The sequence below is a fragment of the Salmo trutta genome, chromosome 36, assembly GCF_901001165.1.
Source record: "Salmo trutta chromosome 36, fSalTru1.1, whole genome shotgun sequence".
NCBI lineage: Eukaryota > Metazoa > Chordata > Actinopteri > Salmoniformes > Salmonidae > Salmo > Salmo trutta.
This window is the reverse complement of record NC_042992.1, coordinates 36,150,469-36,222,557: the sequence shown is the minus strand read 5'-3', so window position 1 is coordinate 36,222,557 and position 72,089 is coordinate 36,150,469. Positions and strand designations below refer to the sequence as shown.

Below are 72,089 nucleotides of genomic sequence, written 5' to 3'. Positions count from 1 at the left end.
TCTCCCAGTCTGCTCCAGCCCAGGTCAACCTACCAGCCTCCCAGTCTGCTCCAGCCCAGGTCAGAATACCAGTCTCCCAGTCTGCTTCACCCAGACAATCACCCACAACTGCAATCCTTATTGATTCAAATGGGAAGTTCTTAGTCCAGGAAATATGATTCCCTAGACACCAGGTGTATAAGTTCTGGTGTCCTACAACTGACAGTGTAACGCAGCTACTCAGTCAGACCAGGATTGACACCCCCGACAACATCATCATCCACACTGGCACAAACCACCTTCATGCCAAAGGTGAAAATGTATCTGGGGCAGTGAGAAGAGTGGCAGAATGGGCACAGGCCATGTTCCCAACAACCAATATAGTTGTGTCCACCCTCCTACCAAGAAAAGACTTCCCAGGACAGTTGATGAACAAAATAAATCAACAGCTCTACTAGACCCGTCCCATCACAACACAGCTCTACTAGACCAGGCCCATCACAACACAGCTCTACTGGACCAGGCCCATCACAACACAGCTCTACTAGACCTGGCCCATCACAACACAGCTGTACTAGACCAGGCCCATCACAACACAGCTGTACTAGACCTGGCCCATCACAACACAGCTCTACCGGACCTGGCCCATCACAACACAGCTCTGATCACTACTCCAGGGTCGGCTAGAACACTGTTCTTCAGAGAAGTACACCACATGATGCAGTCCACACCATGTATCATTCAGATCATCAGCCTACATATGCTGAGGTAACATCTGGCAAAGACACCTAGAACAATTCCATTCTTATTCATTTATTTACTATTCTTAATTTTATTGGCACCGGTATTATAGTAAATGTATGTATGTATATGTATAATGTTATTTTTTTTTTTTTCAATGTACTTTACTCAAACCAGTGAATATCACTTTTTATAAATGAGATCATTAACTATCAGCTCTTGGAATATCCAGGGCCTATACTCTTCAAATTTTGGTTATAAAACAATAAATCCAGAATTGATTAAAAACATCAAGGGACAGGACATCATAATCCTACTGGAAACATGGTGTCGTGGAGACATAGATAGTGTCCCTCAGGCTATAGAGAAAGTTTACTACCATCAATCAAACATAAAAATGTTAAACGGGGCCGAGACTCAGGTGGAATCATAATTTGGCATAAGCAGGATTTAGCACTGAATGAAATGAAAAAAGGTACCAGTCACATTTGGCTAAAACTTAACAAAGGTACAATCTACTGTGACAATGATGTATTCATATGTGCAGCTTATGCTCCTCCTTCAGATTCACCATATTATGATGATCAGTTTTTTGACAATCTCCATACAGAAATCATTACATTTCAGGCAGAGGGTAAAGTGCTTATTTGTGGAGATTTCAATGCAACAACAGGTTCTGAGCCTGACTACACTGATGAGGGAGGTAACCACCACATATTTAGACACCCCTCCTTGTACAGTAGCCCTATTATAAATAATAGAAACAGTCCTGACCAAATACTGAACAAAAATGGGAAGGAGTTAGTGCATCTCTGTCGAGCCTTAGGCCTGTACATGCTTAATGATAGAATCAGAGGGGACTCTTTAGGTCAGTTTACTTACTGCTCAGCTCTTGGGACAACTGTGGGCGATTATGCCATCACTGACATTGACCCCTCCTCCATTAGTGCATTCACTGTCAGACCACAGACACCATTGTCAGATCACAGTCTGATCAACGTGTTTCTGAAGAAATTAACCGGGAAAATTCATTCAAAAAAACAGCCCAATAAACTCTACAACATAAACCAATCGTACAGATGGGCTCCAAACAGTGCAGAGAGATTCATTGAAACGTTGAATTCAAATGAAATGATGAATTCTTTACAGTTCTTCAATAACTCATAATACCAAAACAATAAAGATGGTGTCAATTCGGCTACTCAAAACATCAACTGCACATTCCAAAAAGCAGCATCGAAAGCAAATTTGAGAAAAGCAAAGAAATGCAACATCAGAAACAAAAAAACAAAATGTTTCGACGAATGGTTTGATAATGAATGTAAAACAATTAGAAAACACATAAGACAAATGTCAAACGAAAATCATAAGCAGCAAAACAACCCAGAGCTACGATATGAATACTTTGAAACTCTGAAACAGTATAAACAAAGACTGAAACGCAAGAAATTGAATTATACCAACAAGACACTTGATGAAATTGAAAACGCAATTGACCAAAATCAGTTCTGGGACATGTGGAACAATTTAAGCACAACAAAGCCACAAGAATTAGCCATACAAGATGTAGGAATTTGGAAAACTTATTATGATAATCTATACAAAAACATCCCACAAAAAGACTTACAACAGCACCAATTAAAAATTCAAGAAAAATGTAACATCCTTGAATAAGTCATTAAAAACAACCAAAATCCATTAGATTACCCAATAACCCAACAAGAACTAAATGAAAAGCTCAAATCTAATAAATCAAAGAAGGCTCGTGGTCTAGACAACATCAGAAATGAAATGCTGAAAAACAGCACACCTGAGTTGCAGAATGCTGTGCTTAAATTGTTCAACATGGTTTTAACTTCTGGCTGCTTCCCTGATGTCTGGAACCAGGGGCTCATCTACCCTATCCACAAAAGTGGAGACAAATCAGACCCCAATAATTACAGGGGAATTTGCGTAAACAGTTGGGAAAGGTTTTCTGTAGCATTTTGAATTCAAGAATTCAAACCTTTCTTCAAGAAAAAAATGTAATAAGTAAATGTCAAATTGGCTTTCTCCCCAACCGTCGCACTACTGACCATATATACACCTTACACACATTAATTAATAAACACGTCCACCAAAAATAAGAGGGTAAAATCTTTGCTTGCTTTATTGACCTTAAAAAAGCATTTGATTCTATTTGGCACGAAGGGCTATTCTACAAAATTCTCCAAAGTGGGCTTGGTGGTAAGGTGTATGACTTAATAAAATGTATGTGCACAGAAAACAAATGTGCAATAAAAATCAAAAACCAAAGAACAGAATTATTTTCACAATGTCGAGGTGTGAGACAAGGCTGCAGTTTGAGTCCAAATCTTTTCAACATTTATATCAATGAATTAGCAGACATGTTGGACCATTCTCCAGCCCCAGGACTCACACTATTTGACACAGAGGTGAAATACCTGCTATATGCTGATGACTTGGTACTTCTATCACCAACCAAAGAAGGTCTTCAACAGAACATTCATATTCTAGAGCAATATTGCCATTATTGGGCCCTGGCATTAAATTTCCAAAAAACGAAAATCATGATTTTCCAAAAAAATCTGAAACACAAATATAAATTCACCCTGAACAACACCATAATTGAACACACAAAAAATTACACATACCTTGGTCTGACCATATCTGCATCGGGAAACTTTAATATGGCAGTGAATGCACTCAAAGAAAAAGCCCGCAGAGCATTGTATGCAATAAAAATGAAATTATTCAAAATCAACATCCCAATTAGAATTTGGACCAAAATATTTGACAGTGTAATCCTACCAATAGCTCTTTACGGAAGTGAGGTTTGGGGGCCACTCAATAAACTGGACTTTAAAATGTGGGACAAACATCCAATTGAAGCCCTACATGCAGAATTCTGTCGGAAAATCCTACAAGTCCAGAGAAATACACCAACTAATGCATGTAGGGCAGAATTGGGCCGCTTTCCAGTAATAATGAAAATACAGAAAAGATCATAAAAATTTTGGCTACATCTAAATTCATGTCCAAATTCAAGTCTGCAATTTAAAGCACTTCAAACCCAAGAGCTGAGCCCAGAAACGAGCCCTCTAAGTCAGCTGGTGTTGGACCTCACCAACCATTCAAATAAACAAAATCATGAACCAATCAAAAGACTCATATTTACAACATTGGAAAAACGAAACAAAATCCCAAAGCCGAATGAATTGATATCTGAACCTAAACAGAGAATATGAATTGGCTGATTATCTCTACTCTGTCAGAGATACGATTCAGAGACAGATCCTTACCAAGTACAGGCTGAGTGACCACCGATTGGCAATAGAAACCGGTAGACATAAAAAGACATGGCTACCCAAAGAGGAGCGTGTATGTGGTCACTGCACGACAGGGGAGGAAGAAACAGAGATGCACTTTCTCCTTTACTGTGAGAAATATTCCTCACAAAGAGATTCCATGTTCACGGAAATGACTACATTTATTCCAAATGTTGACTTATAAAGCCAGAGGAAAAACTAAAAATACTCATGGGCAAAGGAGCAATGGCTCCTCTTGCAGCCAAATATGTATTTGCCTGCCATTGTCACAGTATCTAACGAAGGTGGCGCCCCTCCTCGGTCGGGCGGCGCTCGCCGGTCGTCGTCGCCGGCCTATTAGCTGCCACCGATCGTTGTTTCTGTGTCTGTTGGTTTTGTCTGTCGATCCCGCACCTGTTTTGTGTTTTTCATTAGTGGGGGGTTATTTAATGTGTATTTTCAGTATGGGGTTCTCGTGCGGGATTGTTCGTTTGTTCATGAAGGACAGTTGTGTTATATCCGATTTAGGAAGTCATTATATTGCCGGGCTGCGCCCCGCGCGCTGTTTGTTTTTTTTGTGCGCTTCTTTGATTTCCTTTTTTTTTGAGAAAAGTGTTTTCTCCTGGCGGACTTCGCCACTCGCCCTGTGCCCAACGGCTATTGCGACTGGTATTGCCTATTAAAACTCAGTTGCTCCGGCCCTCTGTCTCCTGCTCCTGATTTCATATATCCACTGGTCCTAGACGCTCGTGACAGCCATAGCCTGAGGGACACTGAATAATAACCTCTGCATAGTAAATAGTAACTTACTTATTATTAGTATTATTGTTATTACTATTATTATTGTTGTTTATCATTCCAAATAGTAGTGGTATGGGTGGTAATGGTAATGATAGCAGTTTAGTGATGGTGGTGGTAGTAGTAGTAGTGGTATGGGTAGTAATGGTAATGATAACAGTATAGTGATGGTGGTAGTAGTAGTGGTATGGGTAGTAATGGTAATGATAACAGTATAGTGATGGTGGTAGTAGTAGTGGTATGGGTAGTAATGGTAATGATAACAGTTTAGTGATGGTGGTAGTAGTAGTGGTAATGATGATAGTAGTTGCAGTACTGATGTAATGGTGAAGATGACCGTTATTTAGTTATAAGTTAGTTATAGTTTCATTTTCCATATTTAGATTTTTATATTTAATTTTGTATTATTATTTACTGCCATTTTATATTATTATTTGTTATTGTTTATAATTTTATTACAATGTATATTGTATACATTGTTGCTTTGGCAATATTGACACAAAATGTTTTTCATGCCAATAAAGCAGCTTGAATTTGAATTTGAATTTGAATTTGAGAGAGAGACAGCGGGAGACAGAGAGAGAGAGAGACAGCGAGAGAGAAAGAGAGACAGCGAGCGAGAGAGAGACAGCAAGCGAGAGAGAGAGACAGCGAATGAGAGAGAGAGACAGCGAGCGAGAGAGAGACAGCGAGAGAGAGAGAGAGACAGCGAGAGAGAGAGAGAGACAGCGAGAGAGAGAGAGACAGTGAGAGAGAGAGAGACAGTGAGAGATAGAGAGAGAAACAGCGAGAGAGAGAGACAGCGAGAGAGAGAGAGAAACAGAGAGAGAGAAACAGCGAGACAGCGAGAGAGACAGAGACCGCAAGAGAGAGAGAGACAGCGAGAGAGAGAGAGACAGCGAGAGAGAAAGAAACAGCGAGAGAGAGCGAGACAGCGAGAGAGAGCGAGACAGCGAGAGAGAGCGAGACAGCAAGAGAGAGAGACAGCAAGAGAGAGTGAGATAGCGAGAGAGAGAGAGAGTGAGATAGCGAGAGAGAGAGACAGCGAGAGAGAGAGACAGCGAGAGATAGAGAGAGAAACAGCGAGAGAGAGAGAGACAGCGCGAGAGAGAGACAACGAGAGAGAGAGACAGCGAGAGAGACAGAGAAACAGCGAGACAGCAAGAGAGAGAGAGACCGCGAGAGAGAGAGAGACAGCGAGAGAGAGAGCGACAGCAAGAGAGAGAGAGACAGCGAGAGAGAGAGAGACAAACAGCGAGAGAGAGCGAGACAGCGAGAGAGAGCGAGACAACAAGAGAGAGAGACAGCGAGAGAGAGAGAGACAGCGAGAGAGAGAGAGATAGCGAGAGAGAGAGAGAGATAGCGAGAGAGAGAGAGACAGCGAGAGAGAGAGAGAGAGATAGCGAGAGAGAGAGAGAGAGAGAGAGAGAGAGAGAGAGATAGCGAGAGAGAGAGAGATAGCGAGAGAGAGAGAGACAGCGAGAGAGAGAGATAGCGAGAGAGAGAGAGAGATAGCGAGAGAGAGAGAGAGAGAGACAGCGAGAGAGAGAGAGAGAGAGAGAGAGACAGCGAGAGAGAGACAGTGAGAGACAGCGAGAGAGAGACAGTGAGAGACAGCGAGAGAGAGAGACAGCGAGAGAGAGAGAGACAGCGAGAGTGAAACAGACAGCGAGAGAGAGCGAGACAGACAGCGAGAGAGAGAGAGAGAGAGACAGCGAGAGAGACAGCGAGAGAGACAGCGAGAGAGAGAGAGAGAGAGACAGAGAGAGAGACAGCGAGAGAGAGAGACAGCGTGTGAGAGAGAGACAGCGAGAGAGAGAGAGAGCGTGAGAGAGAGAGAGACAGCGAGTGAGGGAGAGAGAGAGACAGCGAGAGAAAGAGAGAGAGAGAGAGACAGCGAGAGAGAGACAGTGAGAGACAGCGAGAGAGAGAGACAGCGAGAGAGAGAGAGACAGCGAGAGAGAGAGCGAGACAGCGAGAGAGAGTGAAACAGACAGCGAGAGAGAGCGAGACAGACAGCGAGAGAGAGAGAGAGAGACAGCGAGAGAGACAGCGAGAGAGACAGCGAGAGAGACAGCGAGAGAGAGAGAGAGAGACAGAGAGAGAGACAGCGAGAGAGAGAGACAGCGTGTGAGAGAGAGACAGCGAGAGAGAGAGAAAGCGTGAGAGAGAGAGAGACAGCGAGTGAGGGAGAGAGAGAGACAGCGAGAGAGAGAGACAGCGAGAGAGAGAGACAGCGAGAGAGAGAGAGACAGCGAGAGAGAGAGAGAGCGAGACAGCGAGATAGCGAGAGAGAGAGGCAGCGAGAGAGACAGCGAGAGAGAGAGACAGCGTGTGAGAGAGAGACAGCGAGAGAGAGAGAGACAGCGTGAGAGAGAGAGAGACAGCGAGTGAGGGAGAGAGAGAGACAGCGAGAGAGAGAGAGAGACAGCGAGAGAGAGAGAGAGACAGCGAGAGAGAGAGACAGCGAGAGAGAGAGACAGCGTGTGAGAGAGAGAGACAGCAAGAGAGAGACAGCGTGAGAGAGAGAGAGACAGCGAGTGAGGGAGAGAGAGAGACAGCGAGAGAGAGAGAGACAGCGAGAGAGAGACAGCGAGAGAGAGAGAGACAGCGAGAGAGAGAGAGCGAGACAGCGAGACAGCGAGAGAGAGAGGCAGCGAGAGAGACAGCGAGAGAGAGAGAGACAGCTAGAGAGAGAGAGAGAGACAGCGAGCGAGAGAGAGAGAGACAGCGAGCGAGAGAGAGAGATAGAGAGACAGCGAGAGAGAGACAGCGAGAGAGAGACAGCGAGAGAGAGACAGCGAGAGAGAGACAGCGAGAGAGAGACAGCGAGAGAGAGAGACAGTGAGCGAGAGAGAGAGATAGTGAGCGAGAGACAGCGAGCGAGAGAGAGAGATAGTGAGCGAGAGAGAGAGACAGTGAGCGAGAGAGAGAGAGACAGCAAGTGAGAGAGAGAGAGACAGCGAGAGAGAGAGAGAGAGAGAGACAGCGAGCGAGAGGGAGAGAGAGAGAGACAGAGAGAGATCGAGAGAAACAGTGAGAGAGAGAGAGACAGCGAGAGAGAGAGAGACAGCGAGAGAGAGAGAGAGAGAGTGAGAGAGAGAGATACAGCGAGAGAGAGAGAGAGACAGCGAGAGGGAGAGAGAGACAGCGAGAGGGAGAGAGAGACAGCGAGAGAGGGAGAGAGAGACAGCGAGAGAGAGAGAGAGACAGCGAGAGAAAGACAGACAGAGAGAGACAGCGAGAGAGAGAGAGACAGACAGAGAGAGACATCGAGAGAGAGACAGATAGAGACAGACAGACAGACAGACAGAGCGAGAGAGAGACAGAGAGAGAGTGAGAGAAAGACAGCGAGCGAGAGAGAGAGAGAGACAGCGAGAGAGAGCGAGAGAAACAGCGAGAGAGAGAGAGACAGCGAGAGAGAGAGAGACAGCGAGAGAGAGAGAGAGAGATAGAGCGAGAGAGAATAAGAGACAGCAAGAGAGAGAGCGAGAGAGAGACAGCGAGGGAGAGAGAGAGACAGCGAGAGAGAGATGAGAGAGAGAGAGACAGCGAGAGAGAGACAGCGAGAGAGAGACAGACAGAGAGAGACAGCGAGAGAGAGAGAGAGAGACAGACAGAGAGAGACATCAAGAGACAGACAGACAGACAGGCAGGCAGGCAGGCAGGCAGGCAGGCAGGCAGGCAGGCAGACAGACAGACAGACAGACAGACAGACAGACAGACAGACAGACAGACAGACAGACAGACAGACAGACAGACAGACAGACAGAGAGAGAGAGCGAGAGCGAGAGACAGCGAGAGAGAGAGAGACAATGAGAGAGAGAGAGACAGCGAGAGAGAGACAGCGAGAGAGAGAGAGAGAGACAGCGAGAGAGACAGAGAGAGAGAGAGAGAGAGAGAGACAGCGAGAGAGAGAGAGAGAGAGACAGAGAGACAGCGAGAGAGACAGACAGACAGAGAGAGAAAGAGACAGAGAGAGCGAGATTACATTGTTCTACCTGGTCGTGTATTTCTCTGACTTCTCTTGCATTGCAGGAGTAGAATATTATTCTCACCTATCATTGAACTGTTATAGATCCAGCAGACATAGTCTCTATCTAGGTTATTTCCCAAAGGAGTAACTCCTGAAAATCACACACAGAGCATAGCTGTCTCCAGCATCTAGACACATGCAGAAGAATTCTGTATTTCCATATTTCATGTTAGCTTTTAATACTTCTCTTTTGACAAAGGTTACGCACAACTTCACAATGCAGTGCCGATTGCTGTCTATTTCATGCATTCTTTTGACTTGCCATTCACAGGGACTAATTTGACTGGTTTTGCCGCACGTTGCCATGCAAGCCTACACTTGTCAGTGCAAGCTCAGGGAACATTTAAGATGGGTGTGTGTACAACTGAGTGTTTGTGCAAAAAAAGGTCCCTTACTTTGATGTCACACTTCAGTGGAGTCCATAGTTACTGTGAAATACAAGTGGCCTTGGTCTGGCTTTGCAGGAAGGGAGCATACCACAGCAAAATGATAAGATACTGCCTTTCATATTCACTTGAAAAATAAAAGGGAGGACCTTCGAAATGTTATTTAAAGTATTATTGAGCAGTTTCTGAACCATTTCCAATCATGATTTGTTCATGTTTATCAACATATATGAATAAATGTATAAACCTTTCATTGTTAGGACCTGTAATCACCATGAACAACACTAACACAAAGTTTGAAGGCTTTTGTTTGTTGATAGGTTGTACTGTAGGTCATGTGCTATTTTACAAACGTTCCTTGAAATCACAGGAGGTTGGTGGCGCCTTAATTGGGGAGAACAGGCTCGTGGTAATGTCTGGAGTGGAATTGGTGGAATGGTATCAAATACATGGTATTTAATATATACATACAATTACTATTAATAAGGTATTCAGACCCCTTCCCTTTTCCACATTTTGTTACGTTACAGCCTTATTCTAAAATTGATTAAAACATTTTCCTCATCAATCTACACACCGCTACCAAGGACCCCCTCTCCTTCCCCGTGGCCGACGTGAATAAAACATTAAAACGCGTTAACCCTCGCAAGGCTGCCGGCCCAGACAGCATTCCTAGCCACGTCCTCAGAGCATGCGCAGACCAGCTGGTTGGTGTGTTTACGGACATATTCAATCTCTCCCAATCCCAGTCTGCTGTCCCCACATGCTTTAAGATGGCCACCATTGTTCATGTACCCAAGAAGTCAAAGGTAACTGAACTAAAGGACTATCGCCCCGTAGCACTCACTTCTGTCATCATGAAGTGTTTTGAGAGACTAGTCAAGGATCATGTCACCGCCACCTTACCTGCCACCCTAAACCCACTTCAATTTGCATACTGCTCCAATAGGTCCACAGACGATGCAATCGCCATCACACTGCACACTGCCCTATCCCATCTGGATAACATTTACATTACATTTAAGTCATTTAGCAGACGCTCTTATCCAGAGCGACTTACAAATTGGTGCATTCACCTTATGATATCCAGTGGAACAACCACTTTACAATAGTGCATCTAAATATTTTAAGGGGGGAGGGGGGTTAGAAGGATTACTTTATCCTATCCCAGGTATTCCTTAAAGAGGTGGGGTTTCAGGTGTCTCCGGAAGGTGGTGATTGACTCCGCTAAGAGGAATGCCTATGTAAGAATGCTGTTCATTGACTACAGCTCAGCATTCAACAACATAGTACCCCTCCAAGCTTATCATTAAGCTTGAGACCCTGGGTCTCAACCCCACCCTGTGCAATTGGGTGCTGGACTTCCTGACGGGCCGGCCCCAGGTGTTGAAATTAGGAAACAAAATCTCCCCTTCGCTGATTCTCAACACTGGGGCCCCACAAGGGTGCATGCTCAGACCCCTCCTGTACTCCCTGTTCACCCATGACTGCGTGGCCATGCACGCCTCCAACTCAATCATCAAGTTTGCAGACGACACAACAGTAGTGGGCTTGATTACCAACAATGACGAGACAGCCTACAGGGAGGAGCTGAGGGTAGTCTGAGTTTGGTGTCAGGAAAACAACCTCTCACTCAATGTCAACAAAACAAAGGAGGAGATCGTGGACTTTAGGAAACACCCTATCGACATCAACGGGACAGCAGTGGAGAAGGTGGAAAGTTTTAAGTTCCTCGGAGTACACATCACGGACAAACTGAAATGGTCCACCCACACAGACAGTGTGGTGAAGAAGGCGCAACAGCACCTCTTCAACCCCAGGAGGCTGAAGAAATTTGCCTTGTCACCTAAATCCCTCACAAACTTTTACAGATGCCCAATTGAGAGCATCCTGTCAGGCTGTATCACCACCTGGTACGGCAACTGCACCGCCCACAACCGCAAGGCTCTCTGTGTGGCCATGCACGCCTCCAACTCAATCATCAAGTTTGCAGATGACACAACAGTAGTGGGCTTGATTACCAACAATGACGAGACAGCCTACAGGGAGGAGCCGAGGGTACTCTGAGTGTGGTATCAGGAAAACAACCTCTCACTCAATGTCAACAAAACAAAGGAGGAGATCGTGGACTTTAGGAAACACCCTATCGACATCAACGGGACAGCAGTGGAGAAGGTGGAAAGTTTTAAGTTCCTCGGCGTACACATCACGTACACATCACGCCCAGTTGAGAGCATCCTGTCAGGCTGTATCACCGCCTGGTATGGCAACTGCACCACCCACAACCGCAAGGCTCTCCAGACGGTGGTGAAGTCTGCACAACGCATCACCAGGGGCAAACTACCTGCCCTCCAGGACACCTACAGCACCCGATGTCACAGGAAGATGCACAAAAAGATCATCAAGGACAACAACCACCCGAGCCATTGCCTGTTCACCTTGTTACCATCCAGAAGGCGAGGTCAGTACAGGTGCATCAAAGCTGGGAACGAGAGACTGAAAAACAGCTTCTATCTCAAGGCCATCAGACTGTTAAACAGACTTGAAATTATTGGCCACTTTAATAAATGGATCACGAGTCACTTCAATGATGCCACTTTAATAATGTTTACATATCTTGCATTACTCATCTCATATGTATATATTGTATTTTATACCTTCTATTGCATCTTGCATATGCCGCTCGGTCATCGCTCATCCATAGATTTATATTTGCATGTACACTACCAGTCAAAAGTTTTCGAACACCTACTAATTCAAGGGTTTTTCTTTAATTTACTATTTTCTACATGATAGAATAATATTGAAGACATCAAAACTGTGAAATAACATTGAATCATGTAGTAAAAAAAAGTGTTCAACAATCAAAACATGTTTTATATTTCAGATTCTTCAAATAGCCACCCTTAGCCTTGATAACACTTTGCACACTCTTGGAATGATCTCAACCAGCTTCATGAGGTTGTCACCTGGAATGCATTTCAATTAACAGGTGTGCCTTCTTAAAAGTTAATTTGTGGAATTTTTTTCCTTCTTAATGCGTTTGAGACAATTAGTTGTGTTGTGACAAGGTAGTGGGGAATTACAGAAGATAGCACTATTTTGTGAAAGACCAAGTCCATTTTATGGCAAGAACATCTCAAATAAGCAAAGAGAAATGACAGTCCATCATTACGTTTAAGACATGAAGGTTAGTCAACACGGAACATTTCAAGAACTTTGAAAGTTTCTTCATGTGCAGTTGCAAAAACCATCAAGCTCTATGATGAAACTGGCTCTCATGAGGACTGCCACAGGAATGGAAGACCCAGAGTTACCTCTGCTGCAGAGGATAAGTTCATTAGAGTTACCAGCCTCAGAAATTGCAGCCCAAATAAATGCTTCACAGACTTCAAGTAACAGACAGATCTCAACATCAACTGTTCAGAGGAGACTGTGTGAATCAGACCTTCATGGTCGAATTGCTGCAAAGAAACCACTACTAAAGGACACCAATAAGAAGAAGAGACTTGCTTGGGCCAAGAAACACGAGCAATGGATATTAGACCGGTGGAAATTTGTCCTTTGGTCTGGAGTCCAAATTTGAGATTTTTGGTTCCAACCGCCGTCTCTTTCTGAGACGCGGTGTGGGTGAACGGATGATCTCCGCATGCGTATTTCCCACCGTTAAGCATGGAGGAGGAGGTGTGATGATGTGGGGGTGCTTTGCTGGTGACACTGTCTGTGATTTATTTAGAATTCAAGGAACACTTAACCAGAGAAACAGACGCCTCACAAGTCCTCAACTGGCAGCTTCATTAAATAGTACCCGCAAAACATCTCAACGTCAACAGTGAAGAGGCGACTCCGGGATGCTGGCCTTCTAGGCAGAGTTCCTCTGTCTATTGTCTGTGTTCTTTTGCCCATCTTAATCTTTTCTTTTTATTGGCCAATCTGAGATATGGCTTTTTCTTTGCAACTCTGCCTAGAAGGCCAGCATCCCGGAGTCGCCTCTTCACTGTTGACGTTGAGATGTTTTGCGGGTACTATTTAATGAAGCTGCCAGTTGAGGACTTGTGAGGCGTCTGTTTCTCAAACTAGACACTCTAATGTACTTGTCTTCTTGCTCAGTTTTGCACCAGGGCCTCCCACTCTTCTTTCTATTCTGGTTTGAGCCAGTTTGCACTTTTCTGTGAAGGGAGTAGTACTCGGTGTTGTATGAGATCTTCAATTTCTTGGCAATTTCTCGCATGGAATAGCCTTCATTTTTCAGAACAAGAATAGACTGACAAGTTTCAGAAGAAAGTTCTTTGTTTCTGGCCATTTTGAGCCTGTAATCGAACCCACATATGCTGATGCTCCAGATGCTTAACTAGTCTAAAGAAGGCCAGTTTTATTGCTTCTTTAATCAGAACAACATAATTTCAAAATGGTTTTCTAATGATCAATTAGCCTTTTAAAATGATAAACTTGGATTAGCTAACACAACGTGCCATTGGAACACAGGGGTGATGGTTGCTGGTAATGGGCCTCTGTATACGCCTATTTAGATATACCCTCAAAAATCAGCCGTTTCCAGCTACAATAGTCATTTACAACATTAACAATGTCTACACTGTATTTCTGAACAATTTGATGTTATTTAATTGGCAAAAAAGTGTGCTTTTCTTTAAAAATCAAGGACATTTCTAAATGACCCCAAACTTTTGTATGTACCCACAAGTTTTATCAACACTTATTTCTAACTTTATTTAACTGTTTTTCTACATAATTGCTTTTTGTCAATGACCAGTAATTAACTACAGACCAGAGTTTAATAGACAATCAAGTGTTTCATTTTTCATTAATTTACCTTTCAAATGACAGTTAAAAAAAGCCCTTCAGTCTGTAACGGTTGTCGTACTGTAGAGAAGACCAAGGTGCAGCGGAGGATGTGTATTCATTATTAAAGAGTTTAATGAACATAAACACTCTATACAAAACACGAAAAGAAACGACAGCAAACAGTCCTGTCTGGTCTGGTCCCAAAATGAACACCACAGAAAACAATCCCCCACAAAACCCGAAAGAAAAACATGCTCCTTATGTGTGACTCCCAATCAACAACAACAAACTTCAGCTGTGCCTGATTGGGAGCCACACACGGCCCAAAACAAAGAAATACAAAAAACCTAGAAAAAGAACATAGAACGCCCACCCAATGTAACACCCTGGCCTAACCAAAATGAAGAACAAAAAACCCCTCTCTATGGCCAGGGCGTTACACAGTCTTTTGGAATGCACCAAAGCAAGCCTGTTAAATGTATACTGTTAAATGTATATTAACACTCATAGTTAAAATTACATTGTTTTTTTACACATTTTATGCCAACTTGCCTGCCGAACTGCTCATTTGACGAATACATCATTTAAAACTGTCGGACCTAAAAATATGACTCAATAAATCATTTACGGGGTAACTATCGGGCTTGTTCGCAAGGCATATGGCAGCTCCACAGGACTTAAAAACCTCTGAAATTGCTTTGGCAAGCCGCTCAAGGAAAGGAACAATAGAAAGGGGGGAATAAGTCATTACGGGACGTTCGGCTATATTCTGTCTGAAAACGCTTTGGAGCAGCCTTTTTTCTCTCCACACTGCCTATTTGGAACAAGTGTTGATCTCAGTCATTATTGACTCGCCCAGCCATCTCATAACCTAGCTATTGACTGAGCTATTTGCTGCAGCAAATTATACTGCTCCCAAAGAACAGCTTTATATTCTAGCACTAGCAATGTGAGTACTACTTGGGAAAAGACTAGAGTTACAGAATAGGGTTTTTGATTTAATGAAGAAGTGGTAGTTGTAGCAGTTGGGCAGAGGCAATATGGGAATAATAGTCCTATATAACATTGTTAAATTGAATGTCAAGATGCTTCGAGTTTTACTTCGTGTGAAATTGCATGCGGAATGTGATTGTTACTACTTCTATATATTTGCATACTGTATACGAGTGCAATATTGCAAAATGGTTATGAATGCATACTTCATGTTTATCACAATTATCATCACCATCATCATCATATAATACAGTATGAATGGCGAGATATCCCTTTCTTATGTAGTTCTCCTGTGAAACATTCTCACGTTCTCCCCTCTCTGGCTGGACGTTGAGTCAGATTGTTTGTTCAGTGTTCCTGGATAGCTGGGAAGTGTGAGGTGTGGAAAAACACCTCGTACACAGAGTCACGGTGCTGACTTCATTGTGTCTACGCAGCAGCTGAGAGGGGAGGGGAGAAATAGGGAGAGGGGAGACAGAGAGAGATGTAAAGAGGTGAGACTAAACCATGCGGCTGCTCCAGTGTTTTCTTTCAAGTCATTAATCTCTCAATGGGTGCCCAACAAACACAGGGCCGGGATGAGAGGGGCCTAGAATCACAAAGACCAGTCTTGGCTCGAACCCTGCACAGTCTCCCTTCCAAACAATGCAACCAAGTGTTAAATTTACGCATGCCAGCCCCAGCCAGTTTAACACAACATCACATGACGATACGTGGAGCCTCGATGGAGAAAGAAAACTCACAGAATACAATATTCATTGAATTGATTGTATAATTCCATAGATATGCATTACATAGTTACATATACTGTAGTCATTGATTACAAATGTTTCCCTCAGTTCAAATAAATATTGAATATTAATATTTTTTTACCCCCTTTTTTTCTCCCCAATTGGTACAGTCTTGTCTCACCGCTGCAACTCCCATACAGACTCGGGAGAGGCGAAGGTCGAGAGCCATGCGTCCTCCAAAACACAACCCAACCAGGCCACACTGCTTCTTGACACCAATGTGTCGGAGGAAACACCGTACACCTGGTCAGTGTGCACTGCACCCAGCCCGCCACAGCAGTAACAAGTGCTCGATGAGACAAGGATATCCCTGCCGGCCAAACCCTCCCTAACCAGGACGACGCTGGGCAAATTGTGCGCTGCCCCATGGGCCTCCCGGTCACAGCCGGCTGCGACAGTGCCTGGGCCCGAACCCAGAATCTCTGGTGGCACAGCTAGCACTGCGATGCAGTGCCTTAGACCACTGCACCACCCGGGAGGCCATAAAAATGATTCTTGATAACACGTGATATTAGGAGTAGGAAGAGGGGAGTGATGGAAAGAGGAGGAGAAAGAGGTGGAGGAGGAAAAGGGGAGTGATGGAGGAGAAAGAGGAGGAGGTGGAAGAGGGGAGTGGTGGAGAGAGGAGGAGAAAGAGGAGGAGGAGGAAGAAGGGTGTGATGGAGAGAGGAGGAGGAGAGGAGGAAGAGGAGAGTGATGGAGAGAGGAGCCGGAGGAGGAGGAAGAGGGGAGTGATGGAGAAAGGAGAGTGATGGAGAGAGGAGGAAGAGGAGGAGAGTGATGAGAGAGGAGGAGGTGGAGTGATGGAGAGAGGAGGAGGAGGAGTGATGAGAGAGGAGGAGGAGGAGGAGTGATGGAGAGAAGAGGAGGAGGGGGAGTGATGGAGAGAGGAGGAGGAGGAAGAGGGGAGTGATGAAGAAAGGAGAGTGATGGAGAGAGGAGGAGGAGGGGAGTGATGGAGAGAGGAGGAGGAGGAGTGATGGAGAGAGGAGGAGGAAGAGGGGAGTGATGGAGAGAGGAGCAGGAGGAGGAAGAGGGGAGTGATGGAGAAAGGAGAGTGATGGAGAGAGGAGGAGGGGAGTGATGGAGAGAGGAGGAGTGATGGAGAGAGGAGGAGGAGGAGGAGGAGGAGGAGGGGAGTGATGAAGAGAGGAGGAGGAGGGGAGTGATGGAGAGAGGAGGAGGGAAGTGATGGAGAGGAGGAGGGGAGTGATGGAGAGAGGAGGAGGGGAGTGATGGAGAGAGGAGGAGGGGAGTGATGGAGAGAGGAGGAGGGGAGTTAAGGAGAGAGGAGGGTTTTCTGTAAAAGAGCCCATGGACCCACTTTGTTAAGATAACAGAGTGCCACTGCCGCAGCGCTATCACCTAGGGCAACAGCCAATCGGCAGCACTTTCCCAGAATCCTATAGGGGTTCCATCTCTCTTTTCTGCCTCCCCCCACACACCCCACCCCACCCCCCTGTAGGTAATGAGATGGGTCCTGCATGCCTAGTTAAGTGTGCACATTATCCATAACCTGATCATGGAGAGATGGAGATAGAGAGAGGGAAAGAAGGGTGGAGAGAGAGAGAGAGACGGAGTGAGATAGAGCAGGGTGGGAAGAGGAGAGAAAGCATTTCGGGGAGACGTGGGGCCTTTTTGAAGAGGACACGGGCACTGCACAATCATGGCATACTTCAAACAGCCTTCATTAAAACCTTGCCTGGAGACCAGAAACCCCCTCTCCCTCTCTCCACTTTTCTCTCCCTCTTTTCTTCTCTCTCCCTCTTTCTCTCCTCTCCTCAGCTGCAGTGACAGCAGGTAAAGAGGGAGTGAAGAAGGGAGGGACAAAGAGGAGAGAGAGAGGGAGATAAGAGAGAGATCAGCCAGGCAACAAAACGGGCTCTTTGGAGTGGATAATGTATTTTCTTAGGGACTGTTTTCTCTTGTGGTTGCTCATGTATGCCCAGGAATCCTTTCTCATCCTATTTTGTTCTTCTCAATGGTTAGGTTACAGAGAGAACAATAGGTGTGCATGTGCTTGAGTGAAGAATTAAAATGGGACCATTGCCAATGGCTAAGGATGGTCGGAGCCTACTGTAGCTTGTCTGGTCCGAGTGTAAAAAACATTAAGAACTCCTGCTCTTTCCATGACATAGACTGACCAGGTGAATCCAGGTGAAAGCTATGATCCCTTATTGATGTCACTAGCTAAATTAGTATAGATGAAGGGGAGGAGACCCCTTAAAGAAGGATTTTTAAGCCTTGAGACAATTGAGACATGGATTGTGTATGTGTGCCGTTCAGAGGGTGAATGGGAAAGACAAAAGATGTATGTACCTTTGAACAGTGTATGGTAGTAGGTGCCAGAGAGAATAAGGGTTAGCTTCAGGATAATATTATGACCATGCAATATACAAGAGGACAGTAAAGTATCAACCAATATTAATAACTCATTAATCCACACTACACTTAGTATATACACCTTTCCTTCCATCGAGTTCAACATTTTATCTGATGAAAATGTTATGAATATAGCATTATAGTCGTTATAACTTTAATGCCTCTTCTACTATTCCTTACAGCAGTCTTCAGATGTATATCACCACAGGTTAGACCAGTTGAAATTATAATCGGCATGAAAAATATAGTTTCATTTTCATTATCTGTTAGCGGGCATCTTGCTGCTCATCATGATGGAGGTGTACTCCTGAGAGTTGGTGGAAGATCAGTGACTCAGTCCATTGATAATTCATCAGAGTAAAGCAGACTCCAGTTTGATTAGACATTTGGACGTGGACATCGGCCAGAGGGAAGTAATGAAAGCAGGAGTAGCTCGTCACTTAGCGGCACACGGATATTTGTCACCACTCGATGATACAGCAGAATTGTCAAACATGATGAAAACAGCTTGGTGACAAAAGTCATTAAAAACGTGTCACGACAACTTCCTTCGTCTCATAAATTGACGTGTGGAAGAGAAAACGAATGACACTTGTATCCTTCTTTCGACTTGATTAAGGCAGAAGAAGATTGAAAATGTTTTAAAACTTTGTTTAAAAAAATATCCAATGTTAGTGTCTCTGGGCAGTAGATAACGTGTCCTTTGTGAGAATGAAGATGTATTTTCCGATGTCTTAGGAGAGAAATGCCTTGTTGCTAAGGTAATGAGATCTCCAGGCGGTCCGGAGCGCACAAAAACTGTTTGTGATGAACAGATAATTATGCATGGGGAAAAACAAAGCAAAGATGGGATCAGCATATTACACTTATCCCGCTCATTGCATCGCCTCTGTGAAGGGGGTCGACACTATAAAGTGTATCTGATGCAGCTTTGATTCTCCTTCCCCTTCATCTCTATCCGCAGTACAAAACGTACAATATGTTACAAATTTGCAAAACGTATGATATGTTATGACTTCCAATTTGCTGTGGGTATCATTAGCTAGGTGGCTAACGCTAAAGTTAGCTAGCTCTTGGGGTTAGGGTTTAAGGTCAGGATTAAGGTTAGGAGTTAGGTTAAAGCACGTGTCAAACTCATTCCACGGAGGGCCGAGTGTCTACGGGTTTTCGCTCAACCCTTGCACTTAATTGATGAATTAAGGTCACTAATTAGTAAGGAACTCCCATCACCTGGTTGTCTAGGTCTTAATTGAAAGGAAAAAAACAGTTAAGGTTAGGGGAGGGTTAGCTAACATGCTAAGTAGTTGCAAAGTAGTTAAAAAGTAGTAGCTATGTTGTTGCAAAGTTGTTAACCTTTTCACTTGTGAGTTCCAAGTATTTCTTACAGTCACCCCAGCGTGAGGGAGAGGTTCCAAAATGTGATTGTTACGCAACAGGACAGTTAACCCACGCTGCCTTCAAACCAAGGCACACTGCCTGCTAATTATATATAGGCTATGTTTCAACTTGTCAATTTCAAATTATTTTCCAACACGTTTTATTTTCTAACAACAGTTTGAATTGAGGTGTGCTTCACATATAATGAGCCCATTTCACTGTTGCAAACAATTTATGTTTGCGGCTTTACTGAGCCGGACAAACATCTCTCTTCGACAAGAGCCCAAGCACTTCCCCAGTGTTTCCTCAGATCAAGTATGGAGACATTTGAGCATCTCCTGTCAGAACAGAACCTGCACAAACTTTGTCCCCATGGCAAATTTTACGGCTGGCGCCCGCATTGCCTTCATTGTTGTTTTCCTTATTAATAATAACTTTGGACATGTGTGTGTTCCTATCAAAGTAAGTGCCTTATTACGTTATCATTATAGTTTCTGTATATTGGGTTGTCATTTCTACTGTAGCATAACGCACTGTATGTATGCATGGAGCACAATGTATTTACTGTTTTATTCACATTTTCAAGTTCTGGTGACAAATCATGCATTCCGGTTCTTGCATAGATTGTAATGGACACATATGATGTGTGTAAAATACTTTTTGGAAGATTGTACTGATTATGATGAGCTAAATGCCAGGTATGTGTGGCACCATGTTTGTTGATATTATACAAATGCATTCTGGTTGTCACGTAAACGTCTGTCAGGCCAAAGATGTTATAACAAAACGAGGTGAAGGGATGGTTCACTTGACTGACTTAGATTGTAACTGTTGTTACTCAGGGTTGCCAGATAAGACCCCTCTTTCCAGGGGTATTATTTTTGTTTATCTTATAAACTTCTCCTGTATTTGGCCCATATTTATTGATGAATCCCCTCACAATACCTTCCCCCATTTCCACCCAACAATGCTGTTTAGACGCGTTTGTTGCATCACACATTCTGTTGCTATTGTTCCAATCACATATTTGCGGTGGTACGCTGCAGGGACCACTCAACAATGATAACAAATATGTGATCGTTTACATCAAAGGGTTAATTAGCGAAAATGCTAAAGTTGTCCGTGATGAGATTCGAACACGTAACAATTTGGCTTGCGAGACATTTGTGTTCGACGCCTACTCATCCACCCGAGCAACTACCCTCCTTTTGTTTTTGCCTAAGTAACCTATCATACTAATTTAAGTGTCTCAGACTTATGTTTACTATGTTATGTCTAGTCTAGTCTGCATGCTGCGGTTGGCGAGAACCAGAGTCGAAGAACACTGTTCTACGGTACAGCATAGTTCCAATATTGCTTCAGATACCAGAACTAGAGGCCCGTAACTTTACTAAACCCTGATTACAAAATTACCAAGTGTGACTTATACCATTACCTCTACATATTTTCCTTGTAGCCCTGGACAAACACACCTCATTCAACTCATTGATGGCTTGATGACTAGTTGACAAGTTGAATCAGGTATGCTTGTTCAGGGTTACAATAAAAATGTGTACTGTTTGGTGTACTCGAGGACCAGCGTTAGGAAAACACTGATTTATTCAACGAATTTCCATGGGCTCAAAGCTGAAATCCATGACTCTTTCTTTCTCCTGAGCCACCAACTTAATTAGAATATAATGATTATAAACGGTCCTATCAGAAAGGCCTTAATCAAAACAAAACTTTCATTTTTCAAAATAGGCCTCCAATGAGCTTGTGGTATTAAAATTAAGCACACTATCGTGTTCCTTGGTAGAGGGAGGATGAGAATGCTGCCGAGCATGTTGGGGGGTGATGATTTCTAAATCCTATCAGGGGGTACAACGGTGGCACATTGGCATTTATTAGCAGTCAGTGTTTAATCAAGCGCCGGAGTGATTAAGTAGCAAATTGAGGAGCTTGTCATTTCTCAAAATTGAGTGTGTTGTGTGTGTGAGCGAGGGATATTATTCGTTATTACCTCACAACCATTTAATGAGTAAGATTCTAATTCTGTTATTTTTACAAGACTAAATTCGTTTTTTACCATTTTGTTTAACATTTGAACTATCTTGGATTGCCAGATTTACGGCTTTGCTCAAACTGAGACGCCGTTTAAAGCGGCATTATGTAACTTTTTGGGCGACCCAACCAAATGCACATAGAAATGTGAGTTATAGATCTGTCATTCTCATTGAAAGCAAGTCTAAGAAGTGTTAGATATGTTCTATGTGCGCAATTTCTACGCATCCTGTTCCTACGTTTTTTGCGTCTTTTACTTCCGGTTTTGTACACCAGCTTCAAATAGCTGAAAATACAATATTTTTGGTTATTGAAAATACAGTTGAAGTTGGAAGTTTACATACACCAATACAATTAAACTCAGTTTTTCACAATTCCTGACATTTAATCCTAGTAAAAATTTCCTGTTTTAGGTCAGTTAGGATCACCCCTTTATTTTAAGAATGTGAAATGTCAGAATAATAGTAGAGAGAATGATTTATTTCAGCTTTAATTTCTTTCATCACATTCCCAGTGGGTCAGAAGTTTACATACACTCAATTCATATTTGGTAGCATTGCCTTTAAATTGTTTAACTTGGGTCAAACATTTTGGGTAGCCTTCCACAAGCTTCCCACAATAAGTTGGGTGAATTTTGGCCCATTCCTCCTGACAGAGCTGGTGTAACTGAATCAGGTTTGTAGGCCTCCTTGCTCGCACACGCTTTTTCAGTTCTGTCCACATATTTTCTGTGGGATTGAGGTCAGGGCTTTGTGATGGCCACTCCAATACCTTGACTTTGTTGTCCTTAAGCCATTTTGCCACAACTTTGGAAGTATGCTTGGGGTCATTGTCCATTTGGAAGACCCATTTGCAAACAAGCTTTAACTTCCTGACTGATGTCTTGAGATGTTCCTTCAATATATCCACATAATTTTCCTGCCTCATGATGCCATCTATTTTGTGAAATGCACCAGTCCCTCCTGCAGCAAAGCACCCCCACAACATGATGCTGCCACCCCCGTGCTTCACGGTTGGCATGGTGTTCTTCGGCTTGCATTATGGACAAACAGTTATATTTTTGTTTCATCAGACCAGAGGACATTTCTCCAAAAAGTTCCATCTTTGTCCCCATGTGCAGTTGCAAACCATAGTCTGGCTTTTTTATGGTGGTTTTGGAGCAGTGGTTTCTTCCTTGCTGAGCGGCCTTTCAGGTTATGTCGATACAGGACTCGTTTCACTGTGGATATAGACACATGTACTTTTGTACCTATTCCCTCCATCATCTTCACAAGGTACTTTGCTGTTGATCTGGAATTGATTTGCACTTTTTGCACCAAAGTATGTTCATTTCTAGGAGAAAGAACGCGTCTCCTTCCTGAGCGGTCTGACGGCCACGTGTTCCCATGGTGTTTATACTTGCTTACTATTGTTTGCACAGATGAACGTGGTACCTTCAGGCGTTTGGAAATTGCTCCCAAGGAGGCCTACAATGGCTAATTTCTTTGGATTCTTTGGATTTTCCCATGATGTCAAGCAAAGAGGCAATAAGTTTGAAGGTAGGCCTTGAAATACATCCACAGGTACACCTTCGATTGACTCAAATGATATCAATTAGCCTATCAGAAGCTTCTAAAGCCATGACATCATTATCTGGAATTTTTCAAGCTGTTTAAACGCACAGTCAACTTAGTGTATGTAAACTTCTGACCCACTGGAATTGTGAAACAGTGAATTATAAGTGAAATAATCTGTCTGTAAACAATTGTTGGAAATATTACTAGTAAATGTCTTAACCGACTTGCCAAAACTATAGTTTGTTAACAAGAAATTAGTGGAGTGGTTGAAAACAAGTTTTAATGACTCCAACTTAAGTGTATTTAAACTTCTGACTCAAACTGTATATTTTACAACTGTTTAGACTGTACAATTATTCTCTACACTTTAGATTGCTTGTTTTGTCAAATAAACAGAAATTAGGATAACTATTAGAATTTTAGCAACCAGGAAATGGAAGAGTGATTTCAGTATATTCCAGTTCTCTGCTGCCAATTACTGGAACGAACTACAAAAATCTCTGAAACTGGAAACACTTATCTCCCTCACTAGCTTTAAGCAGCAGCTGTCAGAGCAGCTCACAGATCCCTACACCTGTACATAGCCCATCTATAAATAGCCCAAACAACTACCTCTTCCCCTACTGTATTTATTTATTTATTTATTTTGCTCCTTTGCACCCCAGTATTTCTACTTTGCACACTCATCTACTGTCAAATCTACCATTCCAGTGTTTAATTGCTATATTGTATTTACTTCGCCACCATGGCCTATTTATTGCCTTTACCTCCCTTATCTCACCTCATTTGATCACATTGTATATAGACTTATTTTTCTACTGTATTATTGACTGTACGTTTGTTTTACTCCATGTGTAACTCTGTGTTGTTATATGTGTCGAACTGTTTGCTTTATCTTGGCCAGGTCGCAGTTGTAAATGAGAACTTGTTCTCAACTTGCCTATCTGTTTAAATAAAGGTGAAATAAAATACATAAAAAATTTAACATTGCACCTTAAATGAACAAAACGGCCCCAATGTAGGTTTTGGTGTCCAACGATCCATGTAACATCCCTCTAGGTTTAACTCAAAAGTTAATACGCAAAGGAAACTATGAAACTTTATAGTTTGTGTTGGCTTTGTCAATGATTAAAGGAGTTACAGCCAGGTATGTGATACATTAACACCATTCTCATCTGAGCATCAGAAATGTTCAAAACCTTATCAAGCAAAATCTGTAAGCAAAATCGTGTCATTACCGTAGGTTCATCTGAATACGAAAGCCATTAAGGATTTTAGAGATCACCAAGTGTGTTTTTCACGGGATTCTGACACTAAACGCAGTTTCAAGTAGCTAACTGTTCAAATTATGATAAAGGGCTTGCCTGGAGAAAGACAGTGCATGATATACAGTACCAGTCAAAAGTTTTTCTTTATTTTTACCATTTTCTACATTGTAGAATATTAGTGAAGACATCAAAACTATGAAATAACACATATGGAATCATGTAGTAACCAAAAAAGTATTAAACATATTTTGATTTCTTCAAAGTAACCACGCTTTGCCTTGATGACAGCTTTGCGTGCTCTTGGCATTCTCTCAACCAGCTTCATGAGGAATGCTTTTCCACCAGTCTTGAAGGAGTTCCCACATATAATGAGGACTTGTTGGCTGCTATTACTTCACTCAGCGGAGGCCAGGTCATCTGATGCAGCACCATAACTCTCCGTCTTGATCAAATAGCCCTTCCACAGCCTGGAGGTGTGTTTTGGGTCATTGTCCTGTTAAAAAACAATTGATAGTCCCACTAACCGCAAACCAGATGGGATTGCATATCGCTGCAGAATGCTGTTGTAGCCATGCTGGTTAAGTGTACCTTGAATTCTGAAATAAATCACTGACAGTGATCACTGACAGTGTCACCAACAAAGCACCCCCACACGATCATACCTCCTCCTCCATGCTTCATGGTGGAAACCACACATGGGGAGATAATCAGTTCACCTATTCTGCGTCTCACAAAGACACAGTTGTTGGAACCAAAAATCTCAAATTTGGACTCATCAGACCAAAGGACAGATTCCACCGGTCTAATGTTCATTGCTCGTATTTCTTGTCCCAAGCAAGTCTCTTTTTCTTATTGGTGTCCTTTAGTAGTTGTTTCTTTGCAGCAATTCGACCATGAAGGCCTGATTCCCGCAGTCTCCTCTGAACAGTTGATGTTGAGATGTGTCTGTTACTCTATGAAGAATGGGCTGCAATCTTAGGTGCAGTTAACTCTAATTTATCTTATTAACTTATCCTCTGCAGCAGAGGTAACTCTGGTTCTTCCTTTCCTGTGGCGGTCCTCATGAGAGCCAGTTTCATCATAGCGCTTGATGGTTTTTGCAAATGCACTTGAAGAAACAAAGTTCTTGACATTTTCCAGATTGATTGACCTTCATGTCTTAAAGTCATGATGGGCTGTCATTTCTCTTTACTTATTTGAGCTGTTCTTGCCATAATATGGACTTGGTCTTTTACCAAATAGGGCTGTCTTCTGTATACCACCTCTGCCTTGTCACAACACAATTGGTTGGCTCAAACGCATTAAGATGGAAAGAAATACCACAAATTATCTTTTAAAAAGGCTCAACTGTTAATTTAAATGAATTCCAGGTGACTACCTCATGAAGCTGCTTGAGAGATGGCCAAGAGTGTTCAAAGCTGTTATCAAGACAAAGGGTGGCTACTTTGAAGAATTTGTTTAACACTTTGTTGTCACGGGTTTCGTAGGTTAGAGACCAAGACGCAGCGGGAAAATGTACACTCATCTTCTTTTATTTGGTGATGAAGGAAAACACATATAACGTATACAAAAAACACAAACTAACTTGACAGTCTTGTCAGGCAAACAGCTAAACAAGAACAATCTCCCACAAAACCCCATGAAAAACACATACCTATTTATAGGACCTTCAATCAGAGGCAACGATAACCAGCTGCCTCCAATTGAAGGTCCAACCCCAATAAACTAAACATAGAACTACAAAAAACTAGAATGAACATAGAAATATACTACCATAGAACAATGACTAACAAACCCCGGACTAATAAATCAAATACCCCTCTATATAAACACATACACAAAACACACCCTGAACCACATAAAACAAACACCCCCTGCCACGTCCTGACCAAACTACAAGAACAAATAACCCCTTTACTGGTCAGGACGTGACATTTGTTGGTTACTACATGATTCCATATGTATTATTTCAACAATGTAGAAAATAGTAAAAATAAAAAAATACCTTGAAAGAGTAGGTGTGTCCAAACATTTGACTGGTACTGTATGTGTTATAGAAATTGTTGCGCAACCTTAGAAGACAACATTCACTGTATCCATACATTTCTTGTGTCTCGTTGGTACAATCAACAGGGAGGAAACAGTAGTTCACCTCCCCACAGGGGCCAATTACAGTATCAGGCCATTTTGCGGTGGGAGACTGCTTTTCTTTTCCTTTTCACTTCCTCGCCTGTCAAAACTTGAATCCAATAAAGTGTCTTCAACAAATGAACAGCTCTTTGAATTACTTTCTCGCAATCCTGAGAATAAAGAAAAGTGGGCAATCGAGAGAAACATTCTGACCGCATGAGTGATGTAGCGGGGAAAAAAAGGGTGGGTAAACAGCGTTTACGCCAGAGACTTATAAACGTGTAGGCTAACCTTTAGGGTACTTGTTGTGGCATGAAGCTATAAGTGGGGAGTTTGAAGGTGTACCGGAGGTGGTATTGTTGGAAGTTTAGGCCAGAAGAAAAACAATTTGGTACATAAATTGTACGGGCCTTAGTTTGCTCGGTGTGCTTTATGGGGCGGCTGTGGTGCAGTCACACTTCAATACACCATTTTCAGCTGACTTTGGTATTAGAACTGTCTGGTCAATTCGGGTGAAGTATCGGTCCAGAAATGCAGTCATTTAGCTACCTTGCAATTTGGCACAGAACAGCTTAGAACTAAACTCTTCCCACTGATGCCTAATAATACCATCCATCGATCCATACAACCATTCTAACCACCTCTTCTTGGCACAGATGTTTGGCAATGATAGGTGTTGTCCAGTAAGGTTCCTGTGGTGTTTGCCCCAGTTTGTGGCCATACAGATGGCTATATAGTACAGCGCAGTGGCCCAGTGGTGTGTTGGTTGGCTGTGTTTGGTTCACTGAGGTGCTATGGGTCCACACCGGCCCTGGCTTAGCCTCCAGCCATGAGTCCTTACGAGGCTTGACAGCGTGTTTACTTTGGACGCCATTTCCTAGAAGTTTCTGCATGGTTTGGCGCTCACTAACAGTTGATGGCCGGCCTCTTTATTGAATTAGTTCTGTGTCAGAGCGTGAGAGAGAGAGAGGGAGAGAGATAGACAGAGAGAGACGGAGTGGCTTTTGTCCTCTATCGATATTCACCTAAACCCCTTTCCCTACTCTCTCTCCTACTGAGAGGGTCATGAATTGATGTTCCACACTCTGACACTAACCCTAACACAAACAGAGTGTACCATTCAGGGGGTTATACATTGTGGTCGCACACAAACAGAAGTGGGGGAAACTGGATGGATGTGTCGAGATCCTATTGAATCTCTGCTTTATTCTATTGAGAAGCTTCTCTTTTGGATGTGTTGTACATGTATCGCTTTTGGGCAAATATCACATACTGACCTTGTTCTGTATAGAGAAGCGTACTCATACAGCGAAACAACCCGTGCTTCAACCAGTGATAGCATGTCTTCCTTGACCCATTGACCAAGCAAGAAAAGACACACAAACTCACATACGGTACTCTCCCACGCTACCAACTAAAGCACACCCACACCCCGCATCCTCCCACTTCTTCAAAGAGAATACAAATGGCTTCTTCAATCCCAACACTTTGAAGCACGGAGGTCCTCGCAGCCATTATTCAACTGGAGCGTGGGTAACCCCATTCTGAATGAACTAACCTTGATCACATGCTAGTTGTAGGACGCTGGCACTCTAAGCCAAGATTTCAGATGCTCTTTAACCTGTCATCTATGACGGATCCGGAAGCCTCAGGAGCACTATGTCACTACTGTAACAGATATGGAAACCAGACGTAGGATAATCCCCCAGTTAGCACTTTACATCCCCATTATACTAATCTCAATCCAGAACCCATTCAGATTAGATCAGTAAAATGATAATGCTCCGTCCATCGCTCATAAAGATTAGTCATCACACTGATAATCCCAAATCAAAGCCAAATAGTTATTTATCGGTTATAGGGTGGCGATATATGTGCTGATGGATAAGTAATGCAGGCTTTTATGGTATATAGTTCATGTTAATCACTACCTAGATATCAGCGTCTGTAAAATGGCGTCTTGGGAGACCAGTATACAGTATTCCTCGGTCATTGATTGTGGCCTGAGGGAGGAAAAACAGTGAAGAGAAAAGACACTGAGATCGATATTAGGCCACAATGTTTATTCAGTAGTGTTGTTTCAACGTATAGGTACAATACTGTCTGCTTTTGTAAGACAAAAAAAAAAATGCCAGTCATTATCATCATCCTCCTGGTGTAATGTACGAACCTCCTTATTCTCTCCGAGAGAGCAAGTACATTTCCAAATGGTAGGCACTTTGAAGGTTTAAAACATTGGTGAATATACATTTGTATATATAATATATCTTTTCATATACTAATAAGCAATTGGACTCAATGGTCAGAGCTCTAATAGAAATACAAATATATTTTTTTAAAACAAAGAAAGATATGTGGCCATAATGGGAATATGTATAGTGATGGTGAGAATACCGTCTTTGGGTTTTGTTTATGCAGTTCAGTACCTTCCTTTCTATGATAAACTGAGAGGGGGGGGGGTGCAGGTAGAGGGCAGAAGCTGGAGGGTATAGCAGAGTGGGGAGGGAGGAGGAAGGGTTGCATGGAGGACGATGGCCTCAGGTGGGTGGTAGGAGTTCAGAGTTCACAACGTTTATTTCACATTACTGTACAGCTCAACATCTCAAAGGAAACTTCACTATCTGTTGTACCTTTCTCGTCATTGCAGGTTCATGCAGAGGTGGCCGTTTTAATGACAAAGGGTGACGGCAACAACAGGTTGCCGTGATGTACCGTTCTTGGTATATGTTTTGTTCTTGGTAACCAACCTCACACTGTCTGATAATCGCTCTCAGGAAAGCTCTTCCCCGGTAAACAGAGCAATTTTGCGGACCAGCACCTGTATTGGGATTATCTCAAATCGAGATGCATTGACTGACCACAACACTTGAAGCTTTAGAAAAAGGATCCAAAGTTCCATTTCACTCTAACAACTGGTACTGAACTACTGGGAACATCGCCGTGATCCGCACAGAGCTGACTCATTTCAATGGGCAGCTGGTGCGTGTCCAGTAGTACATAACGGGCCGTCAAAAAGGATCTCCTGACTAAACCATCGACACGGGGAGACAAAAACACTGGGCGCGCTGGCAACACAGCGGAGTGAGAAAAGGGGGAGGGGCCGACAGGTCCATTGGCTCTGGTCCAATCTGATTACCATGAGGAGATGGACAGAGTGGTGGGGGTGAGAGGGGGAGGTGGTACAGGCAAAGTAAACCAGGGGGAAATATTGGGGGGGGGGGGGGTGGAAGGGAGCCAACGCCCCTGAGCCAAATTTAACCCCAAATATACTAAACACTCAGAGCTTAACGAGACCAGCAGAGGAGCAATGCAGTGAATGTGCAATATGAAAAGTCGTATGCAATTAAATAAAATGAAATAAACATCCACAAGACATACTGTAAAGTAGATCTTATATCTTTTTCTTGAGCCCCTGCCACATCTTAACTTTTAAAGACCAATTCCCGATTATTAAACACGTATGCTGTATAAGAAATGGTTTTGACCGAGAGAAACATTGAAAGAAAACAAAACAAGACAAACAAAAATTAAATTAAATGCTCACTTTCCACTAGATGGGTTTGAGAGCAAAAAGAATAAACATTGTAACCTGAAGGGAGAACATTTACATTGACCGTTATCAGCGTTAATATGAAGACGAAAGAACTTCATGAAAACTACAAAGGCATTTTTTTTTTTTTACATCTGAGAAAAAAAAGATAAATTAATGAAATACACATTTTAGAGATCAATGTCAGACATGCTAGGACAAAAATGAAAAAATTTTTTGAAGTAGGATTGATACAGAATAATTATGTTCAATTATTTCCACTTTTAAAAATATTCTTTACAAATACATACTGCTACAGTTAAATAGTAGTCAGTGACTAAAAACAGCTCCTTTGACAGAAGACAGATGGAATCAGTTTTTCTCACCTTTGCAGATTGTGATTTTTGTTTAGTTTTTTTCAGCCTTTTCAAATAATACACAAAATGTTTAAATACACTGAGATTTGCCAGAAAATAAGCAATGCTTGGCTTTTCATTTAAAAAAAGAAGAAAGATAATGTCTTAATTACAATACTCTATGCAAAAGCTTTCCTTTATGTATTTTTTCCTCAATAAATGTTTAACTTTTTTTGATGTTGTTGTATTTTAACAGCTTTTGTCGTTGTCATGGACTGCCATAAACTGTCACTGTGATTTGTCAATCTTCTCGCGAGGGGGCGGGGCTTTAGGCATAAAACTCCTTGGTTGGGGCCTTCTGATATGCTGCCCCAGAGGGTTTCCTCTCTCCCAGGTCGTAGCTGCCCTCGTCCTTCTTCCTCATGCGGTAAACCAAGAGGAGGATGAGGAAGATGGCAAAGAGGAAGCCAATAACTCCGCCCGCAATGACAGCTGTGGACAGAGAGCAGGAGAGATCAGAGGTTAGAGGTCAAAGGATATTCAGAGGACACTGAAGCTTACAGCATCTAGAGAGGGAACTTTGAATGCACTGTACCCTTTCGTAAGCAATCTACCTGTCAAGCTACTCGATATTACTCCCAGATCTTCCCCTTTTTTCTTGTGTGCTAATTCTTTACATAGGCTTTTGTAATTTTCCCATTGATACTTGTATGAGGCTTCTTTATAGTCCTTAATCTGTTTTAGGGCTCTCATGACGAAACAATCTCCCCTCTGCTTCAGTTTTATTTCCACATCTTGGACTGGCCCCTCGGCCCCATGGGTAAAAAGAAACCTGCCACTCTTCCAGCAAATTACCCTCCTGGAAACCGTGCAGTGCCTCGGTGTGGGGTGGATAAATGTACACGAAATGACGACAATTAGAGTTCTGGGAGCCATGGGGGACAGGAAGAGGAAAATTAGAGGTATAGAGGACGGGAGGAGGTTAGCTAGCCACGTCTGTTTGCACAGTGGGCTGGGCCCTTCTGGTCTCTGGGTTTTACATTGTGTTAATCCACAGTATTTACAGCCTTGTCAAGGCCAGGGTTTCAGTGGATGTGGCCAACGTGACAGTAGTTGAAAACAAATGAAAAGAGTAGTATACCTAGCAGACGGACTTTGAAAAGTCAGGGCCTCACATGTCTACAGGGTAGATCATTTGAGACATTTTGAAATACACTAGTTAGACAAATATTCAAGTTTGGATGTAACTTTTAGAAATTGCAAACTTTGGAATAAACATAAAAATCCAAATGAGCAAAGGAAACTAACTAGATGGATGTTTTGTGGGATACACACTACATGACCAAAAGTATGTGGGACACCTGCTCGTCGAACATCTCATTCCAAAATCATGGTCAATAATATGGAGATGGTCCCACCTTTGCTGTGATAACAGCCTCCACATACTTCTGGGAAGGCTTTCCACTAGATGTTGGAACATTGCTGCGAGGACTTACTTCCATTCAGCTACAAGAGCATTAGTGAGGTCGGGCACTGATGTTGGGCGATTAGGCCTGGCTCGCAGTCGCATTTCCAATTCATCCTAAAGGTGTTCGATGAGGTTGAGGTCAGGGATTTGTGCACGCCAGTCAAGTTCTTCCACATTGATCTCGACAAACTATTTCTTTATGGACCTCGCTTTGTGCATGGGGGCATTGTCATGCTGAAACAGGAAAGGGCCTTTCCCAAACTGTTGCCACAAAGATGGAAGCACAGAATTGTCTATAATGTAATTGTATGCTGTAGCGTTAAGATTTTCCTTCACTGGAACTAAGGGGCCAGCCTGTGTCATGAAAAACAGCCCCAGACCATTATTCCTCCTCCACCAAATTTTATGCATTGGGGCATGTAGTGTTCTCCTGGTATCCGCTAAACCCAGATTCATCCGTCGGACTGCCAGATGGTGAAGCGGGGTTCATCACTCCAGAGAATGCATTTCCACTGCTCCAGAGTCCAATGGTGGTGAGCTTTACACTACTCCAGCCGAGGCTTGGCAATGCTCATGGTGATCTCAGGCTTGTGTGCGGCTGCTCGGCCATGGAAACCCTTTTCATGAAGCTCCCGACGAACATTTCTTGTACTGACGTTGCTTCCAGAGGCAGTTTGGAACTCGGTAGTGAGTGTTGCAACCGAGGACAGATGACTTTTATGTGCTTCAGCACTCGGCGGTCCCGTTCTGTGAGCTTGTGGGCTACCACTTTGCGGCTGAGCCGTTGTTGCTCCTAGACGTTTCCACTTTACAATAACAGCACTTACAGTTGACCAGTGCAGCTTTAGGAGGGCAGAAATTTGATGAACTGACTTGTTGGAAAGGTGGCATCCTATGACTGTGCCACGTTGAAAGTCACTGAGCTCTTAAGAACGGGCCATTCTACTGCCAATGTTTGTCTATGGAGATTGCATGGCGGTGTGCTTGATTTTATACACCTGTCAGCAACAGGTGTGTCTGAATTAGCCAAATCCACTCATTTAAAGGGATATCCACATACTTTTGACCATGTAGTGTATTTCCAGCACAACTATATTGACGTCCTAACTCATCCTCATCCATTTCACTTCTTCACAGGAACTAACAGACGGACGTCACAACAAAGCAGAACTAAAGTACCAATCCATTTGTAGCACACTACATGTGTATCTCTGACACTGAAGGGAAAACTGCATCAGTGACTGTGATTTCCAGTCAGATAATTTCCCTAGTTTGCATTTCGTTAGAAGGGAATTAAACAGTAAATTGTAGCAAACCGCGTTATGAACTCTGGAAGGTCCCACTGAGGGGTAATTTAGTTTGTATATTAAACTGGTTATTTTCTGAAGCTGTAGAGAGCTTAGAGAGCTTGACAGACGTTGGGAGAAATCCCCCTTAGATGTGCGTTACTGCACCATTACTACCCAGAACCATTAACAGCATGATTAAGGAATGATCAGGAAATAAACTAAATGTATAACATCAATGTTAAAACGATTGTATAATAGATGATTAGATGTCCCTTTGCAGAGCATACATGAAGTTGCTGCACAAGTGCCTAAAGATAAAGATGTAGCGAAGATGCAGCCATCTAAATGTGCCTGACATCAAGCAGACACGTTTTGGCGTCGATCCAAGCATGGCACCTGACCTACTTCATAATCAAAGACGTAATCAAGAGCTCAATGAAGAATTCAAACGGCAGTCCAGTAACCTGACAGTAGCTAGGTTTCCATCCAATTGGAGGCAGATTTTTTTGTGAATATTCAAAAATCTGCATTAAAAACAAAATGCGCATTTTCCCACCAGAGACGTTTTTCCATCAAATGTACTGTGAGTGATGACGTAATGCACATAAAAACAACTTTTGCGGTTAAATTCCAATGTTCTGAATAAAAAAGAAAGAGAACTCTACTTATGGTGTTGTCACAAAAACAATTGTGTTATATAGCGAATGTGCTCACTCTGGTCTTGGCAAATGCCCTCTAGCCAACAGCACGCAGATACAGTGTGGATAGACTACCTACAGTGCCTTCAGAATGTATTCAAACCCCTTGACTTATTCCACATTTTGTCATGTTACAGCCTGTTTTCAAAAGGGATTAAATAAAAACAATTCTTAGCCATCTACACACAATACCCCAAAATGCCAAAGTAAAAACATGTTTTTTATTTATTTTAGCAAATATCTCATTTACATAAGTATTCACACCCCTGAGTCAATACTTTGTAGAAGCACCTTTTTCTGCGATTAGAGCTGTGAGTCTTTCTGGGTAAGTCTCTAAGAGCTTTCCACACCTGGATTGGTCTTATTTATATTCATATTTGTACATTATTATTTCAAAAATTATTCAAGCTCTGTCAAGTTGCCATTTTCAAGTCTTGACATAGATTTTTAAGCCAAATTAAGTCAAAACTAACTAGGCCATTCAGGAACATTTAATGTTGTCTTGATAAGCAACTCCAGTGGATATTTGGCCTTGTATTTTAGGTTATTGTATTCCTAAAAGGTGAATTTGTCTCCCAGTGTCTGTTGGAAAGTACTGAGTATACTACTTTTATAAAAACCAGCTTCAGTTAGCTTCACATTCTAGCTCAGGCTTCATCCGTACTATGACTCTAGCTGGCTTGTCATACGTGGCTAGGATTTTGTGCTTTGCTCTATTCCGTTTTTTTATCTTAACAAACTCCCTTGCTGATGACAAGCATACCCATAACATGAAGCAGCCACCACCATGCTTGAAAATATGAAGAGTGGTACTCGGTGATGTGTTAGATTTTCCCCAAACATAAAGCTTTTTATTCAGACAAAGTTGATTTCTTAGCAAAATTTGCAGTTTTACTTTAGTGCCCTATTGCAAACAGGATCCATGTTTTGGAATAAGTGTTATTCGGCATTGGAAAACCTCCCTGGTCTTTGTGGTTGAATGTGTGTTTGAAATTCACTGCTTGAGTGAGTGACCTTACAGATAATTGTATATGTGGGGTACAGAGATGAGGTAGATATTCAAAAATCATGTTAAACACTATTATTGCACACAGAGTGAGTCCATGTAACGTATTATGTGACTTGTTGAGCAAATGTTTACTCCTGAACTTATTTAGGCTTGCCATAATGAAGAGATGTATTACTTGATTCAAGACATTTCAGATCAAAAACATTCTATGAATTTGTAAAAAATTCTGAAAACATAATTCCACTTTGACATTATGGGGTATTGTGTGTAGGCCAGTGACACACAACACCTCTATTTAATCAATTTTAAATTCAACTAAATGGGGAAAAAGTAAAGGGGCTGTGAAAACAAAAAAATATTTGTCAAACAGCAGCCAAGTATCGACCGTCACGTCACCAGAATAAGACCCTCGATATATATTCGAAAATAGCATAAAGTTTAAGTACTTTAGGCGCATAAAAAGGTTAGATGGAAACCTGGTTTGTTGTATAAGAAATTCAACCTAATTTCCTATTTAATAGCTCACAACTCATAATCAACCTCTAGTCTATCACAAACAGTAGTCTAGTGTAGATGTGTAGACACAGGTGCAAGGACTGCATCCTGTGTCCACTGTCCAAACCACCAAACCCCAGTGTGGTTTCGGTACATACCTGCCAGCACCTCTGTTCTCTGGAAGAGGTTTTCCGAGCGCACTTCGATGGGCTCCAGGGGGGAGCTGGGGACGCCGGTGGTGCTGGTGATCTGGTTCTTACGCTCGTCCTCTGTGACGGGTACAGGGGGCTGGGAGGAGAGAATGAAAGAGTTACAGATTGAGGGATACAGGTTCCGTACCACTTGACCATGTGTACGCACAGTGCCAAGTGGTGGAATAAGGGAACTGCTCGTCAAGAGTAGAATGTTGAAAATGTCATAATAAGTAATCATTCAAAAAAAAATGTCATTGTATTTACATTTGACCACATCAGTGCATTTGTTACGATAACAATCCATCACTTGTTAAATCAGAGGCACGTGTGAAAGTGATACTATTGTTGAAACACTTTAAAAGTCTAAGATAATGGGAAATCGAATGAGAGGCTAATCTTGCTCTGTTGGAAGATTCAGCACACGCGGCGTTTCGCAGAGATTGCATTTTTAGAGACGTGCTATCCACCCTTGGGTTTTTGGCTGCGGGGACTTATTCAGCAGGAGCTTGCCAATCGGCATCTTTCAGCCCTCGACGAGCCAATGTTTTGGATGCAATCCTCAGCAAAACAAAAGTACAATCTCCATACACCATCACACAACAGGTTGAAGTCAGGGGGGATTTCTTTACCATCGATGGGTTCCAAAATAGAAACGGAGCAATAGAGGGCACCCACGTGGCCATAAAAGCACCGTCCCAAATCGAGCTCAACTCTGTGAAACAGAAAAGGCTTCCACTCTTAATATGCAGTTGATAGGTTATGTGATGCGCAAAAGACGCTGCTGAATGTGGTGGCAAGGCGGCCAGGCGGTACGCACGACTCCTTCATTCGACACAACAGCAAAAATGTCGGTCTATACGCCTACAGGAGGGCGCTGTTAATGATGGGGGGCTTCTTGGTGAGTATAAAAGCAAATAATTGTCCTAATGGTCGTCTCTCCAAATAAAACCTTTTGGTTGTACTCAATCTCTGACATTAGACTGGCACCTTTATTTCAGTTTAGAAACTTTTTTTGGGGGGGGGGTTGCTTTTTTTTGGTTGCGACGTTGTATTTCATGGCACGGCATTGTATACTCCCCACAGGCTTTAAAGGTGTGACATTTTGACCATATTAGGTTAATTAGGGTTGTTTCGAAATGCAAATAGCCAAGGTCGTATTGCTAACATCCATCCCTAGTCTCTTCAGATCCGTAATGATTGAAGGGGCTAGGAGAACAGGAAAGGGACCACTATTGATAACAAACCTGTGTCCTTGACTTGGTTTACGGGAAGTGACTGCCCCTTACCTAGGAAATAATCCCCCAATACACCATGGTGGTTCCATGAGTTGATAGTGTTCCAAAATGTGAGATTATGGCTGTTGGTTCAGTAATCCAGCATAATGCATAATGTACAACATCAGGGGTCTAGTTGACTACTTGATCCTTATTGATCCTAGAATTCCAGCATTGGGGTCAATGCATGTTCAACTATTATTTGGCGTGGTGAATTGAAAGGCCCTCAAAGAAAATAGCAGGCCATTTCCAACCTGTTAATTGTACAAAGGAATATCTAAAATATGCAGCAGATAAGGACTGGTCATAGGGCAGTTCGGGCAAACGCTCAATGGGCTGGTCCATCTTTAGCTTAGTGGGCCGGTTTAAATAGTCTGGTGAATGGGTTGGTTGTCATGCTCCCTCACCTCTGTTCGGACTGGCTTCCTGGGCGCTTGCCTTGGCAGGTCTTCTCTGGGCGTGTCTGTCTCCACTCTGGGAGTGAAGTCTTTGGTGGAGTCCTGGGTTGGTTCTGCTTTGGGCACAATGTACAGCGTGCTCACGGTCACCGCCTCCTCGATCACCTCCTCACCAATGCCTGCAGAGCAAGATCAAGAGATAGCACTGTTTGTACTACTTCACCGGAACTCAATTACCGGTTTAATGTCTGTTGAAGACGAAGGTTGTTTTGAGTCTGAAGTTTAGTGAAATCCTGCTTTTCAAAGGAACTTTTTAGAAAAACGTTACATTCGCATTCCTAATTCAATCACAACAGACAAAAGCCACGTCCTGATATTCTCGAATGGGATCAGGTGAAGATAAAGTGAGGTAAAAACAGAGTTCGCTACAGTTATCAAAGCACTTTCTTACAGCCTGCTTTGCTTTTGCCATACGCCTGTTGTTAAACGTTTTGTAAAAGGTGCTTCAATACCTAAGTAAAAACCCAGTTCTACAGACATGCCTATTCTGGGTGAAAGACACAGTGTACAGCAGTGACTGTTTGCCTGCCTCCCTGTGCGTGTCGACCCAGTTGAAGGCTACGGTGACCAGACTCTTACCTGATCCTGACCCCGAGTTAAAGTCGTCGTCGTCCTCAGGGTAGTAATCCCCGGACCCTGTGTCGTCAATGAAAAGTTCATCCACTTCGGAGGACGACTTGGCCGCGTCCGCTATCTGAAAGGGGAGAACAACAGAAACATAAGACTAAGTGTTGGGTATTTCGACTGTTCTGAGACCACTTTTCAGTGTGCGAGTCCGACATAACTTTCCTGTAGTCACCACTTTTGTCTTGGAAACACTTCTAGCGTTGAACACATTTATGCATACTACGGTCTCACCTTTGGTAAAAGGCACTGAGTTTCATTGAAAAGTGAACACCAACGCTCTTCTCACTGGACTCAAAGCCGTAGGTGACACAAAAAAAAGAGTTGCCTTGGTAGTTTCGGAGCTACAGTATGTTCTGCTAGATAGGCCTATTGTCATTTGCTTGTACCTCCGAGGAAACTTGTCTCAACGAACCACGCTGGATTATATCACTGTCTCAAAAGACATAACACCCCTCTCTAAACAGATGAGCATTAAACTAGACGTCTAGCTCCGCCCACCATCGTTGCCGGGGTGAAAGTCCATAGAAGTGTGTGCGTTTGTCTTACAGCTTAACGGAGTAGCCAATAGGGAAGCTGAAATTGAACTATGCTGTTTGTGTGACTTGCAAAGGCATCAACCCCCTCGAGACTGGGGCATGCTAGTTAATAAAATGTTATGTCATCTATCCTCAATTTCCTTTACACACAACTTCATAGAAACTCAATGTAAAGACTGCACATTGGACAAAACATTGCCATTGCTGTGTGCGTGCATGTGGAATAGCTGGGTAGCTGGGTAGGCCCCATGGCAACCTCCATGGCAACCTCCAACCAACCTCCATTCAACCTCACTCAGAGCCCGGGTGTGCTGTCCCCCCCATACTGATGCAGCTTTAGAAAAGGGCCACAAAAGAGGGCCAACAATAAATCATCCCGGCGTTGCTATAGTGCTTGTGTGGTGGTGGTGCTAGGTGCTGATAAACCTGAAGCTAAATGAACCGGGATTCGATTTTACACTCGTTGCTTTTCCAGAAAAGGCCAGGGAAGAAAGAGTTTCGGAGGGCATGACATAAGAGATTACTCTTTTCTTTGGACGGAAGCTGTGATAAAGGTAGCAAAGTAGTAGGTTTGTGTTGTTGTTTGCCTCTGTGTGTGTGTGTGTGTGTGTGTGTGTGTGTGTGTGTGTGTGTGTGTGTGTGTGTGTGTGTGTGTGTAATGTTGCCTTTTTTACTATGCCGTGTGTGTGTGTGTGTGTGTGTGTGTGTGTGTGTGTGTGTGTGTGTGTGTGTGTGTGTGTGTGTGTGTGTGTGTAATGTTGCCTTTTTTACTATGCCTGCAATAGGTGAACAACTGAGTACACCCAAACACACACACATTATTCAATACATCACAAACATAAAGAAAGAAACACTAAACAATGACACTGCTATAGTGTACATGACACAAAAGGAAAGCATACAGTGAATCAAATCAGATATTCATTCTAGAGCGGAAATTGTCAGTAAACTCCTACCCCCTTATCACTATTGACATTTTGAACGTTCCAGGAAGACTTGCCTTTGAATTATTCTCACAAGCTGGGAGTTCAAGCCCGGAACCCCATAACAAAGAAGTACCATCCTCATAGAAACATTAGGCTACTAGTAATTCTATTTCTACGGCCATTCTCTCGTGTATGGAAACCCTCTTCTCCTTCCAGATAGTGTCTTTCGTATTTGTTTGCTTTCTTGCCACAGAAAGTGAGAGGCCAGACGGGGCACCGGTTCTCTTTCAGCTCGTCAACTAAATGGCAATTAGGCTATTACAGCCTAATGCTGTTCGCCCTCGTGGTGCTCTTCACAAACAAAGCCTGCTCTACACATGATCTGACTACTATGCACTGGCATTCTTTGAACTCAAGAGATAAAGGGTTTCTTCCAAGCAGGCTATTTAAAAAACTTTTTCTTTAGAAAGACGAGGGCTCTAGAGTACGGACAGACATCTGTTAATGCTTCAAGCACGCACACACACACATTTTAAATACTTTATTTGAATCCACCAATCAAATTGACATTAAAAAAGGATCCAAACATTTCAAAGGTCCCTGTATGTGTGACACTCAAAGGTACAGAAAGCACATCCTTCTCCAAATAGCCAGGCTGCCCACGACAGCTGAAACAGAGCAGTACCTAGCCAAAAGCTTTGCCCTAGTTTTTGTCAGGCCCGCAGTCTGGAGGCCACGCACCGCACGCCTGTGTACGTGGCCGAGACTGCCAAATATCAGCCCCACCAGCTTGCACCTCCACCGAGGCTGTCCAAGCGTGCCACGAGGAGCTGGTATTTAAGAAGCTTCCTGGCAAAGGCCTGCTCCATGGAGCCGTCAAATGAGCAGCCCACTTCCAGAATGAGCCCTTCCCCCTGGCCTCCCCCCACAACAACAATATTTGACACACAGGAAAACACATCATCATCATCATCATCATCGTCACACCAGCTTCCCCTGGTGGTGAGACTACTTCACCTCGCTGGCTATCAGGTCAACAAGGCGGTCATGTCTAGCAATGCACAAATCCTTGAATGACCAGCAGCCATTCACAACATGGGCAATGGACTCCATTACATTTGACTCATGTAGAATACAAAATGGATCATGGTTTGCAGGGTTCCAGAGTGGTAGATTATATTTTGTTGGTAGAACTCGCAGCCTCGCCTTAATAGTAAAGGTGAGAATGTCCTCGCCGACGGCAGTATTCTGGTACATGGAACGGGGAGTCAGAGTGGTCAGCACAGTCCAAAGCAGCGAGTTTCCCCTGCAGCCTCAGGCCAGTCCAGTGTTACAGTAGCTTGATCCGTCTGATACCGAGGAGTGTTGTCCTGGATGTAGGATGAGATGTTTCATCGTGGGTGACAGAAGCCTCCACAACAACGCCACAAGCTGCCACAACTGCATCAGAGGCAGTCACTGTCTCAGTTTGCATATCAGTCCGTGTTCACCTGAGCTCCACTCCAGTCTGGTTGCACAGGTCGTTGAGGTCTGGACAGTCTGGCCAGACACCAAAGCCCGCCGCGCGAGTGTCCAATTTCCCATTGACATTCCTCCTGAAGCCCAGGAAGTTGTCCTCAGTGTCCCTGGCCAGTGGAACCTTCCTCCCCTCTTTTCCCTTACATTCATTTATATAACATTTGTAAAAAGGCTATTTAAATAATGTTTTATTCTAGGTCTCTAGAGTACGGACAGACATCGGTTAATGCTTCAAGCACACACACATGCACACACACACCCCCCCCAAAAAGTGTTAATGACTACACCATTAACACATTCTCCACCTCCAGCTATGACCCTAACTATCATAGTGAGAGTGAGAGCGGTCGGATACAAAACATACAATCCCTCTTCACTGGTATGAATGAACGGGAGAAAGCCCATAGAGAATCCACACGGCCAATCAGAGCCGTAGCCGCCTTATCCTTAGCCGAGACCCTAACAAGCAACAAGCAGCACCTAGCCTTGCGCCTGATCGACTGACTGACTGACAGAGAGACTGCGATAACAAGGGTCTCGCAGCACTGTGGCTTCTATTAGAACAGAACTGCAGCAGTTCCTACTGTCTGTCTGCTCCTAATGAACAACTAGTGGCCAGCAGGAGGCTTGGTGGTGATGCAGTCGGTCTCCATAGAGACCTTGTCTAGGGAAAGAAACATTATAGACAAGAGGAGGAAGAAGAGAGGGGGAGGAGAGAGGAGAGGCAGAGACAGAGTGAGAGTGGCAAGGAGGGAGAGTGACAGAAAGAGGAGAGAGAGAGATTATGTGCTGCAGTATACAATCTGTTGCCAGCAGGTTGCTTTGCTAAAAGCCTGTCAAACCACCAAACCCATGCCTGGCGGTGTCTGGAAGCCAAAGAGGCTCTCTCTATGGCTTGGGCAGTTAGCTGTGAGATAGCGCTATTGTGAGGGGGTAGTTAGAGTAGGGGGTGGGTGGCTAAGGGTCGCGGGGGGTAGTGTAGGGTAGCTTGGATGAGCCATCTTGCCCCGTCTCTAGTCCACGTTGACACACTGCATTCACTTCTTACACGGTCAATATTAACTCACCCATGACAGGGGAGGAAAAGAGTGTTCCTCAAAGGTATGCAGACACGCATGAATACACTCACACACGCATGGGCTCACACACACACACACACACACACACACACACACACACACACAGTAAGGCTTCACAGGAGTGGAAAACAAAAGACAGAGGGCAGACACTGCCTCAGACATTCTTCGTCGGTCAGGTGATCTGCTCCCGCTCTAAAATATTTCCTTAAGAGTACCTCAAATGAACTATGAGGTGCGAGAGAAGCCCATTACATCAGAAAGCACTTGACTTGCAATGCCGTACTTTCATATTTCATAAGAATATCCACTCATGCCAGCTATGGTACCTCACAGTACATTGCCCAGGCTATATTAAGCCTTCAATGGTCATTGGTCAGTATTGTCCGCTTCTGTAAGACCATTGGCTACCGCTGTACTATCAAAAGAAATCGGTCTCCTCTCTCCTCTCATGGCAAACAGAAGTAGGGCCTGCTGAACGTCAATGACTTTCTGAATGAGAAAAGGCCTGGGTGTCTCTGTGTTCATCTCTAAATAACAAAGTGCAGGTAGCTGTGAGTTTATCTGTAAACTCAGCGAGCCGCAGATCCATACGGCTCAATACTGCCACCACTCTGGCCTCCTTCCCGTCTCTCTCCCACAAGCACGTTTACACGTTTTTTTGTGTTTGTTGTCAGTCCTGAATTGATGGACGGCTACGGCTTTTCCCTGTGGCCGACCTGGCTGGGCGGAAAAGATTGGGGGTGACTGGGCGAGAGCAATTAGCTTGAGTGGGCTAAAATGGCTGGGTTCATTACGCAGTGTTTCAAGAAGTTAAGATTTGACTCTTGTTATTGGTCCTGTATGGAATTTAGTGTGTCACTTATTGCCATAATTAAGAGATACCGAAAACAAAAATGGACTGCTTGGTTGGCATCGGTTGGTGGCCATTTTGTAGGATAACGCTAGAACAAAAAACCAGCAGGAAACAGCTAGCTTCATAATGTATGTTTGTTGGTGAGGATTTGTTTGTCGAATGTAATTGGGGTTGAGAAATGGGTTGAAAAATACCAACGCTACACCAATGGAGGTGGAGTTCAAACAGTGACCCAGAAAATAAACTAAATGGTTGTGGTGGTGGAGGAAAGGAGGGGGAGTACGGGGGTGAGGGGGGTTGTCTCTCAGCCGCTCTTCAGAACCTTCACCTTTTATTGCCCTCCCGGGGATCATAATAAGGAACTAATCGATCGTCTTTGAGACACTGGAGGGCAGGCGCTGTTACAGCAGGAAGTTGACACAAATCAAACTCTCCCTAAAACCAGACTGTGTGACCTAGAGCTATTCCAGGAGTGTGGGGGACAGCTTTCTAGCTTGTGTGTGTGTGTGTGTGTGTGCGTGGGGGTTGACATTTACCATGAAAAGCAGCCTAATCCAGGAAACAGAATCTGTTCATCTGGCTCTGTTGCTAGCAGCTCACTTCGCCACATGTTCCTGTTTTGCATCGCGCATAATAGCACAACAGAACGCATTCATAACAGGGATTTCTGGTTAATGATTGAACTTCTTATTTTATTTTTTTTATGTATATAAAGACTTTAAAATCCTAATTGGATAACAAAGACACAGTTGAGAGGAGATAGACAGACGAGTGCTGACAGTATATGCATGACTACCTTTTGAATCCACACCGTTATCACTCGTAATAAACTGAAAGGTAAACAGCGAAATGAACACAGCTGAAGTGCTCTTTCCTGTTTCAAAGCAGAGCCACACTTGCGTTGACATGAGGGGTTTCCAGGTGGAAAGATGTGTTACCTTTTTATTTTGCGGTGCTGTGGACTCAGCAAATGAACGGCGGAGAGCAGACATTTACGGGTTCATTAGCTGATCTTTATGTCCTCGTAAAGATTGAGTAAACGGTCTGAGACTGCGCTAAAATGAAAACCAGCAGACCTCGCTGCTCTATGGACCTGTTCACCCCATACTTCTGGGTAAATACGCTCAATACTTTCAGAAGCATTTGACCCATTTCAGTTCGCCACAAAGGTAGGACATTCTATACCCTCAAAAAGGCCTTCAAGTTCTGACATGGGGGCATTAAAAGGTTTCAGCGTAAGCTTTGATTTAGTCATCCTAACAAACAATGTGTCAAAGTCCAGTCAAGCAGCTCAAACTACCTCAAACTACATCCATATGTGAACAAACACAAGCTGCATAAGCAACATTTGTTACAGTTTGACTGAAATAAGTCCTGCCTCAGGAGTTTTCGCAAAAATGTCAAGTCTCACAAAGGAGAACGGAGAGTTTGACTAATTCCCTCCTCACATACACTGACGATTAATCTACATCAGACTGCATAAATAATACACGAGGCAAGGATCATAAAGAAGCCGATAGTACAGAGACTGACAAAATACTTTTTTTTGTATTTTTTTTTTTTACAAAATACTTTTCTTTTGAGCAAGTGCCAAAAAAATCCACTGTTTTTCCTACAGACGCCCAATAAGACACAACACACTCCAGCTATGACTTCCCCTGCTTCCTGAGAGGAAGAAAGTCAATTGCATGGTTTCCAATGAAAACAGATGCGCTCTGATAGCCTGGCCACGGGACAACAGAGTAAACTTTGCTTTCACCCCTACCTGTACAATCCCATTTACGCCGTTCGGCATGATAAAATAAGATAACCAATGTGCCCCAATTTCGCTGCGGTCTCGGTGTGTGCCTGCGAGCGCTCACACGCTGCGACACATTATGGCTCATTTACTTCATCTCAGACCATTAAATAGTTTACCAGAATACCAATTAAAGCCTGTCTACTTGACTCATTTGCAGAGGCACCTGATGAGCCTAATGTAAAGTTAATGTAACCCTTCAGTGACCCCCCCCCCCAGTCCCCACAAAATACTAAGAAACAACGTGACCAATGTGGTTTTCAACATGTAAAGTTTTCAGTGAATAGCTCAGCTCTGTGGCATCTAAGCCCGTAGTCCGTGACAAGAGTTCTTTCTGCACACAGCCCTCTACGGATTCCCAAATCTACCGTTCGGTATACTACCTGCCCCCGGGTGGGAATTGGGAAATTCCTCAGCCCCGTTAAACAGCTTTGATATGCACTGGAAACCCGAGATTCTTTGTCAGCTCGGAAACCCAATACGCTGGGAAATGGGCTTCACCTGCGAGTCATTTTTGTGAGGAGGGAAACTGAAAGATTTGCTGCAGCACAACAGGTTCCTTCCCTCAAGTCACAGTGGAAATAGGAGGCTGTAACAGGCATGGCTGAACAGAAACAAGCACAGGGTGGTTTTAAGTGCTTAGGCCTGTATAAAACAAGTCTCATATTCAATAGCTCCTCTAGCTATAACAAATAAAGTATCAGTAATCTAGAATTCCCACATCCAGGAGCAGCGTTCTTACTTGACTACCATACATCAAGTCCACTATCCTCACAAATACCATTGGGCCAGTCAAAATGGTGCCCGTATCAACATGAACGGTAGGTCTCTTCAGGGGGCAGCTCTGTGAGGGGAGGATGTTGCTTGTTTAACAGGGGTGGGGAGAGAGGGGAAGGGGGCTTAGAAAAGTTTCAATCCTCAGCAAACCACTGACCCTCTAATTGATATCGTCTGAAGTGGAAAAGTACCGTGCCGTGTTCGCAAATTCACCATTTGGCCGGTTCTGACTTGTCTGAATGACGTTGGAGACGCGCTGTTCCCTTTGTCCTGCCTTTGTACCCGCTTAGCGTTCATTCCACACATCCCCGACTAACTCAGCAACATATTCTTTTTCACAAAGGAACGTTTCAGTGAAGGCTTGAGCGGTCCTTCCTTTCACATTTCAGCTTGCCGAAAAATAACACATTTCCGGCGACAAGGCGATGACCGTTGGTCCTCAAACGTCTCCAGTAAAATGAGTATGAGGACGAGAGTGGAAGAGCGGTTAACAAGTGTGATCTTTAAAGGTTATATAGACTGAATTAGTCCTCCAGACAGTTAATCATTGGCTCATATCACCTAAAGAGAGGTTGATGAGAGAGAGAGAGAGAGAGAGAGAGAGAGAGAGAGAGAGAGAGAGAGAGAGAGAGAGAGAAGAGAGAGAGAGAGAGAGAGAGAGAGAGAGAGAGAGAGAGAGCGAGCACAAAAGAGAAAGAATATGAGGAGACATTTGAACACACACACACACACATATTTCCACAGGCGTCATCAGTTTCACCTTTAATTAATAGCCGGACCAAAACTCTACTGAAGCACTTTTGGCTAGAGGCACATTAAAGCAAGATGAGGCGCTTTCAATCTCAATCATGGGGAAAATGAGAAGGCCTGCCCCGCGGTCGGCTCTAGACGATCCCGCTGAAGAAAATGTGCACTTTCCCAAGAGCTCATTCCCCAAGCCTGAGTAACCCTCCCATGACTCATTGATCTTAATATAAAACAGATCGGATTTCCATTCCAGTAGTAAAATCCCTGGTGGCCAGGTGGGGGGAAATGTTTAATTTGCCTTCCGGCCTCAAAGACGTAGATTCCACCTTTCTGACTTCTCCTGCAGCACATTAATAATGTCTTACTTAGCATTTAGCCTACAGGTGGAAGAGAGGACTGCTTTTTCTGGAAAAACAAGGAAATTAATACTTTTGCTCCCAGGCAGGTATGATTGGCTACTCTCCATGGGGCCTGTACACATTAGGTAGAGTATACAGGATGGATATTGCAGGAAGCAGGCCTTGGGTTCTGTTCAAAGCGCTCATCTCTTTGGCTTGATATGCAACACTCGAGTGCGATTGGGCTCTTCCTGAACACGTGTGGTCCAGATTCGGAGCGTCGTACCGTTCCGCCGGGAGCTGTCAACGACTCAAAGGCATTCCTGCCTGATGAAAAGCTATCGGAGGATGAATGCTGAGAGGATTTGCCAAGTCCTCTTCTCGGAGAGAGAAAACAGGCCTTGGCTTCTTCCTTATATCTTAATATGAGCCAGAGGGAGGGAATGGAGGACGATGGATACTTTTCACCAATATTCATTCCTGATTACTGCATTGCTTGAATAAGAAGAGGGATGTATACTTTGACTGTGACGTGAACAACGACTGGACCAAATCCTCTTAACAGTATTCAGCTTTATATTCCAAGGACTCGATTCAAAGTGTTCACATGAAAACAAGTTACGTAAAGCAGGAGCTAACACCTGGGCCGCGGGGGGGCGCAGACCTTTACAGTACACTGCCGAGGTACACAAACCTCCAAACATGCGGAGAGGCACAAACGCATGAAGCAGCATGCGTGTACACTACGTTTTTTTTTTCTCCGTGGTTTTTACTTTACAGGGTTATTAAATTACCTCTGATCCATGCCACTGTTGCCATCGTGTCACAAGGCACTTCTCATTCACGCTTCAAACAGTCTGCGATCCCCTTCAGCGTGTCAGGATAAAGGCATGGCTTCAATCAGCATCGCTCAAAGCCTTTGTGTTTGGTTCCCCGGGCCTCTAAAAGAGCTATGGCATCCAGGGAGGGGGGCGTGATGGATAAATTAGCTGCTGGTTCAAAGTTTAATTGAATCCAGATTCTAAGCCTCTGCCAGAGTGGTGAAAAAAGTAGCTGTATGCGCCTTTGTCCGGCTTCCATCCAGGCTTTTAACCCTTTTCTTAACAGGAAACTCATGAGTTCTTCAGAGCCAGCTCATTAACCCCATGCAGCCAGGAAGGGCCGTGACATGAAAGAGCTTCTAGGAGCGATGGGTCAAAGGTGACCTGACCACAATGTCATATTGTCTTCCTCACAACATAAAGAAGAGTGGTTCTTTGGGGGGGAGATTTTCTTGTCTCTTGGTAGTCAAGGCGCAATGGAGATTGCATGTGACTTTTGAGGATTTTTTGTCTTTTTAATTGATAACATCCAATTTTATAGACATGGACAGGCAAGTTTTGTGTTGACGTAACAAGATTATTTTCCAAATGTATTTAGCATTCAGAGTTTACGTCATTTGCAATCTTATTCCTTTCATTTACTGTAAGAAAACTTAAGAATGGACCGGTGGGATGTGGAAAAGTTCATGCTCTTTCACCCACACTCAAGCTCATTTATACATATGGCCTTTTCCCCACCCACTTATCTATTGGTGCCGAAAAAATGATGACCTGCCAAATTCCTCCAAAGCTCAGTCTATCTCTCACTGCCACACTGCTGCAAATGTGCCTTTATCTGGAGAAATAAAAGCCATATGTATGAGGGAGGGTGGACGGGTGGGAGGGGCGATTTCACCGCTTCAGTGGCTGATCTACTTCAACCCTCACAGCGCCGCAATTGAATTCCCATCCAACCCTTCCCTTAAGAGGATTTGGGTTCAGGGGAGTCAGGAGGGCGCTGCACTCTGGTTGGGGGGGGGGGGGGGGGGGGGGGGAGTTAGTGGAGAGGGAGTTGCCATAGGGGTGATGACGCGAGTTCCTCTGAGAGCATGATGTTGTGTTGACTATGATGTTGACTATGATGCTGTGTTGACTATGATGCTGTGTTGACTATGATGTTGACTATGATGTTGACTATGATGCTGTGTTGACTATGATGCTGTGTTGACTATGATGTTGACTATGATGTTGACTATGATGCTGTGTTGACTATGATGTTGACTATGATGCTGACTATGATGTTGAATATGATGTTGACTATGATGCTGACTATGATGCTGACTATGATGCTGTGTTGACTATGATGTTGACTATGATGTTGACTATGATGCTGTGTTGACTATGATGTTGACTATGATGTTGACTATGATGCTGTGTTGACTATGATGCTGTGTTGACTATGATGTTGACTATGATGCTGTGTTGACTATGATGTTGACTATGATGTTGACTATGATGCTGTGTTGACTATGATGCTGACTATGATGCTGACTATGATGTTGAATATGATGTTGACTATGATGTTGACTATGATGCTGACTATGATGTTGAATATGATGCTGACTATAATGTTGACTATGATGCTGACTATGATGCTGTGTTGACTATGATGCTGTGTTGACTATGATGTTGACTATGATGTGGCCTATGATGTTGACTATGATGCTGACTATGATGCTGACTATGATATTGAATATGATGCTGACTATGATGTTGACTATGATGTTGAATATGATGCTGACTATGATGTTGACTATGATGCTGACTATGATGCTGACTATGATGCTGACTATGATGTTGACTATGATGCTGACTATGATGCTGTGTTGACTATGATGCTGACTATGATGTTGAATATGATGCTGACAATGATGTTGACTATGATGTTGACTATGATGCTGACTATGATGCTGAATATGATGTTGAATATGATGCTGACTATGATGTTGACTATGATGCTGACTATGATGCTGTGTTGACTATGATGCTGACTATGATGTTGACTATGATGTTGACTATGATGCCGACTATGATGTTGACTATGATGTGGACTATGATGTTGACTATGATGTTGACTATGATGCTGACTATGATGCTGTGTTGACTATGATGCTGAATATGATGTTGAATATGATGCTGACTATGATGTTGACTATGATGCTGACTATGATGCTGTGTTGACTATGATGCTGACTATGATGTTGAATATGATGCTGACTATGATGTTGACTATGATGTTGAATATGATGCTGACTATGATGCTGTGTTGACTACGATGCTGACTATGATGTTGACTATGATGCTGACTATGATGTTACCTATGATGCTGACTATGATGCTGACTATGATGCTGTGTTGACTATGATGCTGACTATGATGTTGAATATGATGCTGACTATGATGCTGACTATGAGGAGGAAGGGGGAAATAAATGGCGAGAGGTTGATGAAGGGAGCGAGGACACACAGTCAGTACCGGTAGAGGGAGGAGGAGCAGGAGGAAACATTAATGGTGTAAGGGAGGGATGGATGACTCGGATCGAGGGCGTCAGGTGGTGATCTCTGATCACATTATACAGGGCTAATACCAGCAGAGGACACAAACCGACGCTGGCTCAAATAAATAACTGGAGCATCGACCCTGTCTCAGCACCACCTGCAAGAACAATGATCCAGGACCAGGGGGGTTAGTAATTACCTGGTTGGGGTAACCATGCCCCGTCGCTACGTTCAAACACTGATCCAGAGACAGGTCTAAAGTTTCACACTGAGGCACCAGACCTCACCGCAAGCTACAAATGTTGACTGCACTATGAGGTAAGATGGAAACAATAACAACCTTAAAGGCATGCTCAAGTCAAGAGGCAACTTATGAAGTGTGGGAAGCCAATATTAATGTAATAGCCAATTAATGAGGCATGATCCCAGCAAGGCCCTGGGAGCTGGGATAGTGGCCTTATAGGTTTGCACGGTCACAGACTACTCAACAGTGCATCATAGAGACATTAAAACATTGACCTAAACCTCAGACGGCCAGGTGCTCATAGAACAAAGCTGCTCTCTAACGCCACAGCTTTAAATATGTTTTGGTAACTCTGCGGTGCTGGGGACACACCTACTACCCTTTCACACAGTTACACAATTACTGGGTGGATTATCAGTTTAGGAGGTCACCCGGGGTATAGTGGCACATGCTGAAGATTAGCTGCTACGGCCAGCATTCAGGGAGCGATTCACAGGAAGAGATCAAACACCACTCTACAGAGAGGAAGCCATTTGAATGCGTGTGTGAGACGCTTGACAGAACAATACCGCTCCATCCGATTCGGTTTCCACGTTTGTTGAAACAAACTGCTCCACAACAAAAGGGAAATCATTTCCTCCTCATGTTTTACATGTGCACCCCAGCTGCTGGGAGACAACTGGGTAACAATGTAGCCGCAGTTAGTTCACAAAGCAGGGGTAAACAACTCACAAGGCTCTGGACAATATCATCGACACATTACGTAGACAACTTTTGTAAACCAGCCACAATAGACCAGCCTTTTCCGGTCTCAGTTTATTGTACTTCATGCAATAAAGTTATCAAATGACAAAGGCCATAGGCATATAAGCTACCCTCGGACTATAAATATCAGGGCTTTTACAAAAAGCAGGTTTGCTTGGTTTCTATGGAGCTTTTATGTGACTGTTCAAAGCAGCGCTTTAGCCCTGAGCTCATGTTTGAGAAAGATGAGGCAAAAGGTCTCATTCATATTCCATTCTGTGTAAATAATTGAGTTGTGGCTACAGAAATAGGTCCTGTACGAGTACCACGGCTTGGCTTCTTTCTCAATCTTTAATGATTATGTGGCAGAAAGAGCATTTTCCCCATCAGGGCCCTTGGAGAAGCCCACTTTATCAAGACATAAAACACACATTTGATCAAGAGACATACCCACGCACGCACACACAGCCAGAACTTCCAAAAAGGACCATTTTGTCCTCCGTCAGGAACCACTGATTGTCATCGCTGACAAAACTGTGCAGCTAAAAACAGCTTTAATGTATCTGCCAAACCTCACTCTCGCTACACAGCCCAATTATATCCCTCTGCTGTAATTCCTGAAGAATGTGCGGTTATGAAGTCCGCAGTCTCGCTTTTCCCTGAGTTCCTGAAACAACACAAGGCCCCTGTGCTCCACCCTCTGTCTTACTGCCTCCATATGGATGGGCAGAAGATGCTGAGGATACAGTAGAAGAAGCATTCTGATTGGTCCCAGAGACACACCGAGCACCTGTTCTCTTTGGTTACCTGTAAGTTCAAACACAACATTAGAGCCTTTTGAATAGGTCTCAGTAACTGGTATGCGAAACACTTTGAAATGCCGGACCTCTAAGCAGGAATAGAAGAGATGTATAGTGCTGAAAAGCTGGAGAGCAGAGATTGTGGTGGTACACACCACACTAAAGGGGAGCCACGACTATACCCCACACAAGTACAGATGTCTTTAAAGTATTTGTAGCCTAGACCCCAACAAAACCTGTCAAGATGCCTTATGTGGTCAATAACTCACAATTAGTGATGGGAAGCCACACAAAAAGACAAAAGGGTAACAGAATGCTTCAAAAGACGCCATGAACTCCAGAACATTCTGAGGAGGTTCGGAAGACTGTAAGCCTGTACCTAATATCCAGGCCCAGGCACTGGCTGGCAGGGTAGGTCATGTCTGGTATTTGACTAAGCCTTGGTGTTGGATGCGTTCTGGGAGACAGCCACGAGGCTCCGTTTTCTCTAGAGGATATCCTGGGTCTGGAGTCAGGGAAGTCGGCCATCATTCCAGCCAGCCACTGAATCACTTGATTAAACAAATTATTGTCATCAAAGTCATCAAGCCTCACTCCTCCAGGCTAACCGGTTTAAGCATAGCATGACAATGCCAAGATTAAAAAAGCAATTACCTTGGCCCAGTCTCTCCGAAATCTGGGATGGGAGAAAACGGAGATATGATATACACACTATCAAAAGGTGACAGACTGGGAAAGTGGATTTCCAATGAGGTCACTGGGGGCCAGAATTTGTGGAACGCCATCCACAAAACTCTTGTTTGTTTGGAGGCTTTCCTTGAAATGTTCCACCCGTTAAGACTTTGCGGTCGCCTCAAAGGGAGAGTGAGGAAATTAGCGTGTCAGTGGCATTTGCATTTAAAATCAAAATGGATTCCATCTCACACGGTTCTTTAACGGCTCCTCCCCCGTTTAATAAAAGTGCCCTCCTCTCTCTTGGTAATGGGAGCATTTCGGGACACTGGACATGGCTGGACACCTGAGTCAGAGATGGCACTATATCAGGTTTTGTTCAGCTCTAAAAATGATACAAGTGTACCGTTGTTCATGCTTCTATACCAACGTGAACAATTTTCCAGTTTATCTACTGGACTATTTGGACAGTGTGTCTGCCACCGCTGCCCTGGAGAATCAAACTAAAGAACATCTGAAAAGGGCTTTTCAGTCATGACAGGAGATTCAGGAAGCTGTATGCTTGCTTCTAAAAACGCCTAGGATTGAGGATAATTGTCACGGTCGTCATAGGAACATTCAGACCAAAGTGCAGCGTGGAATCGGTTGGACATCTTTTATTTATAGGTGAACCGGCAAAAAAATAAACAATAAAGAACAGAACGAACATGGCGCTATGCAGTGCTCAAGGCAACTATACACAAACAAGATCCCACAACCAACAGGTGGGAAAAAGCTGCCCAAATATGATCCCCAATCAGAGACAACGATAGACAGCTGCCTCTGATGGGGAACCATACCAAGCCAACCTAGAAAGTAGAATGCCCACCCTAGTTACACCCCGACCTAACCAAAATAGAGAATAAAGAATCTCCAAGGTCAGGGCGTGACAATAATAGAATGTAGCTATTTTACAAAACACAAAAGGTTTAAAACGTCTTTGTACAACTGAACCAAATCTGAATGGGCGGCATTTTTCCGGAGGGCAAGAGCTGTGCCTTGGAGGGCAATTACTAGTTTGAAAAACATTTCCCTATGGTACGGTGTACCTAGACAGAGAACTAAAGTACTTCCTGTTTTTGTCAAACTGTTCCTATGACAACCACTACTCTTTGCTGAATATTCATGACTGCTCCATTAAATTCAATGCCAATGAGTAGAAACGTTTACACATGACCACAGCATTTGGATGAGAGGTGCTATTTTGAAAGCCTCTAACGAATCTTTGCGGAAGTTCCTCAAAACCCTCTGGAATCTGGGAGATTTCTCATGAAAAACAACATGAAATTAGAGTGTCGCACTGAATCAAGTCAGGGTTTATAATGGAAACACCAGATATTAAAGTACATTTTTCTGCTTGGCGGAGCACAGTACAGATTTCAATTAGGTGCTTTTTAGAACAGATAAAACATGCTCATAAATATGAGTGAGCACAGCTGTGTTAAATGTGACATGTTTTCCAGAGCAATCTTGGGAGTGGGATGGAAAAATTCAACTGAAGTCATGACTTCTTCATATATCCCCCATTTTTGGATAACACCCCGCAGACGAAGCACATTCCCACTCAGATCCTTGTCTATACAGGAGAACAGAGCCAATAGGGAGGAGAGGTTTCACAGGCAGCAGATATACAACAGCAGACCAACAAGCTTGACCACAAACTATGAAACTCTGAGCTAATAACATTTCTGTAACTTAGTGTGGCGGGCGTGTGCCCAAGTCCGAGCAAGGAGATGGAGAGTGTTGGTCAAAGTTTCTGTTATTAATTAAGTGACATGAGAGTAACTCCGTGCCACATAAAATATGATTTGTACACCATCACTGTAACGATGTACGCTGAGAGTCGGGAAGCAAGTTCAGGGAGTGAGTGTTTTAATAATTAAATTAAAACAAACACGTAACACAAACAAAGCACAAACATGACCCAGGAACAGAAACAATGACAACTGCGGAAGAAAGCAAAGGTTTCTCCGTCCGCAGGACGCCGACCAAGATGACGATCCTGAGGATCAGGAGCGGACTGGTCACCTCTGCTAAGGCGCGGGAACCTGTCGATCCAGCTGAGGCGTGGGAGCATGGCGACCTAGAGCTCCGGAGAGAGAGTATACTTGACAATACCCCCTCCCCGGTGCGTTCAGCTCCAGCTACTGGACGCCAACCACAGGGACGAGCTCGGGTATCTGGAGAGGACTGGTCGCCTCCGCTGAGGCACAGAAACCTGATGAACCGGCTGAGGCGTGAGAGCCTGATGAGCCGGCTGAAACCTCCCCGATGGCCTCGGTCGAGGCACGGGAACCTGTTCACCCAGCTGAGGCATGGGAGCCTATCGAGCCAGCTGAGGCATGGGAGCCTATCGAGCCCGCTGAGGCATTGGAGCCTATCGAGCCCGCTGAGGCATTGGAGCCTATCGAGCCCGCTGAGGCATGGGAGCCTATCAAGCCAGCTGAGGCATGGGAGCCTATCGAGCCCGCTGAGGCATGGGAGCCTATCGAGCCAGCTGAGGCATGGGAGCCTATCGAGCCAGCTGAGGCATGGGAGCCTATCGAGCCCGCTGAGGCATGGGAGCCTATCGAGCCCGCTGAGGCATGGGAGCCTATCGAGCCCGCTGAGGCATGGGAGCCTATCGAGCCCGCTGAGGCATGGGAGCCTATCGAGCCAGCTGAGGCATCGGAGCCTATCGAGCCAGCTGAGGCATGGGAGCCTATCGAGCCAGCTGAGGCATGGGAGCCTATCGAGCCAGCTGAGGCATGGGAGCCTATCGAGCCAGCTGAGGCATGGGAGCCTATCGAGCCCGCTGAGGCATGGGAGCCTATCGAGCCCGCTGAGGCATGGGAGCCTATCGAGCCCGCTGAGGCATGGGAGCCTATCGAGCCCGCTGAGGCATGGGAGCCTATCGAGCCAGCTGAGACCTCCCAGGTAGCTCCGGCTCCAACACCCGGACCCGACATCACCTCCAACACAAAAAAAAACAACAACAACAGAAAAAAAACACTCCCTGATGCTTCCCTTTGTTGAGTCGTCATTCTGTAACGATGTACGCTGAGAGTCGGGAAGCAAGTTCAGGGAGTGAGCGTTTTAATAAATAAATGTAACCAACACGTAACACAAACAACGGACAGTCATGACCCAGGAACAGAAACAATGACGACAGGGGAAGAAACCAAAGGGAGTGACATATAAAGGGCAGGTAATCAAGGAGGTGATGGAGTCCAGATGACTGTCATTATGTGCAGATGCGCGTAACGATGGTGACAGGTGTGCGCCATAACGAGCAGCCTGGTGACCAAGAGGCCGGAGAGGGAGCAAACAATGAGCGAATGCGTTGCATGACAATAAGTCCAAAATAGCGTTCAAAATATCAACGGGAGATAATAGCATGCAATTTAATTTTTGGATCATTAATTTTTCATTTCATTGCAATGATTCAAAGCAGAAATTGCTTTTTTGCCCCAATACAATGGGCATTTCTCTTGGCAACTGAGATTTACTGGGGATAGTATTAGGCACATGTGTGATCATGTGCTCAAGCCAAACACTTAACTTTCATTACTGTCCTAACTAGCTTAATCCAGCGCCATCCTGCTCGGCACATAGGTCTGCCCCCCCTCCCCCTCCCCCCCAAGTCAGACGTCCTCAAGCATTCCTCGCAGTAAAGCCCCAGACGGAGGGAGACCCGTTCGCCAAAATTCACACTCTCCTCTTCATTTAAAGTGTAACCAGGCTGCAGGCATGGTAGTACAGGAAGAAAGCAGACAGGTTAAACACAGGGTTTTCCCCCCTGCTTCCACGTTAATAAAGGTGAGGAGTCACTAGTTTGTCAAATTGTGTCTCCTTGCTGTCTACATATGCATGGTGGCAGGGGCCAAAGTTAAACCACCGTCCATGTGCTGCCTCTCCCTAATGTGTTTCCCCATGCCTTGAAGGCTGGACTTTGTCTTTAATAAAGACAAACAAACACACACACACACAACCTCAGCCTCATGAAAGAATCCCTTCCAAATAGTCAAGAGAGGGTGGGGGGGAAGCTGTTCCTTTCAAACAAACGCACATACGTCCTGCCGATGCTCGCGAGGTATACACAAACACTCCCTTCTTCAGACACTCCCTTGTCAGCAAAGCAGAGTGTGGTGCTGCATCTCTCTTCTTAAAAAAAACATTATTTTCAGCTGTCTAAAAGGGAATAATAATCCAACTGTTCTCAGGGTAACTTAAGACGCAGCGGTTATGACAAGCAGCGTCTTAGCCTTGGGGGTTGTCTACAAAGCAGGGCTGCGTGCGTGGCTGATGACAAAAGAAGAGCGCATGGGGACAGATGCTTTCCTTCAGAGGCCCAAGGAGCCCGGACCTGCAGAGTCCATTAGAGATTACATAACGCTTGGCAGAAAGGGAGATTGAAAATGCTAACTTTGAAAGGACACACCCCTCACCCCGTTTGACCTAAAATCATGAAATTAGGCACATCCCTCTCCTTACGAGGAACAAATGTCTCAGGGACCCATAAGGTCAGCCATGATGGATTTTCCGCCATTTCGAATTTTGGGCTAAACTTTTAAAACGCTACTCTTCTGGCAACGAATGACCGATCTGCACGAAACTTGATGTTTGGCATCTATAGGCAAAGGTCTCTCAATGCAATATTTTCCCGACTAGTACCTAAAACCACAGGCCACTATTGACCAATAAACATTCCTCTGGCACATAAATGCATATAAATCAGTCAAGTATATTCATATTGCAACAACACAGTTGCAAACACTATAACTGCTGCTATAACGGGAACATTTTTATATGTTTGACTCAGAGTGATGAAATTTGGCACACATGCTCAGGGATATGAGTCTAGCTAACCAACGCGATATCACAGACACCACTGGCCTGATTTTGACAAAACTTGGGTGAATGATGAGTCTTGCCATAGAGATCTGGTATTTACAAAATTACACTGATTGGCCCTTCGGGGGCGCTGCATAATTTGTGGGGGACGACATATTTACTGTTCATTCTTGTTTATTCAATATTTTTTAAATTATAGATGATGCACTTTTTTATAAAAGGAGGATGGATAAAGCCCTCTTATAGTCACTTTAAAAGAGACTGCGAGTCTGGTTCTAAAACGGCACAGAGTCAGGGTGTACAAATATTCCGGTCAAAACATTCAGAGAAGTTGCAAGAATCTACAGGAATATCAATAAAGTTGGTTGAAAATTGTATACGGTATCTAGAGAAATAGGAAATGAAAAAGGCCTGGCATCTGTGGCTCTGGGCCTGCTACTGAAAGCAGTTTGTGTATTGATGTTGCTATTGTCTTCTTTAATACAGAAGCCAAAGACAGCCTCAGGTGTGGAGCTGGCAGGAGTGTGGGTTGATCTAGCGGTCAGCTAGCAACCTGTGCTACTCGGGCACAACATTACTTCAAATCAGTGAACGCAAAACAAATGGCCAACAAAATGAAGCTCTGAGGTGCTGTGTAGTTCTACCCATGGATACATCTCCCCTGACCTCTTTGTTTATGTGCCAGTGTTATTTAAGGGCACGGGATCATAAAGCATACAATACACATCTATAAGCACATCATAAACATTGCTTTATTGCTACACAGCATTATTACAACTTAATGTAGGTATGCATGCATTTACGGTGTGCTTATAGATGTGTAACTCCTTATGATATACAGTTTGTAAACAATCACATATTTTGTTATATACAAAGTGTATAGATCACCTCAAAAGTGGAATGGAATTTTAGTGTTTTTCCCACTTATTTTCCTTGAATGTCCCAAGATTCCTTGGCCAATTCCATTTTTGAGTTATTCCTTTGAGGTCCTGCATCAGACACTGAGACAGTGCTACCCTCGCATAAATCATCCACTTGAAAGGAGGTGAAGAACCCACGCTTCCCACCAATACCTGACAAAAATTGACATGCTCCCACATCTGGCAACTAGCGGGAACCAAAAACATAGCTAGGGCCCAACCTTCTTCGCATCCGGGTTCCAGGAAATAAAGTCACTGGGGGAAAGAATTGCAGCGTGCATTATATATCACCTTCGACTACGGCTCTGTCCAAATTGACACACTATTCCCTATACATAGTGCACTACTTCTGATGAGGGCCCATGGAGCTCTGGTCGAAAGTAGTGCACTATACACAGAATAGGTTGCCATTTGGTCCCATTTTGCTCAGTTGGTAGAGCATGGCACTTGCAACGCCAGGGTTATGGGTTCAATTCCCACGGGGGACCAGTACGAAAAAGTATGAAATGTATGCATTCACTACTGTAAGTCGCTCTGGATAAGAGCTTCTGCTAAAGGACAAAAATGTTCATGTAATAGACAATTTGGGACAAAGACCCCAACTGAAATGTCTTATCTAAAGGGTACAGTAACGACTGTGCTTGATGGCGTGTGGTAATTAACTGCAGGTTGGCATTTATTGTTATGAATCTTGCCCTGGAGGCATCTCTGTAGAGTAGCTGGCACAGTTACAAAGTCATAAAATCTGATTTTAAACACAACCCTAACATTAACCACACTGTTAACCCTAATGCCTAACCTTAAATTAAGACCAAAAAGCTCATTTCCCCCCAGGAATTTAAACAATAGAGTCAATTTTGACTTTGCAGCTGGCACATCTAGCGGAATTAGCTCAGTTCTGCCTCCAAGGCAAGAATCATGACAATAAACGTTAACCTGATAATTAACACATAGATTTGCCTGGTGGTTATCAGCCAAACCACTTGATTGCCATGTCAACAGGGGTGCCAACATTGAGAATCAATGTCACGCGTCAACTTTCATTGAGGCGGATATATGCCTCTCACTGCTGCAGGGTACACACAGATAGACAGAAGCTATAGATTGATAGGGGAAGGGAGAAGGAGGGGGTTTATGATAGTCAAACATACATGGTGCTGTAGCAATTTATGTGTGCCGTTGCCATGCCCACAAAGCCATGGATCATACCTTGGTAGGCTACAACCCAAAGGACCAAGGGGTCAAAGAAAATGACAGGTTGAGGAGCTCTCTTCATAACTGCCTGATGACAATGTTCTTCAAAACAACACAAATACAAAGTAACATGGCCACTTTAGTGTTTTTGTGAGCTTTGACTTTCTCTCCAGTAGTATCCAGCGGAGGGAGACCTTATGAGTCAAGCAGACACAAGGGCTTCTGGTTCTGAGGCTCATCTATTAAAAACATGCACTCTGGGGGTGACATCATGCAAAACAATGACTCATTAAAACACTGGTGGCTGAATCAGCTAATTGGAGAACCATTCAGAGAGGAACGGAGCCAAGTGACAAGTCTGTAAGCCACAGAGAAAACAGCGGGACACTTTCAATAAAAGTTCAGTTACAGCACCAAATACATGAAAGACACAAATGCACAATTATATTTTTCCAAGTCCATTCCAGCATTCTAGACATTTTGTGGGATAATCAGTGGGCCCCAATTATAATACCAAACGTGAGGATATTGAAACAGCATAATCACATAATAGTACGTTTGGATATCTATAATAAAACAAATACCATACATGTCTCTAATATGTTTGGCTCTAATGCTGACTTTCCACTGTAACACCAGTGTTACACTTAAGCCATAAGGCCCATGGGGGTGTGGTATACGGCCAATATACTAAGTCTAAGGGCTGTTTTGGCACGACGCAACGCTGAGTGCCTGGATACAGCCCTTAGCCGTGGTATATTGGCCATATACCACAAACCCCCGAGGGGCATTATTGCTATTATAAACTGGTTACCAACGTAATTAGAGCAGTAAAAATACATGTTTTGTCATACCCGTGGTACCAAGGCTTTTAGCCAATCAATATTCAGTGCTCGAACCCACCAGTTTATAACAGTGTATATACACCCGTATGTTGCACTAGGGAAATTGTGTTTTGAGGACTAGTGAAGAGCAGCATCAACAGCATCGGTGTAATCAAAACAGTATGCCTTGTGAGGTGTTAAAGTTCATATCTAAATCACATCTAAACACCAGCTGAAAAGTACCAGTGGCCTGGCTTTGGCCCCACCACCCACGTGAGAGCAGGTCTGCCAGAGCCATGGTCCAATGAGACACGGATACAGCCCGTGTAGATGGAAACAGACAAGTCTGAGCCTTTTGAGTAATACACTAGGTAAACAACCTATTGTTACACTGCCATAAACACCTCATTTAGCCCTCACTTAAGTCTTCGTAAGCATTGCAGTATCTTATTGGGTTGCCTGGAGTTGCGTCTTACTCTGGTAACCAAAACGGTCAACGGATCATAACGTAGCATAAGGATGTATGATGCAGGTTACTTTCCTGGTTTGGTTTTTGAGTACGCTGGGCACGTTTACGCAGGACAAAATGATTTTGGAAAGGCTGCATGCAGCAATAGCGTTTATTTGCGTTTCCCAATAATAACCGACGAATTGGCCATTGCATCTAGACGACAAAAGCTTCGTGAATGGAACAAGGCTGGGTTTTATTACCTCCAAAGGCAAACTGATAACAGATAACGTCAGCTTATAATAAGCAGTGATTTGTAAAAATGATTCTCGTTGTCATGTCCATCCAGAAAGGGTTCCTCTATTTTTGACCAGCAACCTGCCACGTACGTAGAAATGATAGTTTTGGGGGTGTTAAAATACTGAAATTAAACTAGACAAACTCTAAAAAGAACATGTATCTCTTCAAAGCAAACTATGAACGTTGAAACATTGTCAGCATAGACAAACTTGACCGGCCAAGAAGAATATAGGTAATACTGACTACAGTTCAAGAAATACCTCTGTCCGAAATGAAATTCACATTGCTCTTAAGTTGTGATACGATAGGCTACAATGTGTCACATTCAGTACAATAGGCTACAGTCACACTTGCTTCAAGTACGTTGCAGTGTAACATACAAGTGTGAGTGGTCCCACATTCAAAGTTGTTTTCTCCCCCAATCTAACGTTACCCCGCAAGCAAATCGACATTGTTCACTTTTAAAAACTTACCCTTTCCCCCGAGAGAAAGGCCGTCATGCCGAGGGTCAAAATTATCCAAATGTTCCTCATTATTCCTTCAATACAAATGTGTAGACACAGCCAAAAAGACCAAATATTCTTCCTTCTCTCCCTTCCCTCTTCTGTTTGCGACTATCCCCCTCTCCCCTTGCACCCTCGCTCCAGTCCTTGCGTTTCTCTCACTCTAGAGTGGAACACCGGATACGTGTTGCGTTTTATTATTCCGCCACGCACTTTTTCCTACAAAAAAAAAATATATATCTTGAGTCAAATTGCTGCGTAGGACATTTGACTTGGTTGTTTCACAGTTGAATCCGGACTTCTATTCACTTATAGTATAGTTCCGTTAAACTCGTTACGATTCGGCCATTTCACTGAAACTCAACAGTGTGCGGAGAGAGAGAGTCGGGAAGAAAACACAGGTCAGATAAGGAAGCAATGATTGACAGTTACTCCGAACATCATAACAACGCACTGCCATCAAATGAAATGTCCCATTGCTTGCACCGAGATGTACTTTATTGACATTTCAGTCATTTAGCAGACGCGCTTATCCAGAGAGAGTTTCAGTAGTGAGCGCATACTCTTTTAATAAGTAGTAGTCCCCAATGGGTATCGAACCCACAACCGTAGCTTTTGCAAGCACCAAGCTCCATCAACTGAGCTACACGGGACATGATTTACATAAAATACCATTTAATAGCTTACATAATGATAAAATATTGTTTCATGTTCCAGAAAAGTACAGTTACCATTAGTCAACTATAATATAATTTATCATCTTAATTTGTTGGTTATAATTCTCTGCATCTTCTCTCCAATGGAGAGGCATAAGTAACCATGAATTCACTGCAGTCATCTCGTCAGACCTATTCATTCCCCCTTAACAAAGTATTACTTTACTGAAATGACTGTGACAGCTTGAAATTATAATTGTGCTACTAACTGTTTTTCCTGATGGCCTCGATAGTCTAGTAGAGGATCATTTTAAGCAATTTTCCAGTCTGTCCATTTCTATGGTTAATTTCCATGCAAAGTCTCCCCCTGCTGGTATAATTCACTCCTAAAGCGATATTAAATGGGATCCAGTTTTAGTAGGCCTACGGTATGAATCATAGAATCATATCACGCATAAATGACAGTATTTGAATCTTGAATGAGCACTTTGTTTAAATTGTTTGACATTCTCATACTGTGAATGGCAAACATTGCTTCTAACTTACAAGTAACCATGCATTCATACTTTGTATCAGGCTATAAGCTTGTACATTGCCTTTCTCGCACAAATCAAATCACATTTTCTTTGTCACGTGTGCCGAATACAACGGGTGTAGATTTTACAGTGAAATGTTTGCTAACGAGTCCTTCCCAACGAGTAAAACTTGTTTGTATAAAAATAATAATTTGAGGAATACAATACACAAGAATAAAGCTAAATACAGGGAATTTTTAACATGATTTTTGAATTACTACCTTATCTCTGTACCCCACACATACAATTATCTGTAAGGTCCCTCAGTCGAGCAGTGAATTTCAAACACAGATTCAACCTCAAAGTCCAATGCCTCGCAAAGAAGAGCACCTATTGGTAGATGGGTAAAAATAAACCAAGCAGACAATAAATAACCCTTTGAACATGGTGAAGTTATTCATTACACTTTGGGTGGTATATCAATACACCCAGTCACTACAAAGATACATGCGTCCTTACTAACTCAGTTGCTGGAGAGGAAGGAAACCGTTCAGGGATTTCACCATGAGGCCAATGTTGACTTTAAAACTGTTATAGAGTTTAATGGCTGTGATAGGAGAAAAATGAGGATGGCTCAAAAACATTGTAGTTAATCCACAATGCTAACCTAATAGACAAAGTGAAAAAAAGGAAGCCTGTACAGAATACTAATATTCCAAAACATGCATCCTTTTTGCAAAAAGGCACTAAAGAAATACTGCAAAAAATGTGGCCAAGCAGTTAACTTTTTGTCCTGAGTACAAAATGATTGATTGTTCAGGGAAGAGTACCACTCTCCATATTTTCAAGTATAGTGGTGTCTGCATCATGTTATGGGAATGCTTGTAATTGTTAAGGACTGGAGAGTTTTTAAGGATAAAAAAGTTAGTGAATGGAGCTAAGCACAGGAAAATTCCTAGAGGAAAACCTGGTTCAGTCTGCTTTCCATCAGACACTAGGAAATTAATTCCCATTTCAGCAGGACAATAGCATAAAACACAAGGCCAAATCTACACTGGAGTTGCTTACCAAGAAGACAGTGAATGTTCCTGAGTGGCCAAGTTACAGTTTGACTTAAATCTGCTTGAACATCTATGGCAAGACCTGAAAATGGTTGTCTAGCGATGATCAACAACCAATTTGTCAGCGCTTGAAGAATTTTGGAAAGAATAATGGGCAAATGTTACACAATCCAGATGTGGAAAACTGTTAGAGACTTACCCAGAAAGAATCACAGCAGTAATCACTGCCAAAGGGGATTCTTATCTAATCAAGATATATTAGTGTTTAAGTTCTCAGAAATGTTTTCCCCATTTTGACGTTAACAGAGAATTTTGTGCAAATCGTTGACAAAAAAACATGACAATTAAATCCATTTAAATCACACTTTGTAACACAACAAAATGAGGAAGAAGTCAAGGGGTGTGAATACTTACTGAGGGCACAGTATACAGTCTTGTTAGTGTGCATAGAGTCAATGCAAGATAGGGTCAATGCAGATAGTCTGTGTAACCTTTTCATTTACATTTTTAGCAGCCTTATGGCTTGGTGGTAGAAACCGTCTCGGAGTCTGTTGGTCTGAGAGCCAATGCTCCTGTACCGTTTGCCGGATAGCAGCAGAGTGAACAGTCTATGGCTTGCTGGCTGAAGTATTTGGCCATTTTTCGGACCTTCCTCTGACACTGTCAGATATCGAGGTCCTGGATGGCAGGGAGCTTAGCCCCAGTGATGTTCTGGACTGTCCGAACCACCCTCTGTAGCGATTTGCAGTCGAGGGTGGTGCAATTGCCATACCAAGTGGTGATGCAGCCAGTCAAGATGCTCTCGATGGTGCAGCTGTAGAACTTTTTGAGGATCTGAGGGCCCATGCCAAATCTTTGCAGCCGTCTGAGGGGGAAGAAGTGCGGTCGTGCCCTCTTCATGACTGTGCAGGTGTGTGTGGACCATGTTAAGTCCTTAGTGATGTGGACGTCTCTGACCACCTCCCAGTAGGCTGTCTCATCGCCGTCGGTGATCAGGCCTACCACCGTCAGGTTGTCAGCAAACTTGATAATGGTGTTGTAGTCGTGCGTGGCCACGCACTCGTGGGTGAACAGGGAGTACAGAAGGGGAGAGGCAGTGTAAAGTGCAATAGAGATTGCATCATCTGTGGATCTGTTGGCGCGGTATGTGAAATGGAGTGGGTCCAGGGTGTCTGGGATGATGGTGTTTATGTGTGTCATAATCAGCCTTTCAAAGCATTTAGGCAGGTTACCTTGGAGTTCTTGGGAACAGGGACAATGGTGGTCAGCTTGAAACATGTTGGGATTACCGTCTGGGACAACAGAAGCCTTGTCACCTTGCTTCCAGACTTTTCCAGACTTTTCTCTCAGCTCAGTCTCACTATCAGTTGAGAAAGGACACTGGCAAACTTCTGAGGAGGATTTTTACATAACACTGTTTATATTAGGAGTACAATAGACCTATACCCTTTCGTAGTCAGCACTGTATAACCCTCAAATTTATGAAACACAGTTTTCCTCTTTCCTAATCACAAGCAGGGTGCTCTGCTTTTGGTCGTCTGCTTCAAACAGAAATCCCTTAACATCCCCTGTCATTGTTGAATATGGATTGTAATTACAGGCATGGCTAGTTCTTTACAAGAGGTGACATGAGTCAACTGCAAACTATTTCAGAGAGCATAGATTTTAGGACCGCAGCGTTCTAAAGAGCAGAGCAAGGCCCTAATGCATGGAGAATAGAGGAGGCTTTGTGGGAATTTATTGAACTATTTGTCAGAAACTTTTAGATAGCTGATGTTCTGAAAGAGCTGCAAAACCTGGACCCGTACAAATCAGCTGGGCTAGACAATCTGGACCCTCTCTTCCTAAAACTATCTGCCGCCATTGTTGCAACCCCTATTACCAGCCTGTTCAACCTCTCTTTTGTATCATCCGAGATCCCTAAAGATTGGAAAGCTGCCGCGGTCATCCCCCTCTTCAAAGGGGGTGACACCCTAGACCCAAACTGTTACAGACCCATTTCCATCCTGCCCTGCCTATCTAAAGTCTTCGAAAGCCAAGTTAATAAACAGATCACTGGCCATTTCGAATCCCACCGTACCTTCTCCGCTGTGCAATCCGGTTTCCGAGCCGGTCACGGGTGCACCTCAGCCATGCTCAAGGTACTAAACGATATCATAACCACCATCGATAAAAGACAGTACTGTGCAGCCGTCTTCGATAACAACACCCACCCGTAGCATACGTTCCAGCAGGTATATCTCACTGATCATCCCCAAAGCCAACACCTCATTTGACCGCCTTTCCTTCCAGTTCTCTGCTGCCAGTGACTGGAACGAATTGCAAAAATCGCTGAAGTTGGAGACTTTTATTTCCCTCACCAACTTTAAACATCAGCTACCTGAGCTGCTAACAGCTACCCGAGCTGCTAACCGATCGCTGCAGCTGTACATAGTCCATCTGTAATTTGCCCACCCAATCTACCTACCTCATCCCCATACTGTTTTTATTTTATTTACTTTTCTGCTCTTTTGCACACCAGTATTTCTACTTGCACATCATCATATGCTCATTTATCACTCCAGTGTTAATCTGCTAAATTGTAATTATTCGCTCCTATTGCCTATTTATTGCCTACCTCCTCACGCCTTTTGCACACACTGTATATAGACTTTCTTTTTTTTCTACTGTGTCACTGACTTGTTTATTGTTAACTCCATGTGTAACTCTGTGTTGTTGTCTGTGTCACACTGCTTTGCTTTATTTTGGCCAGGTCGCAGTTGTAAATGAGAACTTGTTCTCAACTAGCCTACCTGGTTAAATAAAGGTGAAATAAAAAAATAAAAAAATAAAAAAATAAATATAGTTCTAAGTTGGGGGTGTTGTTCTTGAATGTGGTTGTGCTTTTTATAGCAAGACAAAAACAATACATTATGTATCAGGACAAAGATCTTCTACGGTGAAAGGTTAACTACAGCATCAACTCTGAGTGAGTATATTGAACTCATTATAATGCTTACCAGAATTGACCAACTTAGGTTTATCTTTTTTGATAACTTTGCATACGGCCATGCAGCTATTTGGCCTACAAGTTGAATGGCCACACTCTGTACTTAGTACTTATACCGTGTGTCATTTTTTCTCTACTACTATCTCAATAAAACTGATCATCTTTGATAACCACTATGTCATTACTTAGCTATACGTGGTATCTGCAGATAACAGGATGGAAACAATGACTGAATTGTAATAAATAAAAGGTCCCTGTTCCCACAGTATCTGTGTAACTTAATATAAAGTGTGACCCTCTATCTCCTTCCCCATGCTTACTTCTTAAGGGAATCTTCTGTGTTCAGAGTCTGGAGCATCTGCAGCCATTGCCAAGGCTGGTGGAATGAAATCTATAGGGGGATTTGACTCCTGCCATCCTGGTCGGATCCAGCCCGTATAAAGGAGGAGCCATGGAGGGATCGCCCTCCAGCCTCCCTCCAGCGGCCCCTTCCATCCCTGCACCCTGTGTCCCATCCCCCAGTCTCCTGAGCAGGCTTAGCTCTTGCTCTGGCATCCCAGATTACCCAGCCAATTAGAGTGAAGGCAAAGCCCCTTCTGCCACAGTGGCTGGTGCAGCCGCAGCATGCTGAGAAGCTATGGCCCTCTGCTATACGAGGATAGGACACAGGCAGCACTGACTGGTAGACATGCAAGTCACCCTGGGGGAAGTCATGGCAGCTGTCTTACGTCAAATGGATATACTGTATAAGTCAGTGTGAATGACGCAGGATTTACATACTGTAGCATGAGATTTACTTAGCAGTTATACATTTTATGGATGATAGTGATGCATTTAATACATACCATGGTATTTTGTGATCATTATATATGCTTTGAAACTGAACCATATACAATGATGGATTGATTGTACAGTAATACTGAAAGAGGAAATCACATTTCGTTATATCTTAAACAACACCACCACCTGGTGGCAAATAATAATAGTTCCGAACATCCAAACACATTTAGACAGTCTACTGGGGGAAACCGTAAACAGGATATAAACATTATATTTCAAATGATAAGCCCAGAGGCAAATGTCTTAAATGTTGAGAAAAATAATACAAAAATAAACCTGCAGGCATATGTTTGGGAAAAAATTGCTATTGTCTGTATTTCTCTCTCTCTGCCTTGGTTCAAGGCTACAATGTGAAACTCAACACACTCACAGTAGCAGTGTGTGGGTAAAATCTCTGGGTTAAGCCTAGCCAGGAAAAGATCCATAATATTTTTACAACCTGTTATGATAATTGCGTTTTTTGCTCTATAACCCATTAGTTCATACGCCACTGTGATACATATAAGGCCGAGGCAACAAGAAGAGAACAGTCACACAGTGGGCAGAATCATTGGTGGAAAAAGTACACAACTGTCAAGATACCTTAATAGAAAATGACTCAAGTAAAAGTGAAAGTAAAAGTCTTTAAATATACTTAAGTATCAATAGTAAAAGTATAAATCATTTCAAATTCCTTATATTAAGCAAACCAAATGGCACAATGTTCTTGTTTTGTTCATTTATCAATAGCCAGGTGCAAATTTCTGTTCCGCTGAGCGCAAAATTGAACGTTGTGAAAACTCTGTGCAACTTCCAGTGTGCCTTTACTATGAACACTGAAGCGGTACCCACTTTAGGTTAGAGTTTTAACAGTGGCCAAGTATGTTACTGTGGCTATTTGATCATAATGTAGACCTACCAGAGTGACCTACCATCAAAAACAATGGAGAAAATTAATCCTACACCATTTTTACATGGAAATAACTGTTCTATCATTCAGCCTACAGTAGCAGCCAATGTGTGGTATTCAATATAGGCTTACATTCCATGAGACTTTTGAAAAAAACATGCAGGGCTTGACATTAACCTGTTTATCCACTTGTCCTTCAGACAAGTTGACTGAAAATGTTTTGTTTTTTGATGCAAGAAACCGCTTTACAAAATAAAATGCATTATTATTCCCACGCCATTATTATAGAGAATAGGCCAAATTATGCAACCTCTGCCTATTGGCTACTTAGCTTATTCAAGCCTCTCTCAAAATACAACACTACCCCTTTAAGACAAAAAAATGCTCTTTACCTGACTTGCTTTTAAAAGATTTCTAGAAATGTACACGTTTTGTGCTCTTGTATCACTCCCCTATTGCTGACTACAAATTATCTATAATTGGGCTCACTAACTAGCAAAGGATATGAACAAAATGTGGACACGTGGTTACATGCAGCTCTCACTTTGATCTCAAAACAAGCGCATCTACTTACGACCACTCATGCTGTAAACACAGTCCAGTTCAAAGTGAATGGCACAGATCCATATATGGCAAGGGTCTATTTGCATATAGGCCTACTGCAGCTCTGATTGTTTATGCGGCACCGGTCTGTGTAGAGTACGGGCTGCGTTGTCCATGTCAATGCAATAGAATCCTACTCCGATGCGTTCTGCCTACAACAAAATCTCTTGCATAGTTAGTTTTGTTTCAGTATGTTGCATTGAAAGTGGCTAACATTGCATTGATTTGATCACAATTGCCACACTAAAGGGAAACGTTGATAGTGTTAACAGAGAAAACTCTAGAACAGTGGTCACCAACTTCAAGACCACTTTTTGAGTCAACTTAAAAAATGGAAGCCTATGCAACATTAACCAATTAAAAACAGAACTATGGCAATGAGGTTTGTGCAGTAAGCTATAGGCCCAATACATTATCACTGCATATTGGCTTTGCTTGAATTGTCATGCCAGTGCATTGTTATTCAGGACATTTAAAAAATATTTTTTTTTTAATAGATCCGTTGTTTTATTTGTGAGGCACAGCTGAGTGGGCATACATTTAAATAATTTGCTTTGATTTTGATTTTTACTGGGCTGATGGTCAATCTCAGCGGAGGGAGAGAGCAGCAGACTGAGGGTCATCCTCTCAACATCCCTCCGCTCTCCCTTTCCTCAACTGACCAAAAACGGACACCGCCTTCCAGCTGACCGCGAAACTCGAGTTGCACCACATTATTTCTGCCTCATGCACAAATTCATGTTGTTACTCCTATGAACAGAGAAAGTGAAATATTCCTTGATGTTAAAAAAGACCCAAGCCGCTAATAACAACAACAAGAACGCAAGCCTATAGATACACTTTCATACTCATTCATTACTTCTGCAGTACTTGTTGTAGCACTGAGTGGAAAAAGGAAGGATGTGCCTTTTATGACTTATAAAAGTGTTGAATACAAAGTGTTGAATACAAAGTGTTGACAGTGCTGAGCAGTGGAGGAAGGGGAGGACCTATGAAGGTTTTTCAATGCAGGTCTACAGTAGCCTCAGCAGCACTCTGTAAGGTAGCACCATGTTTTAGCCATAGGACAAAACCTAGGAGGCTCATGGTTCTCACCCCCTTCCAAAGACTTACACAGTAATTATGACAACTTCTGGAGGATGTCCCCCAATCTTTCAGAGCTCTTGCAGCATGAACTGCCATGGTGCCCACCCAATCAAAGGATCAGAGAATGAATCTAGTGCTGAAAGCATAAGCTACAGCTAGCTAACACTGCAGTGCATACAATGTGGTGAGTAGTTGACACAAAAAATTGTTGAACTGTTTTTAACAAATTCATTTCTTCCAAAAATAAGGAGAAGCAAGAGGGAGAGAATGAGAAAGAGAGAGGCAGAGAGAGAGAAAACTAGCTATATTTGGTTGTATTTAATTTTTTTCACTTAGCTAGCGAATGCAGCTACCTAGTTTACTCAAATACCCAGCTCAAACAGAGAGGGATGCTATGTTAGCTAGCAGCTGGCTATGCTATCCAACACTGGACCGCTTCCAAGTCAAAGCAAGCTTTTGGTGGTATTAATTTATTGCCACCGGTCTAACTGCTAAACTGCTTTCTGACTGTACACTGTGCTGCATGATTGTAGCTGGTTTACCAATGCGTTAGTTTTGGTATGTTGACTATGTTGTGACAAAGATGTAGGCTGTGTGTAGCAGTTAGAGGGCATGATATGAAGGTTTGGCTTGGAAAGGTTTTTTCGCCTGGTCACACAGCCAATGTGTTGTGCACTGAAGTCCACAAGGAAAGGGAAAAGGTGAGAGGAGAGCCCGTGGACAATTGCGAGAAGGAATTATGTGTACAACATGCAAAGTGATCATGCTGTTTTTATGTGGCTGCTATGAAAGTGAACTGTTTTCAGGGGTGTATTCATTCTGCCGATTATGTTGAAAAACGTTTCTTAAATGAAAGCAAATGGAACGAAACGGGGATAAACATACCTGAATTTGTCCAATAGAAACTCTTGTTTGCAACTGTTGGACTAATGATTACACCCTAGATCAGCTAGATGCAGGCAAGAGTGTGCAAGGCGGTATTGAATGTGTCACTGTCTGTCACCTTGATTACTCAAAATTCGCTCGATCTGGGTACCTACGTTGTAAACGTTCATTCATAGACTAGGTTGTAGCCAGCTCATGATGGGTATAGGCAAAAGTAGTAGCATAAAACTAGCTGTGTTACATTGAGCTAGGTGAATGGAATAATGAATGTCCATGGTACAAGAGTGTGTGTGTGTGTGGGGGGGGGGGGGCACAAGTAGAAAAAACATGTCGATTCACCCTACTTGTAGAGGAACGCCTATGCAATCGTCCTCTCTGTCATACAGTAGCCTACCTACTTTTAGTTTTTGTTGTCCTAGACTAGGCTACCTGGCTACAAGGCATGCCAGCTGGACAAACCTAATTTCATGGCCAACTCGTTCACGTTTGCCTACTACATCTAGTTACATACTGAACTTCCGTCCTCTTAGGCCAGGGGCACAATGTATGACTTTATGGTTGGATCAGAATTGCCGTTATAATCATTGGCTGGTACACCAAGTCCACAAGTCCAAATCCCTATCTCCATCCATGGCTAATTTAGGAAAAGGACGATTTTATCAAATCAAATCAAATCAAATTTATTTATATAGCCCTTCGTACATCAGCTGAAATCTCAAAGTGCTGTACAGAAACCCAGCCTAAAACCCCAAACAGCAAGCAATGCATGTGAAAGAAGCACGGTGGCTGGGAAAAACTCCCTAGGAAAAACTCCTGAGAAAGGCCAAAAACCTAGGAAGAAACCTAGAGAGGAACCAGGCTATGAGGGGTGGCCAGTCCTCTTCTGGCTGTGCCGGGTGGATATTATAACAGAACATGGTCAAGATGTTAAAATGTTCGTAAATGACCAGCATGGTCAAATAATAATAATCATAGTAGTTGTCGAGGGTGCAACAAGCACGTCCGGTGAACAGGTCAGGGTTCCGTAGCCGCAGGCAGAACAGTTGAAACTGGAGCAGCAGCATGGCCAGGTGGACTGGGGACAGCAAGGAGTCATCATGCCAGGTAGTCCTGAGGCATGGTCCTA

The 72,089-nt window shown here is 43.4% G+C and overlaps 1 protein-coding gene across 1 annotated transcript; it reads right to left on the bottom strand.

The window, feature by feature from the left end:
* Positions 1–28,639: 28,639 nt before the first annotated feature.
* Positions 28,640–61,915, bottom strand: LOC115175994 (syndecan-2-A-like). Its single transcript, XM_029735703.1, has 5 exons — positions 61,410–61,915; positions 37,941–38,055; positions 37,311–37,480; positions 35,594–35,723; positions 28,640–30,968 (listed from the first exon to the last, which is right to left on the bottom strand). The coding sequence occupies exons 1-5, from the start codon at positions 61,467–61,469 to the stop codon at positions 30,805–30,807; spliced, it is 639 nt and encodes a 212-aa protein (XP_029591563.1). The 5' UTR covers positions 61,470–61,915; the 3' UTR covers positions 28,640–30,804.
* Between the last annotated feature and the right edge of the window lie 10,174 nt (positions 61,916–72,089).

What these genes read in the sequence shown, in the direction of transcription:
- LOC115175994 (XM_029735703.1), bottom strand. Translation starts at nt 61,469, where the DNA reads ATGAGGAACATTTGGATAATTTTGACCCTCGGCATGACGGCCTTTCTC. An exon ending in TAACTCGGGGTCAGGATCAG is followed by an intron (nt 37,481 to 37,940) that starts GTAAGAGTCTGG and finishes CTTGCTCTGCAG; the next exon opens with GCATTGGTGAGGAGGTGATC. An exon ending in GGAAGCCAGTCCGAACAGAG is followed by an intron (nt 35,724 to 37,310) that starts GTGAGGGAGCAT and finishes CTCTCCTCCCAG; the next exon opens with CCCCCTGTACCCGTCACAGA.